Here is a 72,089-nt window from a genome sequence, read left to right on the forward strand (position 1 = left end):
ACTACATTATGTTATGTTATTCTCTCCTAAAGCAGATAATTGAACCTCTCCTCACATTCTCTTCTACACACCAGTACAACTATTCGGATCATAACTTGTGTTCTGTTTATCTCTCAATAAAATGATGTCAAACTTTATAGATGTGTGATGTGTTGATTATACAGTATGTGATAATATACAGTTTTATGTCTAAATTTGACTTTGGTCTCAATTAACTGTTGTTACTTTGCTGGTCTATCACAGATAATACATAGTGGGAATGATGAACATGATCAGAGCACACTGAGTTGTAAAAGACAAGAGGCACCAGCCTTCTTTATGTCCTTACAAGTGAAGTACCCATCCCATCTTTTTAATCCAAATTCATCCAATCAGAAGAAATAACTCACACAGGTAAACAGGATAAACAAGTGAAATGGGAAGTGATGAGACAAACATTAAGCAGACAAAATTGGAATGGGAACACTATACATTTTAAGCTGATGTGAGGTTCTCTCTCCTGATTGGGTGAAATTGGAATCCGGACCAGAATACAGTATATAGCTTCATTACTACTTTTTGTTTACAAGAACATACCACATAGATCCCCTTTAAAGTATCCATAAAGAGCAGACACTAGTCCATCCAGTAATACTTTGTGGATTTACTTTTGATTTACTGTCGGTGTGTATGCAAAGTTTGGTACTGATGGGTTCTGGTTATACAGACACACAGACAGACCGTCTCATAGACGACTAGCCAACCCAACAGTGGTTATCGGCAGTGTCAGGGACCACAATACATGTGGGGAATTGCTATCCACTGAATAAAAAAAATAAACATGTATGAAAAATGTAGACCACATCAACCTTACTGAACTGTTTAGCAAAAACTTGAATTTAATTAAAATGATGCTGTAGACTGAGTTTATAGCATCATCTGCCTTCATACTGTTATAATGACACCCTCCACTCTCTTTCTCCCTCTAAGAAAATTAGAAAAGACCTCAAAAGACGTGAGCACAAATTCAAGCATCAAGAAGGGAGTTGAAGATGTATTTTCCAGATCTTGTACAAACATCACGCACATTGGTACACATTCTCTCTATGGTCATAAATCTCTCAGATTTTTCATATTCCATCCTGATTGACTGAGATTGGCTTCCAAAGTTTGCAGGAGTGGCACGTGTTGAACAAAATGCCTCAAATCATGAACGCAGTGTCCGATTGCCGTGAAACCGATTGCCGGGGAAACGCAGGCACACTATATGCAGGCTTAGGTTAATATGCGCACGGTATGCACAGTTTTTGAAGAGGAGCACTGCTGTCCATTTGTATATTGGATACACACACACACACACACACACACACACACACACACACACACACACACACACACACACACACACACACACACACACACACACACACACACACAGACAGACAGACAGACAGACAGACAGACAGACAGACAGACAGACAGACAGACAGACAGACAGACAGACAGACAGACAGACAGACAGACAGACAGACACACACACAGCCCCCCTCAACGTGGATATCGCCAAAAAGACGAAGCTTCCATTTCATACCTGCTGACGTCGGGACCGACGCTACGGCAGTTGCAATAGATAAAAGATAAACATAATTTTAGCAAGCTATTGTTACTTGTCCTTATTTCTTTATTTACCTCCTGCCGAGACTCTTCAACTGACTTTTCGGCGGCAGGCTGGAGAGGTGTATTTTGATCCTAGCTCCAGTCTGGCCTTTTTAAAGTAGTTACCTATCGAGACTTGTACTTCGGTGTTTGTAGTTCGTGTTGATCGTGAATAAAAGCTTTCCATGAGCTTTCTGGGATGTGTAGTCCTTTTGCGCATCAACAAGAGAGGCAGAGCAAAAAAGAACGACAATTGTAAAGTGCTGTTTTGTTTTATTCATAGATGATTATTAACTAATTAGTTAGGTGGCAAATGGTGTGACCTGAATGGGCACTACTTGTTGCACTCTGCTCCATTTGTGGCTCTCTATAACCTGACACTATATACTAAAGTGCAAGTGTTCTAGGTATAAAACAATAAAAATCAAAAAACCCACTAGGTTCACTGACAAGAAGGAGAGCAACTGGCACAAAGACTGAAGACAGAGGCAAGTACCAAGTTTAAAAAGGTAAATACCCAATTTAATAAATAAACACCTTTACAGTGGCCACGAAACACCCAAAGCACACAATAAATACAAACACAATGCAACTAGAAAAATGCGCTCCTCGGAAAGGAAGGTAGGTTATTGTGGGCCAGCATTGTTTCACGGCAATCGGACACTGCGTTCATGATTTGAGGCATTGTTCAACACGGGCCACTCCTGCTTTGGAAGCCAATCTCAGTCAATCAGGATGGAATAAAAAAATCTGAGAGATTTCACATGACCATAGAGAGAATGTGTACCAATGTGTGTGATGTTTGTACAACATCTGTAGGAGAATTATCAAAAAATGTGTTTAGCAAAAATTGGCCTCCTGGTGAAGCTATAACAGGCCGATGTGAGAAATTTGGGCAGAAGTTTATACTTGGCCGAAGTTTCGCACCGATCGGTCCAACGGTGCCGGAGATTAGCTGCTCACAGTCGGACACACGGACACAGAGCATTTGCTCTGCCGCTGCCGTCGAATCACATACAACACTGGTTGCCGTCTTCTCTCTCCCTAGTCTGCTTTTTGTTTGTTCACGTGCCGGTCTCCCTTGTTCTACTGGCGTCTCTGCTGCAAGCACTCTTACACTCCGCATTCCCATCCGGAGAGCCCTCCCCATTGTCCGTTGATTGGGTACCTGTGAACCAACTCGGCTCTGGATTGGCCAAGAGCCACCCGGCGATTGCCGGCTAATCTAATCACAGCTGCAGGTCCTTAGACGCTAACGACTGGTTATAAATAATGTCCTTGGGTGGCAGTGGAGAATACAGAGAGATTTACTCAGCACAGCAAGTTAACTAATGATATATTACACTTGATATATTACACAGTCATTAGTCACTAGGTGATTTTTCACATCAGAAGTGGGCACCTTTTATCAAAGTCCAGCTTTCTGGTATAGGTTATATCCATCCCAGTTATAGATAGAATGAATCTATACCCACATTCGCAAATAAAAATGTCAAAGCTAAGTGTTGGCAAACAGCGAGCAAGAGTGAGAATTCCTTCTCGAGCTCAGTGAAGACTTGGAAACGATTTTGAAACTCACTTTTCAGCCAAAAATATTTTTTCCTTGTATCTGTTCTTTGTACCGATGTTGTAAGTATTCCTGTGAGTGACACGCACATACTGCAATGAGGGGAAATTAGCTGTGTTTATCTGGGATAGTTGCATCATCCACAGGCCTAAGTTAACCAATGTCAATTATGTCATAGTATTTTGTAACAAGTTTGTTGTGACCATCCATGCATGTTAACATCTGTTATAACCACCAAAAATGCAAGATCACAAAGCAAGTCTGGGTCAGAGTGGTGGTCTTCAGTGCAGGTTTTACTGTAGGTTTTTACACAGTGGATCTATTATATTGTTTTTTAAGTAAACACTTTACTTTATTTGTTTTGACGGGACACCTCATATTAATGAACAATATAATCAATGTAATGTACATACTAGAGATGCACGATATAATCGGTAACGTATCGATATCGGCCCATATCGGCCCATATCGGCCGTATCGGTATCGAACCGATGTCAAAATAAACCAGATTAAATTCTCCGATATTGTATATATTGTATAATAAAATGAACGAGAGCAGTCTCTCTGCCTGTCTATGTCTCTCTGCCTGTCTAAGAGAGTCAGCTGTAGCTCCTCCCCCCTCCACGCACTCTACATGCTGTCTCTCTCAGACAGAGACAGTGAGTGCACTGCAACAGGCTGCTAGGCTAAACTGCTACGTGAACAGAAAGTAGTCGAACTACTAACTAACAGCAAACTCTTCACGTCCATAGTTCATACCCAGAACAGTCAGAGGGTTTCTTGTACATCTTAAATTAGATTAGAGTAGTGAAACTGCGGAGGATATATTTTCAACACGAATGTGTACATTGCGTCGTTATTTAACATCGACGTAACAAACACTCGTTACGCGCGTGCGCGCGCGCACACACACACACACACACACACACACACACACACACACACACACACACAGTGGTGGCTCCAGGGAGTTGTGATTGGGAGAGCTAAGGGGGGCTTTATTGTTTAGACACCGGCTTCGAATGCTATCAATGCACTGAATGGGAGATTATCACGTTATATCAGACCATTGAATGGGCGAGTAGGCGATACACGGACCTACCTGCGATTTGTCAGACCATTCATTGGGCGTAATCAGGAGCTACTGACTACCGACCTACAGCACTTGGAGGCGGAGCAGTCCCCACAATGTTAGAGCAGAGGCTAATGAATTTAGGCAACAGACAATATGAATAACACTAATAACAAACTAGATTCAATGATCTTAGTTCCATAGGCCACATAACATGGTTTTGTGTTATACAAAGATTCAAATCATTCTGTGATGGCTTATAGCATACAAAAATTATGTCATAGTTAAGTTTGTTACTTGGAAGAATATATATAATTAATGTATTTATTCCATAAATATTTTTCATCACAGTAGGGCTAGTGGAGAGGGGGGTTTACCATCAACTTTCACCAGTAAAACAAAATTTAAAAAAAATGTCAGCAATGTGCTCAATATAAATATAATATATAATATATCGGTATCGGATCGGTATCGGCCGATATGACCAAGCAAATAATCGGGTATCGGATATCGGTCATAATTTCAATATCGTGCATCTCTAGTACATACATATACACCAGATTTAGCAAAGATGCTAATTTACTGTACATCCGGGGGAAAAAAAAAACAAGCAGAACATAGAGTAAGACATTGCATTGCATTACATTACACAGGGAAAACAAAGAATAAATACAAAAACAGAGGCACAAAACAGGTACAAAAGGTGCAAAGTATATCTATTTAGGGCTAAGACTAAAACTACTTTTTTACTTGGCTCTACAGTATGTTATTGCACTAAGACATTAGCAGTGTTTTAGAGGGCAATATATATTTGTATACTAAAGAGAGTTGTGTAACACAACAAGCTGCCAGTGCAGCAGGCCATAAAGACAGTGGGAGTGTGCGATAGCGGTGTGAGAGCGGCTGACACACAGATACATAATATATAGACAATGATATATTATACTATATTATATTATATTATAATTATTGTCTCCGCCAGGCCGAAAGGCATGGCGAGAGAGCATGTTTTGCACCCTGTCCGTCCGTCCGTCCGTCCGTCAGTCCGTCATTCTGTCTGTGTACAGCTAATCTCCGGCACCGTTGGCTTGATCGCAGCGAAACTGTGCACACACACTCCCTGGATGCCAATTCAGAACCTCTGCCCCAAACTTTTCACATGGGGCTATTATAGGGCCACCAGGAGGCCGCTTTTTGCAAAACACATTTTTTGACAGTACTCCTACAGATTTAATCCAAACATCACGCAAATCGGTACACAGTATCTCTATAGTCATTAAACCAAACTGGTCTTTCAGATCTTTCATATTCCATCCTGATTGGCTAAAAATGGCATCCAAAGTTTGCAGGATTGGTCCGTTTAGAACACAATGCCTGAAATCATGCACACAGTCTTCAATTTCAGTGAAATTTTGCACTCACATTCCCACTAGGCCGAGGAAGTCAAATAACTGGGAGCCTGCCCATTCACGGCTTTAAAGTCAACAGTAAAATCTTCAAATCAATTCTGAAACTAACATGTAAGCAGTGAAGAGCATCTGAAGCAGGTTCTAGGAGCTGAATTCTGTACTAGTTGGAGACGGGATATGTTTTTTTTTAGTTTGTTGCAGCGGCCAGAATGAATAGAATTACAATAATCTAAACGTGAAGAAATAAAAGCATGAATTACCTTTTCAAGATCTGCAGATGACAGGAATCATTTGACTCTAGCTATTGTATATTCCTTAGCTGGAAGTAGCATGTGTTACTTGGGGCGCAGGTGCTCTGGTGGTTCAGTGGTAGTGACTGCCCACCACCGCGGAGTTTGGCGGTTCGAATCCACCGCGGTGCATCCGACTTTGTCGAGTGTCTATACAAACACAATTGGCCCGTGTTCGGAAGAAAGGATCTGGACCGGAGGGTGATACTTGTAACTGCACGTACTGTACTCCTACAGGCTTGGGAAGTACTTGTCAACTGGGAGTGTTTGGCGGGAGGAGTAGGATGAAGGCTCTACGTCCTCCCGTAATCCAGGAGTCCCACTCCCGAGTCTGTGTTGGCTAGTCTACAAGCCCCATTTTTGCCAGACCCAGGGGGCTGGCTTACATGAGGCTTTGTTTTGTACCTGTTTTCTCCATACATGGCGGGCATGGTCACTTTGTCCTTAGGCCCCAGCCATAAAAGTCTGTCCCCCTTTCGTCCATACATGGGCATGTTTTGTACCTGTTTTCTCCATACATGGGCATGGTCACTTTGTCCTTAGGCCCCAGCCATAAAAGTCTGTCCCCCTTTCGTCCATACATGGGCATGTTTTGTACCTGTCTGACTTCATTCTGGGTCTGGCAGAACCAGGTCTCCTGGTCTTGTATGCTTTACGTACAATGCTGTTGCATAAAAATGGCAAAAATAGCCAATTTGCAAGCTAGCGTCTCATTGCAGCACACATAGAACATATCACTGATTGAAACTCCTGTGGAGTGTTTTTTCCCCGGTGTGGATACGCAGGTGTCTCTTCAGAGTATTTAAATGACTAAAATTCTTTCTACACTGCTTACAGTGACTAGAAGTTCGGCCGGCTGCGCCGGCCTCACATCTAGCGCCCACGCCCACGTAGCGTCCACGCCCACGTAGCGTCCACGCCCACGTAGCGTCCACGCCCACGTAGCGCCCACGCCCACTTAGAGACCACTTGGCAGCGCCGATCACTGGCGTAGCGTCATGAGGGCTAGTGGGGCCATGGCCCGGTCAGTGAAGATTTGCTAGGAAAATGAATTCTGCTCCGACAACAATAGACACAGCCGCCGGCCGCCAGTGACGTTACTGAAGTGATACATTGGCTGGCCCATTCACACCTTTTACAAAGCTAAAGCTGCCTACTCCTGCCTATCAATGGTCCAAGTGTGACCTGTAAAGTAGCCTAGCGTAGTCTGTAGGAGATAACTACAGTAGTAAATAACTACATGTGCTCAAGTACTGCACTTTACTGGATATCTATCTATCTATCTATCTATCTATCTATCTATCTATCTATCTATCTATCTATCTATCTATCTATCTATCTGTCTATCTCTCTATCTCTATCTCTATCTATCTCTCTCTCTATATATATATACATATCTAAATGGCGAAATGGCTGGGGGGAAATGGGCAATATATTGTTATTTAATATTGTTATTTTATTATGAGTATTAATAAGTTCTGATGATTAATTATATCATATGATTATAATATTTGATTAAGATATATGATCTTATAATAATCATGGGGCATGTATAATCATTATCTAATAATCAAATAATAATACAATGAGTCATCACATCTTTTCGGTGGCGGGTGTTATACGGAAATGTGTGACCCTGTACAATCTGGTCAAAATGGCGGCCGTTGTGTTGTTGCGCTCGTACACACACACACACACACACACACACACACACAAGGAATGTGTGTGGAAATGGCGGCTGTTTTTGTGTGTTTGCACAACAGTGCATGTGGACACACGAATGGTGAGTTGGATGCGTCTTTTAATAATCAGAAGACGCACAGTACTGCACACACACACACACACACACACACAGACACACACACGCGCGTTGAAGTAATTTCCGTGTGCGCGCGCACACACACACATCTACAAACGGAGACGGCGTGTATTGAAATGGGGGCAGAGGTTCTGAATTGGCATCCAGGGAGTGTGTGCACAGTTTCGCTGCGAGCAAGGCAACGATGCGGGAGATTAGCTATCCACAGACGGACGGACAGGGGGTAAAACATACTCTGGCGCCATGCCTTTCGGCCTGGCGGAGACAATGAAAAAGCTAAAGTAAAGGAAAAGACCATTACTGCAACAAAAGTAGTCAACAAACTATACTATAAAACATTGGGCACATTGTCAAATAATATAAGAAAGAGGCAAACATGTTGAAAATAGCCGATCTGCAAGCTCACAACGCCTCTCAACGTGAGGGTTGTGAGCTTGTAGATCTGCTATTTTCACAATATTGACTTGTGGAACGGAGTCAAACAAAATGGGGGGGTCCCCAGTTCAAATATGATGTAGGGGGGGGGGGGGGGGGGATAGCCACTGCCCTAGTCGGACCGAAATTATCTGAAATTACAACATAATGCAGCCTAAACGTGCGTTGCACGGGGCGGTCCTGCCATTACGTTACATACCACAACATACATCATCTACAATGGACTAACGGAGCAGCAATAATAACATGCACCACACGAATATTGTTGACAAAGTGATTGCACAGCCGCTGCAGGTATGACAACCACGTTAGCGTTAGCTACATGGCAACTATCACAGCGCCCTGTCTGTCGTCGCTGCGACTGACTGATGGCTACAGCCATAGATATATGTAAACACTACAGTAAGCTCTCTGCGATGCCATTGTCTGGAAACTGCTCTTAGCGTGACAGGACCAATGAGAGTGAGCGCTTTCGTTGTTGCTAAGATACGGTGCATGGCACACGGCGTCTCTACCCCATAGCTTGTAGATCTCTCACACATGATTGGCGTAGGCTGCGTTGCCAGGTCTGACTTTGTGTCTAAGCAATGGTCGGCTTATTTTTGCGCGCCTTTGGGCTCGTTCGCATAGTGCGCACGGCAGCGCTTGTTTAGCGTACGTCAGCGCGACGTGGCAACGGACGTGGCAACGTGAAAGGGTGGTCACTTATGATTGGCTGGTGAAAAGAAACACCCGGACGTGAATTTTGAGGTGGCGAAGTGATTTGCATAAGTATTGGAGCATAATGCGTTTGATATTAATTGTACATCCTGCAAGTACAGTGATGGGATGCGAAGCAGCTGGTTTGACAGGCAGAATATTGAGGAATTTTGGGGGAAAATGTGGAGTTAGTTGGGCCATGTGTCTAGAGCCATATGAAATCCGTTTTATTTTTTTCCCAATTCCGTTTTATTTTTTCCCAAATTCTGTTTTTTCCATTTTAATATTTCTGAATTCTGTATTTTGCTTTTTATGCTCATTTTTACCATAAAAAAGTGTCTGGTAAGTGGAAATGAATAAATGTTCAAGATATAACAGTCCATACATGGCCCTTGTTGTGTTATACGCAAAAATGTTCCCAAAATAATTCGGTCTAATTCGGTCTGAGCATGCGCAAAATGGCGTCGCCCATGTGTTATTGTTTCTATCGTCTTTCTAAGACTATTTCTACGTGGATTAACTGTTTATAAAGTAGGATGTGGCCATGCAAAATGGTGGTGTCCCGTGGATTTGTAAAAATTCGCGATAAAAAAAATTATTTTACCGCGATTTTTTTTTATTTTCCAAATTCTGCAATATTCCGTGTTTTATTCCAATTCCATTTTTATTGGTCATTTCCGCGATTCCGTCCGCGATTCCGTTAACACGGATTTCATATGGCTCTAGGAATATGAAAAATCGGATGGAACCATCTTGATCACTTGACTATAGAGATAATGGGTACCGATTTGCATGATGTTTGAATTTGTAGGAGTAATATAAAAAAGAAAAGTGTTGCGAAATCGGCCTCCTGGTGGCGCTATAATAGGGCAATGTTAAAAGGGTAGCATTTGTTCTTCAACGTAGTGCGAATGTGCGTGCAAAGTGTCAACACAATCGGACGCTGTTCAAAACGGGCCACTCCTGCAAACTTTAGATGTCAATGTTAGCCAATCAGGATGGAATATGAAAAATTAAAAAGACCCATCTTGAACACATGACTATAGAGATCATGTGTACCGATTTGTGTGAAATTTTGATAAATTCTGAAGGCTTAATATCAAATAAAGTGTTTTACATAAGCCGGCCTCCTGGTGGCGCTATGAAAGGCAAATGTGAAAAATTGTTGTTTTTCCTTGGCCTCTAGGGAGTGTGCGTGCAAAGTGTCACGCAGATCGTTGCAGTTAAAAACGCAAATCGGCCTTTTATAGCGCCACCTTGAGGCTGATTTGAAAAAATTGAAGTGGCATTTCTTCCTCGGCCTAGTGGGAATGTGCGTGTGAAATCTCACGGAAATCGCAAGCTGCGTTCATGATTTGAGGCATTCTGTTGAAAACTGAGCAATCCTGCAAACTTTGGAAGCCAACCTTAGCCAAGCAGGATGGAATATGGAAAGTTGGACAAATCCGTGTTGATCACATGACTATAGAGATACTGTGTACTGATTTGCGTGATGTTTGGATAAAATCTGTAGGAGTACTGTCAAACAATGTGTTTTGCAAAAAGCAGCCTCCTGGTGGCGCTATAAGAGGCCCATTTGAAAAATTTGGGGCAGAGGTTCTGCTCTGGCATCCAGGGAGTGTGTGTGCACAGTTTCGCTGCAAACAAGCCAACGGTGCCAGAGATTAGCTGTACACAAAATGACAGAATGAGGGACGGACGGACACACACACACACACACACACACACACACACACACACACGGACTGACGGACAGGGGATAAAACATACTCTCGCCATGCCTTTTGGCCTGACGGAGACAATAAAATATCATATGTACAAAAACTGGGGGGTTGGGTTGTCTGTCTAACGAGAAAATATGTGTGTGTTTATTATACATTTTGTGGTTTACTGTTATTGTGCTATTGTATTCACTGATCTTTTGCTGTAGTTTTATCTCTAATGTTTATCATGCTGCTCTTTTACCTTGTCTCATTACGTTTTTGAGAACCCCCTCGAAAACGAGATGCTACATCTCAAGGTATTATTCCTAATAAAGAATTGCAATCATCATCTTGTAAACTATGTTTGGAAAAGCACTATACAAATATAAACTCATTATCATTAACATTATATGGTCATGTGCAAATATGGGACCGACAACTTAAAACTAGGAGCGCACATCAGCGAGGGAGTGTGGTGCCCGGCGTCGAGTCATTCAGATAGGCGCTTCTCCAGAAACACTGATCCGACTGATATGCCCATATATACAGTGTAGGCATATGCAGAGATCCCTGCATTGCTATCTAAAACTCTTGAACGTGCTGTCTTCAACCAACTGTCCTCGTACCTCCACCAGAACAACCTCCTGGACTCCCACCAGTCTGGGTTCAAAGTTGATAATGCTGTGGTGACGTCAACTCGGACTGCGAGGAATCTGGGTGTGACCCTGGACGACCAACTGTCGTTCTCGGCAAACATCGCATCAGTGACATGGTCCTGCAAATTCCTCCTCTACAACATCAGGAGGATTCGCCCCTTCCTCACGGAGAAGGTCCCGCCTGGACTACTGCAACTCCCTCCTTGCTGATGCCCCGGCGTCTGCCATCAGACCTCTGGAGCTTGTTCAGAAAGCTGCGGCTCGTCTGGTGTTCAACCGCCCCAAGTTCTCCCACACTACTATCCTTCTCCGTTCTCTACACTGGCTCCCCGTAGCGGCTTGCATCCAGTTTAAAACCCTCGTGCTGGAACAGCTCCTTCTTACCTCCAGGCTATGGCGATGCTTACACCCCTGCCCGACCACTTCGGTCTGCCGCCACGGGCGACTGGTTGCCTCGTCACTCAGTGGTCCTTCTGGCCGATCTACACGGTCACAGCTTTTTTCTGTTCTGGCCCCACAGTGGTGGAATGAACTCCCCTCTGATGTCAGGACAGCAGAGTCACTGCCCATCTTTCGCCGCAGACTGAAAACCCACCTCTTCAAGAAATACTACCCTTCCTCTTCGCCTTGCCTCGTTATATGGGCACAAAAGGGACACAGACAGACACACGGATACAACGGGCACAATGGGTATTGCATAACCGGGTGGGGGTGTGTTCCCTATTTGCATCGTTCCTGACTTGCATAGCTCCAGATTAGGCTGGTGCCCTGGTCCAACTATTCAGGGGCCCACTTGCAATATTCTCACCGCCCAACAGTGGGCCCCGGCCCACAAATTGGGACTTGCTGCCGTATGCTCAAGTAGGTAACCGCCTTCCATTCCGACATCTCACTACTCCGACTAGTGGCTTCCGGTTAGGTTTAGGGTTAGGGTTACGGTTAGGGTTCGTTAACGTCGGAAAGGCGACATGTCGGAAAGGCGACATGTACCCGCTCAAGAAAGAAATATATTTCTTAATATTAGATTTTTAATTTGTGGCAACCAAATTGCTCAGATTACTCAGATTACCATTTGTGTAATTGGAGTACTCTAACACGTTACTTTGTAACACATTACCCCCAACACTGGTTGTGAGCTTGTAGATTAGCCATGAATAGGGCTTAATGAGAAACATTTACAATCTAGGCATTTATCTGGCCAGTTTTGCCTGCACAAATTGGCGTTGTTAGGAATGCATGACAACAGTTTATGTTGTGTGTGAATTCACACCAGATATTTGGTCTGCTTATATAAGATGTGAAGCTGTCTTAAAACGGTCAATCCGTCTCAGTACGTCTAAGAGCAACTTTCTTTTCAGGCAGGCTCTACTGTGACAATCCAAGAGGGAGAGAGACAGGGAAATATTTCAGCCCAAAGGGAACCTACGTATATTTCCATATAACATGGATAGCAGCGGATTTTACCATGAAGAAGCGGTGGCTCAAATCGTCAGCCCTGTAGACAGCCAGAAACGAAGAGACGACACTGATGAACCAGGATCTTATCGAGACTTTAACTCAACAAGGACAAGTAAGAATACGACCAATGACGTACACAGTGGACAGGCTGGTGGCCAACCTGGAGTAAAACCTTTCCACTGTAAACGGTGTAAAAGAGTTTCGATCGGCTGAGTACTTTGAAGAAACACCTGCGTGTCCACAGCGGAGAAAAGCCTTTCCACTGTAAACAGTGTGACAAGAGTTTCAGTCAGTCGAGTAATCTGACGACACACATGCGTATCCACAGTGGAGAAAAGCCTTTCCACTGTAAGCAGTGCGACAAGAATTTCAGTCATTTAAATATTCTGAAGACACACCTGCGTATCCACAGCGGAGTAAAGCCTTTCCGCTGCAAACAGTGTTACAAGAGTTTCAGCAAGTCTGGTAATCTGACAAAACACCTGCGTGTCCACAGTGGAGAAAAGCCTTTCCGCTGCAAACAGTGTGACAAGAGTTTCAGTCTGTCTGGTAATCTGACAAAACACCTGCGTGTCCACAGTGGAGAAAAGCCTTTCCACTGCAAACAGTGTTACAAGAGTTTCAGTGTGTCTGGTGGTCTGACAAATCACCTCCGTGTCCACAGTGGAGAAAAGCCTTTCTACTGCAAACAGTGTGACAAGAGTTTCAGTGTGTCTGGTAATCTGACAAAACACGTGTCCACAGTGGAGTAAAACCTTTCATCTGTAAACAGTGTCGCAAGAGTTTCGATCGGTCGAGTAATCTGAAGACACACTTGCGTTTCCACAGTGGAGAAAAGCCTTTCCACTGTAAACAGTGTGACAAGAGTTTCTGTCAGTTGAGTCATCTGAAGATACACTTGCGTGTCCACAGTGGAGAAAAGCCTTATCTTGCTACCATAATTGACGGCCACAGTCATGGAGTGTACACGAGTGTACACTCAATCGCCTCAATGGCCAAGCAGACACATGTAGAGCCATATGAAATCCGTGTTAACGGAATCGCGGACGGAATCGCGGAAATGACCAATAAAAATGGAATTGGAATAAAACACGGAATATTGCAGAATTTGGAAAATAAAAAAAAATCGCGGTAAAATAATTTTTTTTATCGCGAATTTTTACAAATCCACGGGACACCACCATTTTGCATGGCCACATCCTACTTTATAAACAGTTAATCCACGTAGAAATAGTCTTAGAAAGACGATAGAAACAATAACACATGGGCGACGCCATTTTGCGCATGCTCAGACCGAATTAGACCGAATTATTTTGGGAACATTTTTGCGTATAACACAACAAGGGCCATGTATGGACTGTTATATCTTGAACATTTATTCATTTCCACTTACCAGACACTTTTTTATGGTAAAAATGAGCATAAAAAGCAAAATACAGAATTCAGAAATATTAAAATGGAAAAAACAGAATTTGGGAAAAAATAAAACGGAATTGGGAAAAAAATAAAACGGATTTCATATGGCTCTACATATTCCATCCTGATTGGCGAATTCCGAACATTGCTGCCCCACAATAACCTACCTGACCTGGCGGAGACCTGTGCTCCGAGGAGCACTTTTTCTAGTTATATTATAGTTTCTGTCGGGCAGAAACCAGCTACACGAAAATATTTCAGGAAATGAAGAAAAAAAAAACATGTTTTTAGAACAACACAATACTGACCCATCAAAGTTATCATGGTGACTTTATACATTGTCAGATACTTGAATGTGTCCTTATATTATCATCACATTACCCAAATACAGCTGAAGTGGAGGTAGTAGGTTTTTGACCATTAATGTGGAAATAGTTTTTTTTTTCTTCTGACTTCGTCATTCTAAATCAATGGGGGACAAACCACCTAACCAAACCAACTCCACAAGTTGGAGTTAGCTGCTTTGTCCAACAGTTTGAGGATCCAATGGAGTTAGGAGGTTTAGTCAGAAGCATTTTTTATACTTTTCATTGGTTCAATATTTGTAAAACCCACACACAGACTTAAAGGGTGTTCAGCACTGATTTATAAACAAGAAATGATACAGTCATATTTTACCAGCTTGCAGGAAGCTAACCCCCATTTTCTATGAGTCCTAATAAAATAAAAACGTGTTTTCCCATTCAGACAGTACGACAGTCACTAAGTGCAGTGATGACGCAACACCGCTTTGCAAACAATGGGAAAGCATTGCGGACTCCCCATTGGCTTCATCAAATGATGAAAAGGTGTTGACTAGTTGCACCAAGGGAATACAGACCGGCTCGCTCTGCAAGAAGTTTTAATACGTTTAAAAATGGAGATAGCTGCCCGACAGTGACAATATTATTTTATATTTTATTATATCCCCCCCCCCACCCTCCCCCCTCTTAAAATCTTCTTGTGAGCTGGATTGAACCCCTTTGGGCCTCCAGTTTAACACCACTGTGGACTACAGCAGGCATAGTTATGTTCCCTAACCCTCCCACTGTCACGTCAGTGAGGGACCATTGTGAGAGGTACTGTAGGATAATGCACCTTCCCACAATTCTTGATAATACATGTAACCGGTGCTGGGCCAAAAAAAAACTAAAAGTAAAGGAAGGTAATGTCCAGACTTACTTACTTTTCGTTACCATTATGAACCAAAGCAGAAGTCGAGTGATATTGCAAAAACACTACTATTCTGGGGGAAAACATTAACCGAACATGGCAGATCTACAAGCTCACAACGCATCACCTTGTAACGAGTTGTGAGCTTGTAGATCAAGTATTTTCGGCAAAGACATTTGGTGTAGAGGAAAAAAGTACAGAGCCAAAGGGCTATTGAGGGTTAATTATCTGTAATTACATATTATCAAAAAACAAACAAACAAAAAAATATTAATTTACGTAGTACTGATGACGCTATCTATGAAATCAATGTAAAAGTTTAGTCTGCAACACAAAGTTATACAATATGTAGTGGGGGTCCCTGCTTCATCTTTCTCTCAGCCTGAACAACGTTGAAGACCCCTGGTCTAGGTCTTACAACACAGGTCCATACCTCATTCCATAGCTAGCTAAATACTCATGCATTAACATAAAATGTTACACACACACACACACACACACACACACACACACACACACACACACACACACACACACACACACACACACACACACACACACACACACACACACACACACACACACAATTTTAATTGCTGTTGATAACTCGACAGACACAAGTTGGGTGTTGGGTGGGGGGTGTAGCTCTGTCCCTTTTGAAACCAAAATTCAAAGACCCTTGTTCCAGGCAACAAAAAAATGTTCCTTATTTCTCACATATTTACAATGGCTACACAGTAGTTTAAAAGTCTGTTATCAGCTATTCGGGAGCTCCCATGAAGTAGAGGAGAGTCTTTTGTTTCACAGTGATGGTTGTAATCATCAGGTACTAAAGAAACCCTGAACCTTGATCCTTGATTGTGTTAGTCCTACTGTGCTGTTATCTTCCTTCTCTCTGCGGTGCAGACCTTAATCAGTTCACATGATCACTTTACAGTATTTATATCGAATGGCCTCGCTTCGTATAAACAATAGAAATAGATATCTGACTCCCCCCACTGAAAGAATTGCAGACTGAAATATATAAAATGACAGGGAGACACCACATATGTGTCAGTGAGCTGGTCCCTGTTGATGAAACTTCATATCTTGTCTTTATACTTTCTCTGTCTCTCCAGACCTACACATCAGGATTTCAATATTGAAGCAGGTAAGACACTGAGACCGCTTGTCTTTTAGTGACATGTAGAAAGTGTTACCTAACCAGTGACACTTAATGAAACCCATGTCTATGATATCTTATAAACAGGCTTATATGCATTATAATCTGTTTATACCACTGTATAATCATTGCTTTACAACAATAATCTACTATACAAAAACTCTAATATATAACAATTAAAATATATTATTAAAATATAAAACAAATAATTGTGTAATATAATTATCATAGTTGTAATCCATTAAAATGATTTCACCATTCATTACAATCACGGTTATAGTGTAAGTCATAAGTGGTCATTAGGTGCTTTAAGTAAAGTGGGGAGAAATATAATATATGCACAGAAAGTGTCTGCCTACTACTCCTTCAGAAATGACCACTTATAGTGGCTTATAATCACACTATATTGAATAATATCAGTAATTAGAATACATGACATTTTGTATGTATTCCAATGACTATTACAATTGTGAAAATTATAATACACTGTGATCCTTGCCAAAAATGTCTGTGAGTGCCCACCAATTATATTAGAAAACCTGCCCTCATAAGTCATTATAAAATGCTTTATAATGTGTTATGATTATTGTTTTAAAGCATTACCAGTATTTATTGATAATAACTATAAATATACAGTGTTATAAGCCATTTCTAATGCATTATAAATAGTTAGTACAGATATGGGCTTCATAGGAATTGTTACCAAACATTTTAATTTGTCTGAAACTGTTGAAAAAAAGTATTGTATTGAATCTGTAATGTCTTTATTTGTCAAGAAATGATAATATTTGCCAATAATTAATTAATTAACCCTGTAAAGTTGAATTTATCACCTGGGTGTGGTACATAATGGCTTAGTAATCTTCACCAATGGTTTCTTATAGAATGGTACAGTAGATCTAAAGATACTCTGCATCTACTAGCTTGTAGTTGTAGTTCTGACTTTGTAGACGCATCCTTCCGCGGAGTCAGGATAACATTAGTTTTCGCTAAGCTCAAAAATAAATACACAGTTAACACACATAGTTACATTCGCTACCTTAAACGTGTGTCAGAGTCATATTGACATATGCAAAAATATGAAAAAGTAGTCTCTCTCAATAACAGAAAACCAAGACAGACATGAGTGCAGATTCAAGAATCAAGAAGGAGTATGAAGGTATGTATTACCAGGACACTTTTTTCCCCCCAAGAAAGACAAAGAGAACATTCTATAATGAGATCAAATTAATATTATAGGCTAATTGGCATAGAGTCTATTATTTATTTTTTATTGTCATTGTCATTGTTATTATTACTATGAAACCTCAGATGTTTAACATCCATGATCATATCATTTTTAATCCATCAGCTCTCATAATGAATGACAAAGAAGTTCGGATTGTGCTGGTTGGGAAGACTGGAGCTGGAAAGAGCGCCACTGGAAACACCATCCTGGGTCATAAAGCTTTTGAATCCAAGTTTTCCCTTAAATCTTGCACAACGAGCTGTAAAAAGGGTGTAGTGGCTGCTAGAAAGGTCTCTGTTATTGACACACCAGGATTATTTGACACCACGTTTGGCTTAGATGAAACAAGTGAAGAGGTCAGACGGTGTATTAGTTTAGCTGCTCCTGGTCCACATGTGTTCCTGATTGTGATAAAACTGGATAGATTCACAGAAGAGGAGAATAAATCTGTTGAATTAATTCAGAAACTATTTGGCCAAATGTCAAATAAATACACCATTGTTCTGTTCACTAATGGTGACCGGCTAAGAGATGAACCAATTGAAACGATGTTGGATGATTGTCCAGAACTACAAGAACTAATAAGAAAATGTGTCGGTCGCTATCATGTCTTCAACAACGACACTAAGGATCCCTCTCAGGTCACTGAACTGATGGAGAAAATCTACCACATGGTGGAGATGAATGGAGGAAGTCACTACACCACTGAGATGTTCCAAGAAGCAGAGAGAGCCATAGAGGAGGAGACACAGAGAATTCTTAAAGAGAATGAAGAGAAGAGAAGTGAGGACGAGGAAGAGAAGGAATATGAGAGAAGGAAAGAGAAAAAAGCAAGAAAACAAGCTGAGATAATTAACGGATTTGTTGTTGGTGTTATTGTAATTGGTGGTGGGGTTGGTACCGGGATTTGGGGTGGAGTTCAAATGGGGGCAATTTATGGAGGTTGTTTGGGCCCACATGGTGCAATTGCTGGTGCAGTAGTAGGAGGTGCAGTAGGGGGTATAGGAGGCCTTATAGGTGGGATTGCGGCAGTGGTGGGGGGGGGCAGTGGCAGCTCAGGGGAGTGGCCGGTAGAGCGGCTGGATGGAAGCCGTGCGGTTTCCAGTTCAATCCCGGGCTCCCCCAGAAGAGTTACTGTCGAAGTGTCCTTGAGCAAGACGCTGAACCCCTAATTGCTCCCGATGAGCAGGTTGGTGCCTTGCATGGTCTCCTCCGCCATCGGTGTATGAATGTGTGTGTGAATGGGTGAATGTAATGCACAATCTATGTAAAGCGCTTTGGATAAAAGCGCTATATAAATGCACCATTTACCATTTACCATTTGCGGCAACACAGGGCCTGACAGTGGCCGTTTTTTGATCGATTGAATATTTTATTCGGCAGTATAGTTAAAAACACTTTGTCTAAAAGGTCCGTCCAAAAAAGTCCTTGCGGTCTTGTTTCCATTGAGGTCCATTGAGGTTGGTATTCAATTCATAAACATATATAGTAGCACCAAACAGTTCAATATCATCACAATATAACAGAAGAAAAAAAAAACACTACATGTACAGAGTCGGAAAAAACTATGGGGGGGGAGAGTCAAAGGAAGGGGGGGATACGTAATACTATAGGTGCAGACATTTAATTGATTGATTCATTGAATACTTTATTATTTAAAACATGTAAACAGCATGGAGTATACAGTAAAACATTAAGGCTAAAAGGATAACACAAAAGAAAGGTTCTGGGAACTTTTAGCTACAGTATGTGGGACATGTATACTTTCTTTTTTTCCCCCTTCTACTTATCTGGTATGTTTCCATTTACTGAATGTGGAGATTTTGTAACGTTGCTGTGCAAAAACATAATAAAATAAAGTTGATATTGTATATACAGTATACTACGTATTCAAACAATCTAAGTTCCAAAGTGCATTTCTCATTTGTTGTCTCCGCCAGGCCGAAAGGCATGGCGAGAGTATGTTTTACCCCCTGTCCGTCCGTCCGTGTGTCCGTGTGTGTGTCTGTGAACAGCTAATCTCTGGCACCGTTGGCTTGATCGCAGCGAAACTGTGCACACACACTCCCTGGATGCCAGAGCAGAACCTCTGCCCCAAATTTTTCACATGGGCCTTTTATAGCGCCACCAGGAGGCCGATTTGTGCAAAAGACATTTTTGGACAGTACTCCTACAGATTTTGTCCAAAAATCCTGCAAATTGATACACAGTATCTCTATAGTCATTAAACAAAACAGGTCTTTCAGATTTTTCATATTCCATCCTGATTGGCTAAAATTGGCTTCCAAAGTTTGCAGGAGTACTCAGTTTTGAACAAAATGGCTCAAATCATGAACACAGCATGCAATTTCCGTGAGATTTTGCACGCACATTCCCACTAGGCCGAGGAAGAAATGCCACTTGAAAATGTTCAAATCAGCCTCATGGTGGTGCTATAACAGCCCGATTCGTGTTTTTACCTATAACTGCACCGATCTGTGTAAAACTTTGTATGTGCACTCCCTAAAAGCCAAGGAAAAACCTTTGCCCTGCATTTTTCACATCTGCCCTTTATAGCGCCACCAGGAGGCCGACTTATGTAAAACACATTTTTGGATATTAAGCCTTCAGATTTTATCAATATTTCACGCACATTGGTAAACATGATCTCTATAGTCATGTGATCAAGACAGATTTTTCATATTCCATCCTGATTGGCTAAGATTGACATCTAAAGTTTGCAGGAGTGGCCCGTTTTGAACAAAATGCCGCAAATCATGAACGCAGCGTCCGTTTGCGGTGAAACTTTGCACGCACATTCACACTACGTTGAGGAACAAATGCCACCGTTTTAACATTGCCATATTATAGTGCCACCAGGAGGCCGATTATTGCAACACTTTTCTTTTTTATATTACTCCTACAACTTTTGTCCAAACATCATGCAAATCGGTACACATTATCTCTGTAGTCAAGTGATCAAGATGGTTCCGTCCTATTTTTCCTATTCCATCCTGATTGGCGAATACCGAACATTGCTGGCCCACAACAACCTACCTGACCTGGCGGAGACCTGTGCTCCGAGGAGCACTTTTTCTAGTTTTCTATCAATTACACACCCCATGAAGCCTTGATTTCATGGATTTATTTTTGTTTTTGTGGCATTCCTAAGACAATAATTTGATGACCGTGTGTATTTCCGGTAGGAAACACAAATAATCTACTTTGTGTCTCCTACCGGATACATTAGCCGGTAGAAGGCTTCATAGGATGTGCAATTGATAGAAAATAAGTCATTTTTTGGGTGAGCATAAGGGAATACCATAGTTAACAAGTAAGTTAAAGGTAGGGTAAGTGATTTTCTTTGGTTAAAATAAGTGTTCAATAGCTCTATATTCTGATAGTACTCATTGCTATAGAGTGTTTGTTCAGTAAAAGGAGTCTCCTTGTCTCTCCAGCTCTTTATAAAACAGAAAATGCATTTTTGTTTCAGTTTCAGTTTCGTTTCCAATGTTATTCAATCAGGATAGAGAACTCAATCAGGATATAGATTAAACAAGTGAAATTGGAGGTGATGACACTAAGAAATGAGCAGGCAAAATTGGAATTGGAACACTATAAAAATGAAGCTTAAAAATGGGTACTTTCTCCTGATTGGCTGAGATTTTGACACCTACCGGAAAATGTATTTTCTGTTCATTAAAGAGCTGGAGAGACGGGGAGACTCCTGTTACTGAACAAACACTCTATAGCAATGATTACTATCAGAATATAGTGCTTTATTTAACCTTTTAACAATTTTTTTTTTGTTTAAACCAAAAAATATCACTTACCCTACCTTTAATTCTGACAAGCAATAAATAAAACACATTTAAACAAACTAAAAGGAGACTCGTTGCCCACATCAACAAACAAACAAATACAGACATACGAATTACATCAATAATTATGCATATGACAGATTCATATGGTAGAAGAGTGCAATTTATGACAATAAAGCACAGAGATGTTTCGTTTTTCGTAGCCCACGTTTGTGTATGAAACTGTAGAATTCATAAAAAAGAAACTTCTCATTTATTTTGGATAGTAATTTAATTTATTATTCTGCTATTCTTTATTATGCTCATTATAATATGATATTATATCTTATCTACATATAATTGGTCCTCACTAATGCTCATTATAATATTATATTATATCTTATCTTCATATAACTGGTCCTCATAATGCTCATTATAATGTATTTTGGATAGTAATTTAATGTATTAATCTTCTATTCTTTATTGTGCTCACATAAGCTATTCATAACAAGGGATCAACTAAACAGTGAAAAGTATTCAGGCCATTCACCACAAATAAATAAGGACGTTTACATTTATTGAAATAGAGTGCATGTGTTATACTGTTGTGTTTGTGCTGGAACGTCTGCCTTGCATTTCCCCTGTAAGGAAACTACAAGAGACAACCCCGCCCAGTGGAGAGAACACATGAAGTATATGTCCTATTGGTTGGTGCCTATCACTTCCGGGTGATCGTTTACCAGAGTGGAACCCGGATATGCTTTTCCGGACGCAGATTGGGATGGTATTTCCGGGTTTTAACTTAACATGGGAGTGGACGGGACTTCCGACTTCCGGGCGTCAAGTTGCCGCTAGCGTGCGCTCATGTGTGGATGTACCCTCTAGTACCCTCTAGTCAGCCAGAGTTTTAACTAAAACTAAGATGAGGGAACATATCACCCCAGTCTTAGCATCACTACACTGGCTCCCAGTTGTTTTTAGGATTGATTTTAAAATTCTTTTACTTGTTTATAAAGCTCTTAATGGTCTGGCACCTTCCTACCTCAAGGACCTCCTGCCTAGACATGTTCCAAATCGCCCACTCAGGTCCTCTAGTGCTGGCCGACTCGACGTACCTAAAATGTCATATAAAAAACACGGTGAAGCAGCATTTTGCTTCTATGGGCCGACTGCTTGGAATAAACTCCCATTATATCTAAGACAGGCCCCCTCCGTGGATAGCTTTAAAGCACAGCTCAAGACTTACCTCTTCACTCTTGCTTTTAGTTAATCTTTTTCTATGACACTGTACCTTATTTTTATGCCTCCGTTAAACTGCTTTGATGTTTTCATGTATATTTTTATTATTATATATATATGTATATATATATATATATATATTCTTTTGCTTTATTGTTGGTTTGTGTACCATTTCTGTATTTCTCCCTGTAAAGCACTTTGAGCTGCATTTATGTCATGAAAGGTGCTATATAAATAAAGTTTATTATTATTATTATTATATTAGTACATGGCCTTTAAGTAGCAGGAAGTTACATGTATTGAAGCACAGCAGCAGTATGCAAAGTTGGAAGTGATTTACAGTTTTAGACAAGCACTGTTTTGGAAAGCTATTACATTTTTTCCAAGTTAGAAAAAAAGTGTTTTTATTGTATTTGTTTATTTATTTGTAGTTCTTTTATTATGTATTCGCTGGCTGGCTGAACGCCAGCCACAGCCAAACTGTGTGTGTGATTTTTGTCAGTTCTTCTTGAATCAGTGCCAGACAAATTTATAAATATAGGCCTGCATACAAATGACAATAAACTAACCAATGAACCAGGGTCGTGCAGAGTTTAATGTGTACCAGAGGCAACAAATAGAGAAGTTCAGCAATCGAGACCCAGTCAAACAAAAGTCCTCATTATAAATTATATACGCAGTAAGTCACAATTGTGGGTGGCAATGAGTAGTCATTTTGACAGATTACCCTGTTAATAAGACTATCAATGTATTCTAGCAGGTTCACAATTTTGGGTGTGATGTGCATGGCATAGACATATACAGTAGCATGTCCTTAAACCAAAATCAGCAGGACGGAAAAACTTTAATATCACAATGGTGAATTTTTAAACAGTTATAGGCTATGTACTTTTTTAAACTCCAGGTTGGCCTACAAAAAGATGTCATCCCTGTAATTGTTGTCATGTTAATGCAGTGCAATAGTGTGTGTGTGTGTGTGTGTGTGTGTGTGTGTGTGTGTGTGTGTGTGTGTGTGTGTGTGTGTGTGTGTGTGTGTGTGTGTGTGTGTGTGTGTGTGTGTGTGTGTGTGTGAGAGAGAGAATCCTAAATACTTCTTTGGGTCTTAATCCAATGGCCTTGTTTTTAATTAGCTTAGTTATTGAGTCTGTCTTTTGCCTATCTTAACAGCACTGGCCAAACAAACAGAACAAAAACAGCAACAAACACAAACATACAAAAACAAAAAATAAACTAGAAAAAGTGCTCCTCGGAGCACAGGTCTCCGCCAGGTCAGGTACGTTATTGTGGCCTCCTGGTGGCGCTATAATAGGCCAATGTGAAAAGGGTGCCATTTATTCATAGGTCGTTCACGGCAATCGGACACTGCATTCATGATTTGAGGCATTTTGTTCCAAAAATGTGTTTCGCTAAATTAGACCTACTGGTGGCGCTATAACAGGCCAATGTGAAAAGGGTGGCATTTCTTCCTCGGCCTAGTGGGAATGTGTTTGTGAAATTTTACGGAAATCGCAAGCTACGTTCATGATTTGAGGCATTTTGTTCAAAACGGACCAATCCTGCAAATGTTGGAGGCCAATGAGGATGGAATATGGGGAATCGGACAGATCCGTGTTGATCACATGACTATAGAGATACTGTGTACCGATTTGCATGACATTTGGATAAAATCTGTAGGAGTAATGTTAAAAAATGGGTTTTGCACAAATCGGCCTCCAGGTGGTGCTATAACAGGCCCATGTGTAAAATTTGAGGCAGAGGTTCTGAATTGGCGTCCAGGGACTGTGTGTGCACAGTTTGCAGCGACCGGGCCAACGGTGCCAGAGATTAGCTCCTAACACACGGACAGGACACACACACACACACACACGGACACACACACGGACACACACACAGACACACACACGGACGGACGGACGGACGGACGGACGGAGGGTAAAATATATTCTCTCGGACAATTAACCAGTTAAGCCCTATTTAACTAAAGCTTTCAAAAAATAAGTATTTATTTTTTAATGCATTTTTTTAATCTTCTGATAGAATTGCGTGAGTCCCAACTCATTGTTTGGGAAACACTGGCCTAGGAAAGGTGAATAAAAAAATATTTTATTTTTTTCTTTACGTGTGACTAGACAATTTACAAACACATTGGTGAAGACATTTCTAGGTACAGGTTATCCCCTGGCCCAGAATATAAATGAGACAATTGTCCCAATATATTTGGGTTTCTACCTTTATAGACAAACAGATATGCTTTTAATATTCAGCATAGTGGCAGACCAGCATAGTGGCAGACACTCTTTTTTTTTATTTATTTTTTTTATTACAGAAAAGGAATGGGTTACAGCATAGAAAGACAACTTGAAGTACATAGTTACATAGTTAAGTACATATATTTTTTTCCGTATCCCCCCTTTTCACTTTTTCTTTTTTCTCCCCATAACCCCCCACCCCAGAGGACTATGACCATACTGTCAACTAGACAAACAATGCATTATTTCAAAGGCTAAGTAAAGGAAGAACAAATAGAAAATGCATCCAAATTAAAAAAAAAATAAGGAAAAAAAAACAAAACAACCTAAAGCTTGGTAAGATTATACAGTTGTAGCATAGAACCTTGTGAGTGGTAGGTGTTGTGTACAGGTTCACAGTGCCAATTTACCATATACAAACATACATGTAGGGAGAAAAAAGGGGTTCACATGTCGTGAAGTGTCAGCCTTCTATACAATCGGCCAGGGGTCGCACATAACATAAAAGGGAAGATGATTATAGAAAAATAGAAATTAGGATTGTACCCTTAAAGTCCCCCCCACCCCCCACCCCCCCCCCCCCACCCCCCCCCCCCCCCCCCAAACGAGTTAATCTGGAGGGAGAGCGTTTTGGTTTTGAAAGTATAAGAGGAAGGGGCCCCAGATGGAGTAAAACATTTGAGCTGAACCTCTGATCGAGTACTTTATTTTTTCCAATTTTAAAAAGAACATGAGGTCCTGTAACCAAAGTGATATTTTAGGTGGGATGGCTGATTTCCATTCTAGTACAATTCTCCTACGGGCTAACAAGGACGCAAAGGAAATAGCATTCTTACATTTTTTCCAAGGTGGAGATTGGACGCCGGCCACCCCAAAAATAGCGACTTCAAAGCTAGGTTGAATATTCACCTCCAAGGCATCTGAGAGAATTTTAAATACATCTGTCCAAAAAACTAATAAACTGGGGCAGGACCAGAACATGTGAGTCAAGTTGGCTGGGTCATGTTCAGGGGTGCACATAACTGGTGCGCAGGTGCGCATGCGCACCCAAAATAAATAATGCGCACCACATCAGACGACGCGAGGCGCTTTTGCGTACCAACAGCTGGGACAGGAATTTCCAAGCTTTTATTTTTTAGCAAAACTAAAAAATAAAAGCCTGGAGATCGAGGCTAGGAATTTACTTCCTGAAGCCACACTCACACACTCTCGCTAAAGCACGCATCGGCCCCATGTACAGCCATTAGGCGCAGGGGAAGGGGACGCATGCTGCACGTGCTTGTGTGATTGTTGCTTCGCGTCGCCTCGCATCGCCTCGCTGCGTGCACGCAGCCAGCAGCGGCTGTTAGAGGCACTCTTCACCGATGATGAACGCACCATAACGGTGCAAAATATGCCGTGAACGTCCAAATCTGGCGGATAAAAGCAGTGCAACACAGGGCACCAACCTTGGGGGCTTCTCCTAACGGCGTGTGAGAAAAAAAAAACGGCGAAAATCGCGGAATTTGGAAGCAGAGCGTCTGTCCGGGGCTTCAGTGCGGCTGCAGAGTTCATGTGCAGGGCTGGGCTGAAGCAGTGCTGCCCAGTAATAGAAAAGTAGGTTAGGAAGTGCCAGTCCACCATTGACTCTTGGCCTTTGAAGAAGTTCCTTACGGATTCTGGGGTTTTTGCCGCACCATAAAAAGGTTGTTATGGTTTTATCAACTGATTTGAAAAAGGACTTGGGCAGGAACACCGGAAGACACTGAAACATGTATAAGAACCTGGGTAGGACATTCATCTTAATACAATTAATTCTACTAGCCAAGGACAAGGACAAAACACCCGACCTCTGAAGATCCTGTTTAAGGTTGCTGACTACGGGCAGTTACTTTCATATAGACCAGGAAAAGTCCGACAGATATTGATCCCCAGATATTTAATACCTGACCTAGCTATACGAAAGGGTAGGTCATCGTCTCCGATCTGTAAGGCTAGATTGTTTACAGGGAGGCATTCGCTTTTTGTGAGGTTTGTACCCTGAGAAGGAGCCATATTTACAAAGAATGTCCACAATACTGGGCATGGATAGCACGGGGTCCGACATATATAATAAAAGGTCATCAGCATATAGTGAGACTCGGTGCTCCCTATCCTGTCTGTGGATCCCCTGAAAAGCAGTTGAGGACTTAAGAGTGATTGAAAGAGGCTCTATGGCCACGGCGAAGAGGAGTGGACTCAAAGGGCAGCCCTGGCGCGTAGCTCTGGATAGAGGGAAGTATTGTGAGCGTGTTTTGTTTGTTAGCACTTACGCTTTGGGGGAGGAGTATAGAAGGCGAATCCAGGAGATGAGTTTTGGACCAAAACCAAACTTTTCCAATACTTTTCCATACTGTTTCAGCATTTTCTCATATTGTGTTTTGTGTTTTCATTTTTTATACTACATGTGTTGTGGTTGAGGTAATACAGTGTCAAGCTTGGTACATGCATTATGTGTTAGGTATATATGGTCTTACTTATATCTCACTTTCTATCCCGTACTACAATTTTAAATTATTATGGCTGACATAAATACTGGTAATGTACGCTTAGGAGGCACAGCTGTTAGATTTACTTCCTGGAATGTAGAAGGTTTAAATGGGCCAGTGAAACGAGCTAGAATATTTACCCACCTTAAAAATTTAAAAACAGACATAGCATTCTTACAAGAAACTCACCTACAGTGGACCATACCAGACTAAGGAAATCATGGGTAGGTCAAATATTTCACTCAAACTTCAATACTAGGTCCAGAGGGACGGCCATTTTGCTTCATAAGAAGTTAAAATTCACTATGTATACCACAATTTCTGACCCCCAAGGCCGTTATATTATAGTATCTGGATGTTTATATCAAACCCCTGTTTTGCTTGTTAATGTTTACGCTCCAAATTGGGACGATGTGGGTTTTATTAATAAATTAATTTCCCTATTGCCAAATTTAAACTCGCAGTATTTGATATTTGGGGGGGATCTGAACTCAGTGATGACACCAGCCCTAGACCGTTCAAATCCCAAGTCACTCTCTCTCACTAAGCGGGGAACATAGGATCCGGGGAACATAGGTACGGTCCCTCTAATGACAGCGAGTCCAGGGCACTGGAGGCTCGCCAGGTAATTCCAGGAAGTGGTTAGGTGGTGGGAGAGAAAAAGCAGCCATCCTTGTCGCCAACGTTGTGTTGGTGAATGAGAACTTCACTTTACTTTTTAGCTCTTAGGAGAACAGCATATCGACAAATACAACAACGTAAGACTGAGTAATCGATCCCCAAAATCCCAACTCTCACAACACAAGGCAAGGCTAAACGAGCGCAGCATAATCGAAACAGAGCCCCAGGCAGTGAGACATAACACTCACCCCAAAACAAGATTTATGATTCTGTGCCTATCGGTACATAACGCGGACGACGCTGAGTCGGCTCAAGTGAACGTTGCGTAGTTCGGCACGGCAACTTGCTTACTTTAGCTTGCTCGGTGGTGCCTCTTGTGGCTCCAGTTCGCTTGAGACGGTGCCCCTCCTAAACTATACTTTACACAAAAATCCTCCGTCGGTAGGTCAGTGTCTCTTGATTAAATGTGGGTAGGTCAGTATCTCATCCACTTGGACCAATCAATAGTTTGATTAAACGTGACGATGTCCCATTCAGTGCCTTGACAGCATCCGAAATGGTTGGGCTCAAAGTATTACTATTACCACCACCACCACCTATTACTATTACCACCACCACCACCAACAATAATAATAATGATAGTTAGAGCAGCATAGTGCTTTCTGCCCGTGATGAAAAACAACTTTCATTAGAGCAGTGGATGCAGCTATGGGGCTATGGGTGTGTGATAAACAAATTGTTGCCCGAGGTTATCCAACCAAAGGCAAAGTTTGCATAGTGACCGGTGATTAAATATACATTTCCATGGACAACCCACCATCAAAAGAAAGGTGACAATGCTCATGAGTGCAGTCGTACAACAAGCAGTACAGAGGAAGGATGAGGAGGGAAGGGAATGGTTAGAGGAGGCTAAGTAGAGAGTACATCACTTGGAGGATTTGCCATCCGGAAGACAGTGACTGTCTGAAGAAGAGACTTCACCAAAACACCCGACTCAGAGATATGAGACTCTTTGCTGGCATCTAAAACTTGAGATCACTTTAACCTTGTGTTCATTGTTCATTAGAATAGTTATTTTCAGAAGAGTTGTTCAAAATGTTTAGTTGTGTCAATGTTACATTGCACTCAAATCCAGCCAATATGTTTTTCTCTTCTGAACCTTTTGCAGGACACACGCACAGCCTTACGATGAACGACACACAGGGAAATGGCACCAACTCCTCCATCCCCTTCATAACTTCAGAGATCGACACCCGTCTGGCACTACAAACTGCTGTCAACTCTATCAATATCATCCTGGGTCTCCCCATCAACAGCTACGTTGTGTGGCTGATACTGAGTGGAGCTGGTGGGACGATAGCCTCAGAGTTCTTTTATCTTAACCTGACTGTTTCTGTGATCATCTCTTCACTGGCCTCTGTCTTCGATATAGCACAGCTTTTCACGCACAACAATATTTGTGAAATTATTAGATTATTTGCTTTTGTTGGTTTGGTCTTCTTCTCTGTTCCATGGTTCCAGTGTTGTATATGTGTGGAGCGTTACATAGCGGTGGTTCACCCTGTGGTATTTCTCAGGTACAAAGCTCTTCGGTACAGGGTGGTCTGTTGCTGTGTTGCCTGGCTGATGAGTCTTGCATTCAGCCCGTTAATGTTTTGGGCACCAACAGCAACAGTGTTGCCTTACATCTTTTTTGGCTTTGAAATTGTGTGCATTTCTGTGATGTCTTTCTGCTGCTTCTCGGTCCTCAGAGCTCTGAAACAGCCTGGACCAGGAGAAGGACAGAGGGACAGAGGGGAGGGAAATGACATGAAGAGAAGGGCTTTTAAAATCATTCTGATCAGCTTGATAGTAATGGTAGTGACTACACTGAGCCATATTACTGATGTTGTAATTCATCTGACTCAGTCCATCGGAGTTGCTTTCCTCATCACATTTACAATCGTTATGATGTCAGGGTTTGTTCATCCTTTGCTCTACATCTACAAAGCTGGGAAACTGCCGTGCTTCAAGGGGTTCTGAGAGCAGGATAGATCTCTTACCAGACCTGTGTGTAATAGTATGTTTTAAATTGAATCTATATCTTCCACTGTGTCAGACAAACTGATTCAAATTGTTCAGCTATTTGTTATGTTGTTTATTGAATTACTCATGGTACAGAAACAATAATTATAACATTATTGTTCATGATGATAAAAAAAATGCATGTAATCATATTAATTATTGTAAAAGTGTAAGCTGAAACGATCACTTTTCAAGTTCACTCTTATAGCAGGTGATTTGACACCACTTTATCTGAAATGATTTGCAGTGAATATTTGTTCTATCATGTTTATTGATTAGAGGTGTGATCAAATGGTTGTAGCTTGCAGGTGGTTAAGTTCAGAGATGGGTTTGCTTATTTCTCTCCCAGTACCTGGCAACTCGTGTTGCCAGGCAGGGAAATAAGCAACTAGCATTGGCTCGTTGTGCATTAGCAGTTAGCTCGTCGGCACTTTCAGCGCCTGTTATGGTATCATGAGACTCCACAATGACAACTAGGAGAAAAAAAACAGACTTTGCATTTGTTAAAATAGGCGAATTTGGGCTATCGTCGTGCCTCCATTATGCCGACGGAGGGGGTCGTTAGACGGGACGAAACGGACTCAATGAGATTAACGCAACGACCCTTTCAATGTTGGTGAGTGCTAAGCAACACATTAAAGACGCACTGAAGTGACATTTTCGGTCATTTTATTTTGAAGGTTCAGCCCGAAACGTCGGCTCAACGACTCTAAACCAATCAGAAGGTCCCATCCCTTCAGGCTATGGGACGTTGGATCTCAATCACTTCAGCCGTGCTGGCACACGGCTAGTGTTTGTTTACAAGTGAGAGAGAGACGGCCAGTGAAGCACGTTTGCTACTACCTGGCTTATTTCTAACCTATAATGTTTTCAGATACATATTTTAGTGTGCAGATGAAGTTTAAAATGAGTAATACACTCATCTTCAATGAGATTCAAAACGGAGTATCTCTGTAATTAAAATCAGCTGTGTTTGAAGAACGTGCAGCTATGGGAATCAAACAGGTGCATGTAATCAAGATTTATTTATATTCGTGAAGGCTGTATTATGTCATCACGCAGCACGTTTTCGTTTACAGGAAGTAATTAAGATTGGCTTTTTAGGGACTTTAGATGTAAAAATACACAAAAATGTTTTTTTTTCATTTTTTTTGGCATCTATTGTAAGGTATGCCCATATGATGACCACGGATATGCTCTAAAAGTGTGAAAAACATATTTTTCATTTCACTACACCTTTAAAGATAACACTGAAAATGAACGGATGTCTCCTTTAAGTGCAGTCCACGCACACATGAATGACATTACATTCACAGATTAGAGATTGTATGTATTTTCATTCAAATGAATGTGATTGAACTTGCACTAATAATGACTTTAGTGTATTTTTCACTAATTCAAATATAATATTTCTTAATTATAAATAATTATAGTTTGCATATTGGCTATTTTCACAATTTTAAATTGTTTTAAAATAATAATAAAAAAAATAACAAGGTTTCCATTCGACAGCGACAATATATAGCCTATATGGTTCTGTATCAGTATATGAGTCAGTTTTAGCAGATTTCATTCTAATTGGCTGATATGACTGCCTATGAATTTCATGGCCTGGGTAGGTAAACCTGGCCTGGCGGAGATATGCCCTGTTGCGCACAGCAGAACAACAGGTGAAAGCAATGAACTTAAACGAGGACTGGCCTGCGCAGCAAAAACGGCTCAAACTATGTCAAACTGTCACATTCTAGCTCCTGAAATAAACTTTCCATTTAGATGATTGTTGACAAACGAACTGAACATGGATGTTGTTTGCAAAAGGATTATTTCTTGTCCATTTGTTTGTGAGGTGAGATCACAGCTTCTCTCTACTTTTGTGTGATATTGATAGCATATAACTTTGAATTTGTTTGCAGTTAATTTCTATTGCTTACTTTACTGGATATTAAGAATTTGGGGATTTCGCTGTATTTTGTCAAATGTATTGCTGTTGATCAAGACAAAATAAGCGTTGGGTTTTTGCGATTAGATGTGCACACTGCGCTGCCAGCCACTGACAATCAATGTAATAACTTTACTAGGCTAGATGCTGCGGCATTGTGGGTGGATAAAAAAGCACCTTCACTGGGTTGGTAACGCACAAAGTAACGTAGTCATGTAGTGTCATTTTAATAATATATTACAGCTTCTCCTTGTAGTAATGTGTAAAGCAAAGCAAAGTTTGTTGTTTACCCAGGGTGTCGGACTAAGCACGAAGCTTGTTTCCAGCCGGACCCTGCATGGAAGCCTTGCTCAAGGGCTATTCAGCGGTGATTCATGATTGATGTGATGAATTGGGGAATCGAACTAGGGACCTTCCGGTATCAAGGCCGCCCCTCTAACCACTAGGCCACCGCTGCCACTAATTACCTGTTACCTGTTACCTGTTACCGCAATTCGGTAATATATTACGTAACGGCTTACGTTACTAACGCACGTTACCAAACACTGATCAAATATCTAAATACTGAATCAAGCAACTTAAAAACTGTCCGGGCGGGTGCTCCCAAAAGCCTGAGTAGACGATAAAATGACCCAATTTGAAAGAAAAAAAGTGAAATATCCCTTTAATCCGTCGAGATAACTCAGCTTTCATGAAATCCATTCATGGCTGATCCTGGATAAAATAGTTATAAATCGCGGCTTAATCCCCAATCTAGGTTTCGCAGAACAGGCTCCTGTGGAGTAACTACAGGGCTAGCAGCATGCTTATATGTATTTTAAAGTCTGATCATTATTTTCTACAATTTCGTTGTACTACTGTTTACATACTGTTTACACACGGAACGTTTGTTCTTAGCCCAGTTTCTCTGGGGACCCACAATAGGGGAGCACCCCTTCCGGTTTTCTTCAGTTACATTCTGGAAAGAGAAACAACAAGTCAACAAGCGTTGTAGGGGAAGAAACAACAAGCGTTGTAGGGGAGGTGTCCCCGCACCTGTGCGTATGTCAGAAGTGTCGGCAGTGTCTGCCGGCACCTGTCCAGTGTCCACTTTTGTCTGAGAACGGCGCTTTTCTAACCTCTGACCTCACTGGACGGTCCGCCACCCTTTTTTTACACCTCTCCCGCTTAGCGGAGAGTGTGGCGTTGTAGGGGAGGTGTCCCCGCACGCGTGCGTGTGTCAGACGTGTCGGCAGTGTCCGCCGGCGCCTGTCCAGTGTCCACTTTTGTCCGAGAACGGCACTTTTCTGACCTCTGACCTCACTGGACGGTCCGCCACACTTTTTTTTACACCTCTCGGGCTTATCCGAGAGTGTGGCGTTGTAGGGGAGGTGTCCCCGCACGCGTGCGTATGTCAGAAGTGTCGGCAGTGTCCGCCGGCTTCTGTCCAGTGTCCACTTTTGTCCGAGAACGGCACTTTTCTGACCTCTGACCTCACTGGACGGTCCGCCACACTTTTTTTTACACCTCTCGGGCTTATCCGAGAGTGTGGCGTTGTAGGGGAGGTGTCCCCGCACGCGTGCGTGTGTCAGACGTGTCGGCAGTGTCCGCCGGCGCCTGTCCAGTGTCCACTTTTGTCCGAGAACGGCACTTTTCTAACCTCTGACCTCACTGGACGGTCCGCCACACTTTTTTTTACACCTCTCCCGCTTAGCGGAGAGTGTGGCGTTGTAGGGGAGGTGTCCCCGCACGCGTGCGTATGTCAGAAGTGTCGGCAGTGTCCGCCGGCGCCTGTCCAGTGTCCACTTTTGTGTGAAAACGGCACTTTTCTGACCTCTGACCTCACTGGACGGTCCGCCACTCTTTTTTTTACACCTCTCCCGCCTAGCGGACAGTGTGGCGTTGTAGGGGAGGTGTCCCCGCACGCGTGCGTGTGTCAGACGTGTCGGCAGTGTCCGCCGGCGCCTGTCCAGTGTCCACTTTTGTCCGAGAACGGCACTTTTCTGACCTTTTCTGACCATTTATCCATTTAGATAAATTATTAATGTTTAAAAAAACGTTTTTGTTACACAGAAACATAATATGTGTTGTATAACTTCGTTTAAATGCTTAAGTTATAGTTTTAATGTGCAAATTAACCGTTGTTCTACTTTATTTTTATTTTTAGAGGGTACTCTTATTCTGAAGAGATCGTCCACCGGAAGTCTTATAGTTGCTCCGTTATAGTTGCTGACTGAACACAGCTAAGTCTTTTCATTGTTCCGTGTCTTTTCCTGTTTTAATTCAGGTCAGTACAATGTAAACAAACCAATGATGTACCTCATAAAAGCAGGCTTTAGTAATTCGGTATTTTCGCTAAATGTTATTGGGTAAATGAGTGGTTAAAGTGACGTCTTTTACCGGAGGAAAAGTTTGAATGAAACTGAAACTGTATGGGTGATGCATAGACGGATTTCCGCGCGACGTCATCACAGAGCAGAATGCGCAATCTGCGCATGCCCGGGTGAAGGCGCGTTCGAAAATACAGCCCTGAGCGGCAGTGAGCGCACTGGCCAATACAAACTAATAGGCGAGTGTGCTCCGGTGCGTAATTTCCAAACGCACCCATAGGCTTCCCCCCGCAGCTGCGCGGTCATATTCCTCTCATGTTTACTAACAGGAAACCTCTCTATAGAGGGGGGTGATGCCATTTTGTGCCTAAATGCCGTGGTTCAGAACGGGGTGTTTGCAAGGGCTCCTGTACACTGTGAATATTTTGATTTGGGGTTTATTTGTTTATGTTTTGATTCATGAAGACAACAGCACTGTGATGATGATTTTGAATAACACTTCAAGTTATTTTCTATATATTATATTATTGTCAATGTTGTGGAACACAAGCATTCCAAACCTTCATTTCAGTGTCTTGTGAGCAGCACAGAAGTATTGTCACGTTTGGTAGCCAGTAGTTAAAGGGACAGTGCACCTTAAAATGGCACTTTGATAATGCACTTTTAAACAGTGTCCAAGCCAGTCATATGCTGTGGAAAATATACTTTAGTGCTAAAGAGCAGGGGCGCCGATCGCGTGGGGGCGCCGGGTCCACAGCCCCCACGCTCAACTGATGAAACCCTCAGATCGGGGCCCAATCTAATTTCCATGACTATGGCAAAGCAGCTCTCTGAAGGTGCCCGCATGGCCGCGAGAGAGACGCATTCAACGAGCCGGCCGTTAACACCTATAGAACAATAGGCAGGAATGTAACAACCGCACCCAGCCATCAGCCCTTGTAAATCTGCTCTAGTCTGTAGTCACAATGTGACAATAAACCTTACCTGATTCTTCGTGTTTCTTCTCTAATTCTTTTAGAAATAAACTGTAATGTTTATTTTACCTTCCTTATAAATTACAATGGCCCTTTATAACTAAAATGAAACGAAAAGAGCAGTTTCAAATCTATAAAATAATTACACTGTTTAAGGTGTTTTTTTTTTAAAGTTTGAGTGCAATTACTGTAATGTTTATTTTACTTTCCTTATAAATTACAATGGCCCTTTATAACTAAAATTAAACGAAAATAGCACCTTTCATGACATGAATGCAGCTCAAATCTATAAAATAATTACACTGTTTAAGGTGTTTTTTTAAAGTTTGAGTGCAATTACTGGAATGTTTATTTTACTTTCCTTATAAATTACAATGGCCCTTTATAACTAAAATGAAACGAAAATAGCACCTTTCATGACATGAATGCAGCTCAAATCTAGCAAATCTACAGCTCAAACTGTAAATAAAGTACTCAATGAATGGTCTAGGTCAAGTTCAGCCCCCAGGCTCGCGCACAAACAACGGCGCCCCTGCTAAAGAGTATTATTGAACATAAAGGGTCAATGCAGGTATTTAAAGGACTGAAATTGTGATTAATGTGAAAATGAAGAACACTACTGAACCAAAGACTAAAACAGAGATGAATGGAAGTTAAATGTATTGTGATGCCATGATTGTTGATAGTTGGGTTAATAAAACCAACAGATTGTGAGTTACATTCTGTAAAGAGAAACAACAAGTCAAGTCTTTTCATTGTTCCGTGTCTTTTCCTGTTTTAATTCAGGAGCAGCTTTGTCACTGTGGTACCCAGCAGCCCTGGGACCCGTAACACAAACACTTAAAGTTGCATACAATGATGATTTGCAGTTGCTGGTGAGAGTACCAAGATGGCACAACGCCATCCAGCTGTTTGTTAAAGAGGTGGTGCCACGATTTTGCACTTTTTCTGTTTTTCATGTGTCTATGAGGTTGATAGAACTTCATTAAGCCCCCTGGTGGTGTTTTCATGGTGTTTTATGTCTTCTCTGACTATTATGAGTTTCTACCTGGAGACTTAAACCTTGAGGGTCAAACGTGCCAATAGAAAAACAGCGCTTTAGTGACATAGTAAAAACATACCCTCCCCCTCATTATCATAACACAACAGGTGTGGGCATGAGGAGGAGGAGGAACTAGGACAGGTGGGTGGTGCTAAGGTGGTGGAGGAGGTGCTAAGGTGAGAACCAGGTATACTTAATGAACTGGAGGTGTATCCACATAAAAACATAATTTTAACAATTTCTGTACACTTTTTTGAAAAAAATCTTCCTCCTAGTATAACCATAATACCTGATGATTATGTTTTAGGGGGGGGAAAAATCACTGAAAATCACGGCACCCCGTCTTTAACTTGGGGGTGCCTACCTGTCAAGCCCTCTCTTATGTGCAAATTCATGTGTCTTTTAGAAGAGTCTGACAACTGTGTTATGTGAGATGATGTGGCGACAACAACAACAACAACAACAACAACAACAACAGCTCAATGAGTCTGGCTCCTGTTCAAACATGGTGTCAGGTGGAGTCCGAACTTTACATAGTGACCTCCTGCGTCCACGGGTCATTCTGCCTGCTGTTGTTGTAACAGGCAGGTGATGGATGCATCATGGAGCCGCACATCAATCACTATTTGAATGTCACAAACAGATCAGTGTTGCCAGATTTTACGAGAGAAATAAGCAACCAGCTCTATGAAAACAAGCCCTAAAGAAGTGACTATAGGCTACATGAGCATTTAAACCCAATGTGCATCGGATATTTAGAAATAGTCCATCTACAAGCTCACAACGGCAGGCGATGTGGCGCATTGTGCGCTTGTATATCTGCTATTTTCAAAAGGCTAAAAAAGTGACAAATTGATTGATTTAATTTTTAAACACAAATTACATGAAAATGTTTGAGAACCACTTGTTTAAACAAGGTCATTTTGGCACCCTGCAACTACCAATATTTACAAGCAACTTAACAGAAAAACAAGCCCAAAGACGGTAAAAGGTATAATAAGCAGACCTGGCAACACTGACCCAGATGCGTTGTTTTAGAAAAGACATCCGAGGGTGGCAAAAAAAGCAAGGCTTAGGAGAGGATAGTTTATTTGTTTAGCAGCACATTTCAACAAGTGCTTCACATAAAACATGAAGCATTAAGACATCAAGACACAGAGCACAACACATTATTTAAGGACATTTGAAAATAACTCAAATAAAAATGGAAAGTAGTAGAGCTAAAACAGAAAAATAAGAGAATACAAATACAGTGCAGAATAATGATTTAAAAAATGGAAAAAACCCTCAATAAAAGGCAGTGGCAGAAAGGATTTTACCACTTACTTTATGTCACCACCCTAACCCTATTTTATAAAGTATAACGACCTACAAGCTTGTAGATGCTCTATTTTTGCTAATGTTTAGAAAAGTGCTAGAAAAGTGCACAGACACCCACAAGGCCATGTTACCTACCCAGGGCTGTGTTGCAACATTTTATGGCGGGAGGGGGGTGTGGCGGCCATAGCTGAGTGGTTGGTGAGCCCGTCTGGGGAGCCAGAGCCCCTGGTTATCCCAGGTACGATTCCAGGCCAGGCCAGCAATGTGTCGATGTGTCGCTGAGCAAGACTCTTAACCCATAATTGCCCTCTGCGTGTGCGTGTCAAGGACCCCCAAATTGACATGCATTTGACTGCAGTCATGTTTCGAAAATAGCCTATCCACAAGCTCAAAATGTCCAGTAATGGGACGCGTTGTGAGCTTGTAGATCGGCTATTTAAAAAAAAAAAGTATAAAATAGAGTTAAAGTGGTTAAACTGTTCCTCATTTGCTGTGGACCCCCTGGGAATCCCTCAAGGACCCAGGGGGGTCCCCAGACCACACTTTGAGAACCTCTGCTCCAAAGATATGATACAAATATTATTGTAATTTAAAGCCCGTATTATACAACTGTAACATATTACTATACAACAGAAACTTTGAAAATACATTATTTTTGCACAAACATGTCACACTTAAAGGAGAGATCCGGACATTTTAAGTGTTATCTTTGATGTGTCGCTAATCACTCACCAACATTGAAAGGGACGTTGAGTTATTCCAGAGAGTCCCCTTCGTCCAGTCTGGCGAGCCCCTCCGTTGGCATAATGGGAGGCGCGTGGAAGGCTGAAATTCGCCTAATATAACCGATGCAAAGTTAGTATTTTCTCTACTCCTGCTCATCGTGGAGTCTCATGATACTCAAACATGCACTGAATGTCGCGAACGAGCGACCATTCGTGCAGAACTAGACGACGCAGGTTGCTTGTTTTTCCATAGACGCCAGGTTCTATGGAAGAAACAAGCAACCTGCGTCATCCCAGCTGCATCAAAAATGCAGAGTCAGGGTCCGGTGAGTCGCCGTGTGGCGGTGGCAGATTCAGAGAGAGATCGGACGAAGCTGCCCGGCTGGATGTGGTCACTTGCCGTGTAGTTAGCGTAGCTGCACACTCAGCTGCACTCTCAACTTTAAATGCAATCGTAACTGCCTCGGACAGCAACACTTCATCTGTTTCCAGTAATAGTCTCTCACGCACTTTCACGTTGTTCATGTGTTCATTTAGCTGGTCACTTATCATCTCATCCTGCAGTGTGCCGACCTTGCATGAGCTAGCCAGCCCCCGCAGATTAGCCACATATTGGTGTACAGACTCACCGGGCAGCTGGCGTCGTTGCCTGAACAAGAAGCGACGGAGAAGGGCACTTTGCGGGCCCAATAAATGACCCCTCAGAAGCTCCTCGGCTTCATCATACCTGATAATGGGTCAATATTCCAACGTCCCGAGCACCCGTTGACCCTCCGTTCCCAGAAAGTGTTTTTATGCATGCCGCGCTAACGCCAGTTAGCCCCATAGCTACTAGCCATGTTTCCAATGACTGTTTCCAGCGAGTCCAGGGCACTGGAGGCTCGCCAGGCAATTCCAGGAAGTGGTTAAAAAGGAGAGAAAAAGCACAGGTCTCCGCCAGGTCAGGTTATTGTGGTCTCCTGGTGGCGCTATAATAGGCCAATGTGGAAAGGGTGCCATTTCTTCTTAGGCCTTGCACGGCAATCGGACACTGCATTCATGATTTGAGGCATTTTGCTCAAAACAGAGCACTCCTGCACACTTTGGTAGCCAATTCTAGGCAATCAGGATGGAATATGTAAAATGTGAAAGACTTGTTGTGTTTTGCTAAATTAGACCTGCTGGTGGCGCTATAACAGGCCAATGTTAAAAGGGTGGCATTTGTTCCTCAACAAAAAATATGTTTTGTACAAATCGGCCTCCTGGTGGCACTATAAAAGGCCCATGTGAAAAATCAAGCCGCTGCAATCAAGCCAACGGTGCCGGAGATTAGCTGTACACAGACAGAATGACACACACACACACGGACGGACACACGGACGGACGGACGGACGGACAGGGGGCAAAACATACTCTCTCGCTATGCCTTTCGGCCTGGCGGAGACAATGATGCAAGATGACGTGAGCAGTGTAAAAAGCATGAAGGAAGGGGCACGGTGGCGCAGTCGGTAGCGCTGTCGCCTCACAGCTAGAAGGTCCTGGGTTCGATTCCCGCCAGGGACGCTGTGGGCGCTGGGGGCGTGTCTTCTCCTCCGCGTCATCAGCGCCCATACCCAGGGTGGGGTTGGCGAAAGGGCCTACTCTGTGTGGAGTTTGCATGTTCTCCCCGTGTCTCCTAGGGTAGTTAATACCCTCACAAAAACATGTAGTAATCCTGGTCACTATACCGCCTCCCCCATGACAGCCGGGGCGCCTGATGGAGGGGAAGGGAACTGGTTGGAATAACGTGTTCCTTCCACGCGCTACGTCCAACCAGGGAAACTCCCCCCTGTCAGGTGACAAGAAGGTCAGTTGGCTCTCATGCACTGAAGGTGAGCTCGGCCCTGGCCTCCCTGGCTGTGGGGGACTGGTGTAGGGCTGGTGTAGCGCCCAGGATCACTTAGGAAATTGGCACCGGGTGGAAAAAAATGGGTTACAAAAATCGCGGGATAAAAATTATAAAAAAAAAAAAAAAAAAAGCATGAAGGAGCATAAATGACCCAAAGCGGTCAGTGCACCCATCACTGATGTTTATGCAGCTTTATTTTTCTTATTAGGCTGCAGGTTTTATTTGTCATGAAATATCCCAGCACCAAATGAACAGTTTGCACAGTGTTTGTTTTCACACCGTGAAGTGGCTTCTGCTGATTAGTCGTGAGAAAGACCTAGAACTGTCGAACTGAATAGAATTTAAAGGGAGCTTATTCAACATTTGCTTTCATCTAAAGTCTTCCAGCATAGGTGTGAGGTTTATCTTGGGATTTCATTACCATGGAACAGGCTCTATGCACAGCAGCCATATTGGGAATGAATTGGGCCCCTTCCTTACTTCCTTCACAGGTGTTCACCAATGATACTAATGAAGGCTGTGTTCCATTTAGTGTGGCAGATAGTGGTTGTCTTGTTTTCAAGGACCCCCATAACTCTGAGAGTGTACAAATGGAACCAAATGGACCCGTAAGGGTCCATTTGGTCCATTTACACACCCACCATTTACACACCCACCATAAGGGGCCATTTGGTAACCAAAATGGAGTGTTTCTAGTGAGCCATCATGCACCATATCAGCACCCTGACCAGAATGGAACAGAGCCTTCATTAGTATCATTGGTAACACCTGTGAAGGAAGTAAGAAGAGGCCCAATTTCTTTCCAATATGGCTGCTGTGCATAGAGCCTACTGAGCGTTACATTCATATGAGAAGACATTTCAGTCTCTCAGTCTCTTATGTTTTACTTAAGCCGAATAATACCCTTTAGAAAACAAAAAGATTTCTAGTTCTCACATACCAAAGCCATACTGAAAACCACTACAGCATTGTTTAGGGATTTGTGTGACGGACATTTGTATGTGCCTGCCAGATGACTATTCAAGCAAACAAATTGTAATGGCAATGTGGTATCTACCCATTCAAATACTGTGCATGTAACCAAATAGTTACTGCTGGATGGAGAAGATGGAGATAGATGGGATTTAGAGAGATGGATGACGTTCAGAAAGAGCCGTGGAGCGCTCAGATTTGTTGCTGTGACGTTTACGTAGGTAATATCCATCAGGGAAAGGGAGATTGATTAGATCTGTCTGGTGAGAATAAACATGCATCACACTGCCACCTACAGTAACAACTTCTGTTTAATTTCTGCTGTGTTATTTTTCAGCTACTCTCCCTCTCTCTTTCTTCATCTCTGTCAAGTTTAAAGCGGCACTATGTAACCTTTTTCTCTCTTTTTTTTGCCCCTCTGTACGGTAGAGTATGTTAATACAATATAACGTATACGACTGGGGTGGTTGTATTTAGTCTCTCTGCTCTTCTATTGAGACATTCAGATTGTGTCAAATGTCATGTCTCACCTAGACAGAGGATCTGACACAAGTTTTTACTTGATGGTCAAGATTCAGTTTATCCCCTGTGCAAGCAGGCAGGCTCTACTGGCTCAATAGTAAAAAAAAAAAAAAAAATTACGCAGGAAACCACGTTCGAATCCGGGGTAGATGAGGAAAGTTACTCAATGTATTATTAATCCCATCTCTGTATTTATAACAATGGTTCTAAAAATGTCATATCAACTACCCAAAAATTGATATGTACAATATTTGGCCGTGGACCATCATCTGAAAAGATTTTGTGCCAGGGACTCTGAACCGTAAGAGAGTTGTGGTTTTTCGAAATGTTTAAAAAATAGCCGATCTACAAAGCTCACACGTATAGAATAGAGCTAAAGTGGTTGAGCTGTTCCTTTTGCTAGGGATGCCCTGAAACCTTACTTTCCTGTTTTTTAGCAGCTGCTGCAAGCGAGCTGCTCTACAAAGAGACATACAGATCATCATCCACGACACCTATTCGACACCTATTCATCATTGGCTGTCCTGGCTGTCCTGGTTGTCCTCCACTCCTTTAAGCCAATCGGGACACTTCCCCGTTTAAGCCAATGGGGAGGCGGCCCGTCCTCCGCAGTACCCCCCTCCCCTCCCCTCCCCTCCCTGAGGAAATCAAGGCTCCTTTCTTCAACAAAAGTATGCTGCAAGTGCAACTTAGCCTTAACTGCAGAGGGGGTGCTCCTTCCATTCCGACATCTCGCCACTCCGACTAGTGGCTTCCGCGTGCGGTTAGGGTTAGGGTTAGGTATAGGGTTCGTTAACGTCGGAAAGGCGACATGTCGGAAAGGCGAAATGCACCCACTACAGAGTTAGCTTAAATGCTAGCGTGCTTCCTCAGACCTAGTTGGGCTATTAAGTTATTATTATTTGGCCATGTTCACCCTTACTTTAATCTTCGCTATTGTTAGGAAGACCTGTGTGGTGTGACAAAATACAGCATGCAGCTGCAAATAATATGACTGTCAAGTAATTTATTCTTGTTTTTTCTTGTACATATGTTTTACTTTTCATACCAGTAACCTGTCAGCTGATTGTATGACGTTCTGTATAGTAGTGTATGGTCTCTTATATGTCATCATGATTTGTGTGCATGGGGATCTCATCTTAAACAAGTTCAGTGCTGAGTCTTCCAGTTTAGTAGACCTTGTATTGTGAATTTGTACTTCCATGTACTGATGTTCTCATGTCTTACTAAATAAAGTATATCAATCAATCAATCAATCAATCCCCCTCAATGACCCTTGGGGGTCCCCGGACCCCACTTTGAGAACCACGGTTTTATAGAACAACTCATTCAGCAGGCAACAGGGGGTGTTCATCAAGGTGTTCATCCAGGAAATGGAACGTTCCTGGTTAAATCCTGGCTCTTCCTGGCATAATCTTGCCGTGTCCTTGAGCTACACAATTCTGGCAATGATTGAATACTTTATTAACAGTTTGCAAAATAGTACAGATGTACAGTTATACAATAATGATAAAAGGATAACACAACTAGAAAAAGCTCCTCGGAGCACAAGTCTCCGCCAAGTCAGGTAGGTTGTTGTGGCCTCCTGGTGGCTCAATAATAAGCCAATGGGAAAAGGGTGCCATTTCATCTTAGGCATTTCACGGCAATCGTACACTGCATTCATGATTTGAGGCATTTTGTTCCAAAAATGTGTTTTGCTGAATTAGACCTGCTGGTGGCGCTATAACAGGCCAATGTGAAAAGGGTGGCATTTGTTCCTTGGCCTAGTGGGTATGTGCGTGTGAAATTTCACACTGCGTTCATGATTTGAGGCATTTTGTTCAAAACGGACCTATCCCGCAAACGTTAGAAGCCAGTGTTAGCTAATCAGGATGGAATATGAAATATCAGACACATTTGTCTTGATGAGATGACTAAAGAGATACTGTATACCGATTTGTGTGATTTTTGGACAGAATCTGAAGGAGAAAGAGCCAAAAAATGGTTTTACAAAAGTCGGCGTCCTGGTGGCGCTCTAAAAGGCAGATGCGAAAAATGCAGGGCAAAGGTTGTTCCTTGGCCTCTAGGGAGTGTGCGTGCAAAGTTTCCCTCAGATCGGTGCAGTTATAGGTATGAACGCGAATCGACCTGTTATAGCGCCACCATGAGGCTGATTTGAAAGTTTTTAAGTGGCATTTCTTCCTTGGCCAAGTGGGAAGGTGCGTGCACAATTTCACAGGAATCGCATGCTGCGTTCATGATTTGAGGCATTTTGTTCAAAACAAACGAATCCTGCAAACTTTGGAAGCCAATCTTAGCCAATCAGGATGGAACATGGAAAATCTGTGTTGATCGTGTTGATCACATGACTATAGAGATACTGTTTACCGATTTGTGTGATGTTTGGATAAAATCTGTAGGAGTAATATCAAAAAATGTGTTTTGCACAAATCTGCCTCCTGGTGGCACTATAACAGGCCCATGTGTAAAGATGGGGGCAGAGGTTCTGAATTGGCATCCAGGGAGTGTGTGTGCACAGTTTCGCAGCGACCGGGCCAACGGTGCCAGAGATTAGTGTGCGTGCGTGCGTGCGTGCGTGCGTGCGTGTGTGTGTGTGTGTTGAGGCATTTGCATTCTATAAAAGCAGCTGATACATGACAATCACATGCTTTCCAGTCATGCCTCCATGAATATACAACGTGTGTATTCCTGCACGTGTGCTTCATATTTATTACATGCATGCATTTGTTCATGTGCATGCAACTGGGCACAGTTCCCTTTATTATGGCGTTCTGCTGTACATGTTAACGACATCACTTCACAATGTTGATGCAAATATGTAATATTTCTACATTGAATCCCCTCGGGCCAGCGGAAGGGTCAGGATGCGTTATACGCCGTCCATTATAGCTAGGTTGCCAGTGGTGCATTTTACTGTGTGGAAAAAGTGCAGTGCATATAATTTGTATTAATAAGGTGCAAGTATTATACACGCACATACAGTGTGTGTGTGTGTGTGTGTGTGTGTGTGTGTGTGTGTGTGTGTGTGTGTGTGTGTGTGTGTGTGTGTGTGTGTGTGTGCGTGCGCGTGCGAGTGCGTGTGTCTGTGTTAGGCATATTTTCGCACAGTTGACATCCTATCAAAGTATTTCTGGACCAATACCCAATAAATAACGCTGAATTGGCTTAACCTCTATCTACAGTGTGTCATCAAGCAGACATATGTTTGGTAGATATAAAGTAGGATGGATTCTGTTTGATCTGGAATAGTTTAAATCCAGTTTTAATTTACTGCGCAGTAAATCCATCCTGCCATGTTATCACTCAACCCTCCAAGGGATATACTTATTTATTGATAAGTATCTCTCTCTCTCTCTCTCTCTCTCTCTCTCTCTCTCTCTCTCTCTCTCTCTCTCTCTTTCTCTCCCTCTCTGTCCAGAGCCCTCTTCCTCTACTGTATCTAAAATGTTTGTCTCTCTTACGACATCTCTCAGCCATGGAGACACTGTACAGATGAGCACTAGTGAAGATGGATGGCTTGCATATGCATGCCTGTACACACGCCTACACGGACACGCACATGCACATGCACACACAGTATGCAGTGTAGCGCTTACTCCACAGATGAAGACTAATGACTGTGTGAATCCCTTCAGCCTCTGTCCACACATGTGCATAAGCACGGAAGCACATGCGACACACACGCACGCACTCACTCTTACATGCAGTCCTGAATCCGGCTGATAAATAGACTGTGAAGATGGGACGAGTACATTGGCAGAGGTTCTGTCAAATGTCCAGTCCTGTATCCCGTGAAATTCAGTTCCTCAAGAGACAGCCCGGGGAAACCCACTGAGCCGTAACCTGGCACCGACTCCACTTTCTCACCTCGAAGGGAAACCGCTTATACAGCTGAGGACTCATCCCTTCAGTGGATGTGTTTGTTTCATGTTTTGAATTGACCGCCGACAGGTCGTTTCACTCTCCTCCACCCTGGACCGACACCAAGCAGTTCAGCAAGGGGAAATTGTGCGACAAATGTGTTGCTCAAGCTTTGGTGACCCGTGGTTATTTATTATTGAAGGGCTGATGTAAAGGTAACGTGGCACTGGTTCGACCTCCCATTAGTTCGACCTCCCATTAGTTCGACCTCCCAATAGTTCGACCTCCCATTAGTTCGACCTCCCATTAGTTCGACCTCAGACCGGGTCGTACTATAGAGACGTCCTACAAGTCACAATAATCCGACATCTCTTTAGTTCGACCCATCAAACTTTCAGACTAAAGGGAGGTCCTGCTGGTTCAACCTCCCGTTATTTCAACCACTGTCTGTATTCTGAATAAGGGGGAAAACTTATTAAACTTATTATTATCATTATCTTCATTAGTATTAGTATTAGTATTATTATTAGTATTATTAGTAGTAGTATTAGTAGTATTATTATAACCATGTTAATTGCCCGCAGTACTCAACGCAAATCTTGCGGTATTTAAATACCCGCGGTCGGGAATAGGTGGTCAAAATAAAACCTATGGCCCCGCAAAATCTTGCATCCTACCACAATAAACCAGATATAGAGCTTATACTTCGAGCAAGATATGAATATGTCTACATGCAGGGGAGAACGTAATTTCCTACTGTGCTGCTGCGACAAGTTACAACGCAAGCGGTCTCTCTCTCTCTCTCTCTCTCTCTCTCTCTCTCTCTCTCTCTCTCTCTCTCTCTCTCTCTCTCTCTCTGCACGTGTGTGCAGCTGGTCATGGTGTCACAATATAATATAATACAATATACCTTTATAAGCGCTGTTAGTTACAACACAAGTTACAACGCAAGCGGGGTGTCTCTCTCTCTCTCTCTCTCTCTCTCTCTCTCTCTCTCTCTCTCTCTCTCTCTCTCTCTCTCTCTCTCTCTCTCTCTCTCTCTCTCTCTCTCTCTGCACGTGTGTGCAGCTCGTCACGGTGTCACAATATAATATACCTTTATAAGCGGTAGTTACAACACAAGTTACAACGCAAGCGGTCTCTCTCTCTCTCTCTCTCTCTCTCTCTCTCTCTCTCTCTCTCTCTCTCTCTCTCTCTCTCTCTCTCTCTCTCTCTCTCTCTCTCTCTCTCTCTCTCTCTCTCTCTCTCTCTCTGATCTCTCGTCATGGTGTCACAAATGAATATAATATTCCTTACGCGCGGGGCGCACAAGCTCTGAACAGTCAGACATGCAGGTTGTCTAGTTACAGCATGGCTCAGAAACTAATATTAGTGACATTCTGGAGCTGGACACCTTGGACACATGCTCTGAATTCCTCACCATCACTCCAGAGCGCAAGAGCACATTGGGATAGTTTAATAGCATTAACTGTATTGTGTGTTCTGATGGGCCACATGTGGCACAGCTGCTGGCTGCTACTATTATAGGGGGACAGACCCCCACTTAGAAACACCCCCACTTAGAAGCACCCCCACTTAGAAACACCCCCACTTAGAAACATCCCCACTTAGAAACATCCCCACTTAGAAACATCCCCACTTAGAAAAACGAACCCCCCCATCATCCTATTTTATTATCGTCTCCGCCAGGCCGAAAGGCATGGCGAGAGAGTATGTTTTTTAATATATATTATTAATATTAATTATTATTATTATTATTATTATTACCCTTATTATAATTATTATCGTTATCATTGTTGTTATTATTATGCCATTATTATTATTGATAATAATATTATGCTATTTAATGATAACAATAATATTAACAATAATATTAATAATGATAATAATAACAATAAAGACAGCTGGAATTTAACTCATTTACTTAAGTAATGTACTTAAGTGCGCTTTTGAGGTATTTGTACTTTACTTGAGTATTTCCAATACTTTTACTTCTACTCCACTACATCAGAGGCAAATATAGTACTCCACTACAATTATTTGAAAACTTTAGTTACTAGTTACTTGTCAGATATATATTATTATATTATGAAACATATCTCTCTCTCTCTCTCTCTCTCCATATATATATTATGTCTTTTTTTTTACGTGGTCTGCTCTTTTTTCTCTCTACACTCTATGCCAAAAATAGCCGATCTACAACCGCACAATGCCTAGCACTATGAGGCGTTGTGAGTAGGCTAAATCCTCTAATAGTGACCTCTATTCAATGAAAAACCTCCCTTCTAATAGAAGTCTGAAGACTCTCGCCTCTATGGCTACTATATACGCCTGCCGTCGGTTCAAATCACTGTCTGTGACACAGAGTAATATATAAGACAACATTTAAGTAAAGTACTTGAGTAAATGTAGGCTACTTAACGCTGCTCAGCGCGTCTGCAGAGGTGTAAAGTAACTACCCTACTTTACACCTTATTTCACACAGTATAGGGCAGGCTACTTGATTTCAATAAATGAACCCAGTACATTTTACTGGGGTCCAACTGACACAAAATGTTGATTTATTCATTCTGATCTGTTTGAAAAAAGAAGTATAGGCCTCTATCTTATACATGCCTCCTTTGTCATCATGATTTGTGTGCATGGGGATCTCATCTTAAACAAGCTCAGTGCTTAATGAGTCTTCCAGTTTAGTAGACCTTGTATTGCGAATTTGTACTTCCATGTACTGCTGTTCTCATGTCTTACTAAATAAAGTAAAGTCCTTGTCATGCCAAGGACCCCCAAATGTTGATGTAGGCTACTTGTCTGCAGAACACACTACACAGCATTCCATATGCGCTTTCTCTCTCTCCCTCCTCTCTGGGGTCCACGGCCAAATACACATAATTTGTGATTTGTGGGGTTCCTGACATGAAGGTGCCCCCCCCTCCTCTGAGTGGAACAACTACCGTAACAGCGGAATTTTACACGTGCGTAATTACGCACATAAGTGCATGTAACATAATAATACACAACGTGTGCTGTACATATAGCTCACTGTAGGCTAACATTCTTGGGGATCTTCTTAGCTTTGTGAGCTTGTAGATCGGCTATTTTTGGCAAAGAGCTTGACCGGACCTCTAGTTAGTTATAAATTAAGAATGTATTATTAATGATTTAAAAGGGGGGGGGGGGTGATCTTTCCACCTATACCAGAATAAACCATGGGCCTATTTAGCGCGTGCTGCACATCCCTGCCTGCATGGGTGCACAGTATAGGCAAAGTTCACAGCTCTCCTTCTCTCCTAATTCCCCACAAATAGTCCCCAGCAGCTGGCTGGGACCGGAGAGCAAGCTGCCATTCAGTCATGATTGATTGAGGTGATTGAGATGACATCATGATTTCTCCATGAGTCTTCTAACTTTCGAGGAAAAAAACAACAACAATTAAATAGGTGTGGATGGCTTCAGTCAATGAATCAACAGCGGTCGTTAGCTCCCCACTGGGAGATCAGAAAAACTTGATGGCCCATTCGGCGCACACATCAAAGGTGGTTAGGATCAAAGGCACTTAGTTTGTAGACAGACGCACACGAGAGAGAGAGAGAGAGAGAGAGAGAGAGAGAGAGAGAGAGAGAGAGAGAGAGAGAGAGAGAGAGAGAGAGAGAGAGCTTGCGTGTTACGGCCGCGGACCTTTGACAGACAGACATCCGTCGGAGCACAGTCAGCACACTCACTCGCACCAAAAGTAGCCGATCTACAAGCTCACAACACCTCGCAGCACCAGGCGTTGTGAGCTTGTAGATCGGCTATTTTTGGCAAAGAGCTTGACAGATAGATAGATAGACTGATAGATACAGACAGACAGACCCATGCAGGGCGTCCGTGGGAGCGCACTCACGCCAATGTGCTAAATTATAATATAAGAATAATAATAATAATAATAATAAGGGTAATAATAATAATAGCATCAATTTGTTTATTGCACTGCACAGCATTTACGCACAGCCTCGTTTGGTTTGAGACACATGCAGTGTCCACTGTCCAGTCTGGTCTAATATCAAACCAAACCAGGCTGTCGGTGGACAGCTGTGCGCAATCTCATCTCATGGACGCCTCTTGAAGACTTCATTTATGGGCATATGAAGTGGACTATTATAGTAAGTGGACAGATTAAGGTGAAAGATTAATTTGATCATACTTCTGGTGGTTAGAATTCACGACAGTTGTTGTGAATTAGGTGAGAAAAATCCTTCAATCTGAATGTGGCAATTTGGAGAGCTCCAAGTTGCGCAGGGATGCTTAATTTATTTTTCCTAGTTTCTTAAATGCTACAGTTTCTTCGAAAATATGTAATCTCCTATAGTTCACAAGGCGTGGCGCTGTGATGCATCCAAGTTCATGTTCATGTTACCAAGCCATATTGTAGTACAGTCAATAGTAGGCTAATACTAGGCTGCTTTTAAATCTACAATGAAATGACAACGGATAAAACAAATGGGAAACATCTCCACTCCGAAGAATGGAAGTCAATCTTCTAAGTGGCGATGTGGAGGAATAGCGATGTGTAACCCTATTATAGTGTTCTGACGGTCGGGTCGCTGTGCCACCGCAAATAACACCTCCAGGTCAAAAGTAGTTCCAGCGGTATGGTGGGCTTTATACCCAAATGACAGCCGTCAGTCACAGCTGTCATTTGGGTATCAACAGCATCATTAGATAATAGGCGAGTGTTACAGTTGGTGCAATGGATAGGCCTATGCCTACAGTAGCTGAAACACTGTGAGCATACTCTTCTATTGTATGTGAATGCGCAAACTATGATAGCATAATAATAGTAATAGTAATAATAATGATAATAATAATATAGGTCATGTGGAGCCCACGGAACTCCCATTCGAGAGAGAGGGTCTATTTATTTCTGAGGAGGAGTTTCTCACAGATATAGGGAAAGTGTTTCTATTGCGACGGGACATATACTATGAAGGAATATTATATTCATTTGTGACACCATGACGAGAGATCAGAGAGAGAGAGAGAGAGAGAGAGAGAGAGAGAGAGAGAGAGAGAGAGAGAGAGAGAGACCGCTTGCGTTGTAACTTGTGTTGTAACTAACACCGCTTATAAAGGTATATTATATTATATTGTGACACCGTGACGAGCTGCACACACGTGCAGAGAGAGAGAGAGAGAGAGAGAGAGAGAGAGAGACACCCCGCTTGCGTTGTAACTTGTGTTGTAACTAACAGCGCTTATAAAGGTATATTGTATTATATTATATTGTGACACCATGACCAGCTGCACACACGTGCAGAGAGAGAGAGAGAGAGAGAGAGAGAGAGAGAGAGAGAGAGAGAGAGAGAGAGAGAGAGAGAGAGAGAGAGAGAGAGAGACCGTTTGCGTTGTAACTTGTCGCAGCAGCACAGTAGGAAATTAGGTTCTCCCCTGCATGTAGACATATTCATATCTTGCTCGAAGTATAAGCTCTATATCTGGTTTATTGTGGTAGGATGCAAGATTTTGCGGGGCCATAGGTTTTATTTTGACCACCTATTCCCGACCGCGGGTATTTAAATACCGCAAGATTTGCGTTGAGTACTGCGGGCAATTAACATGGTTATAATAATACTACTAATACTACTACTAATAATACTAATAATAATACTAATACTAATACTAATGAAGATAATGATAATAATAAGTTTAATAAGTTTTCCCCTTATTCAGAATACAGACAGTGGTTGAAATAACGGGAGGTTGAACCAGCAGGACCTCCCTTTAGTCTGAAAGTTTGATGGGTCGAACTAAAGAGATGTCGGATTATTGTGACTTGTAGGACGTCTCTATAGTACGACCCGGTCTGAGGTCGAACTAATGGGAGGTCGAACTAATGGGAGGTCGAACTATTGGGAGGTCGAACTAATGGTAGGTCGAACTAATGGGAGGTCGAACTAATGGGAGGTCGAACTAATGGGCAGTCCCCGATGTGAACACGTTAAAGTCTACAATTGCAGGCATTTCAATTGCTTTTGCACTTTGTTGCATCATGCCCCTACCTGCTTCAAGAGCAGCATGAATAAACAAACAAACAAACGCAACATGTGCAGTTTTGAGACGGGCTAATATCTGCCAAAATCAACTTTTGCTGCACATTTGTATTGTTGACTGTCAGGCAAAATATATAAACAGTTGAGAGCAGCCGACCCTATTCATTTCGGCCACCATGTGTCTATTAGATCAGGTCTGAGTTTAAACAACTTTCTCAAGGGCATATACGAGGTGTGTGTGTGTGTGTGTGTGTGTATGTGTGTGTGTGTGTGTGTGTGTGTGTGTGTGTGTGTGTGTGTGTGTGTGTGTGTGTGTGTGTGTGTGTGTGTGTGTGTGTGTGTGTGTGTGTGTGTGTGCACGCGCTGAGATATTAGAAACTGCTTAGTTTCTCATTTCCCCTCTCTCCCCACATGCTCCTTACCAGCCTGGGGATTCAAATCAGTGAGTGAATGATTACAAGCTCACTTCTGGCTCAGTTAGGTCCAAAACGTGCATGACCAGTGAGGAAAAAAAGGAAAATAAAAATGTCCTCACTGCATGAATCACACTTTGTGTCATATTTCTGCCACAACTCTATGCAAAAGGATAATCTATTTATCTATTTTTTTTAAAGAAACATAAACAATAATGGTAGTTCCCAGTGTTCCAACTTTGAAAACATGTGCTGTGTAACCCATTGTTGGGCCTCTCTGTATAGTATGACAAATGAGCCACTGTACTACACTATATGATTATACACTATATGATTAGTCACTGCATGTGTTCTGCAGGCTGGGGCAGCGCTGTGTGCATAATCCAGCTACTGTATGTGCAGGGATGATTAATTTGCTGAGGTGTGTGTGTGTGTGTGTGTGTGTGTGTGTGTGTGTGTGTGTGTGTGTGTGTGTGTGTGTGTGTGTGTGTGTGTGTGTGTGTGTGTGTGTGTGTGTGTGTGTGTGTGTGTGTGTGTGTGTGTGTGTGTGTGCAGCTAATCTCCCATATAGTCCGAGGCTGATCAACGTGTGATATAGTTTGTATTGTAGAATGTCTGCATTTTTTCCATGACTGAATGTGAATGTTTATACTGTGTGTATGTGTGTATACCATTTGTTCCCAGACTTTTTAGCTTGAGACCCAAAAAGAGAAATGTGATGTCTCCCCACGACTCAAATTTGATCTACAAGCTCACAACGTGTGCAGATTGGCTATTTTCATTACTTCTTTTTTTCTTGTAGATTGTAGAGAATTTCTTAGATTTTTTGAAATGTATTCATAAAATTCTTTTCACATTTCTTTGCCTTCTTTTCAGAGAATTTAGAAATAGCTTTGTTTTTTATCTTTGAAAATAATCTTTTTTTTTAATGTAGGCCTAGTAAATGAAAAAAAAAGATATTTAGGCTACTTTGTTGTGACCCATAAAAATGTGTCTGCGACCCACAAATGGGTCCCAACCCAGTGTTTGGGAATCACTGATACTTCGGTATGTATTACACGACACATATATGATTACTTTTCTGTGGCAGTATGCCAGCAGAGATTAATCAATCTTTCTCTCTCACGTGCGCTCTCTCTCTCTCTCTCTCTGGACGTTAATGAGATCGTAGCCGACTAACCTTATGGTAATAAATATACCACCCTCACAGTGGGACAAAGCGCTTTAATAGACTGAATGGATAGAGAAATACACTGGCCTTTTGAAACCAATTCACAGAAATATTTGTAGAAACAAAACACAAAATAAAAGATTTACTCCTGACCCATAAAAATAGGACTGCAACAACAACAAAAAAGGGTCCCGACCCGTTGTTTGGGAGACAGGAACAGAGATGCGAAAATAAAATGCAATAAAGTTCAGTGCTCTTGTGGTGGGTTGTTCCTTTTCATTAGGACCACTTTTATTGTCCGGTAGCACCAGCTGTAATGGTACCGCTGTTGGGTGTCAAACTTGTGAACCCATCAATTGTGCTGCTGATAAACATAGACATTACAGCCCTCATGATAGAGGCAATAATCTCTTCATGCAGGGTCATTTCTAAAGGCAATCCACCACCCTGGTCTGTGTTCAAATCTACCAAAGAAAACCTGGTCTCACATTGATGTGTGATTGATTGATTGATGTACTTTATTTAGTAAGACATGAGAACAGTACATGACAGTAAACAACAGTAGGCCTACATGGAAGTACAAATTCACAATACAAGGTCTACTAAACTGGATAGCTCATTAAGCACTTAGCTTGTTTAAGATGAGACCCCCTTGCACACAAATCATGATGAGCACTGCAGTGCACAACGTCATTCTGTTCTATTGTAATTAAGTTCAGTGCATTGTAATAGGAACACCTTTGTATGTCAACTCTGTGTGTTTCTCTGTGTACTGTATGTGTGTGCATGTATTTATACATAATAGAGAGAGACATAATAATAATAATTTATATAAAAATGTATAGAGTACTTTTCAAAACGGTGTTACAAAGTGCTTTACAAAAGAAACAAAAAAAGAAAGACACAAATAGATGTAAAAAAATAATAATAATAAACTGCCTAATACACGTGTAGAAAAACAATGCAGATACGTAGATTTAAATCAGGAGGAATAAGCACATGATGAACCATTTATAAAACTATGACAAGGTGAACAAGTGAACCATGTAATAAAACTATCTAACTATGTGAAAAAGACAGTTCTAAGCCACAATTATTGCTTTCTAGTACGAATATTAGGTTGTGTGTAAGCTTATTGCTTTCTTTCACAAATATGAAGTTGTGTACAGTATTGGGGGGGGGGGGGGTGGGCATGTGGTTGGGGATTATTAAAATCTGAAAAATATAAAAAAGGGGGGGGGGGGGGGTGAAGATAGTAACTTGCAGGTATAGGTATCTCTCTCTCTCTCTCTCTCTCTCTCTCTCTCTCTCTCTCTCTCTCTCTCTCTCTCTCTCTCTCTCTCTCTCTCTACATCTATACATCCATCTATCTATCTATCTATCTATCTATCTATCTATCTATCTATCTATCTATCTATCTATCTATCTATCTATCTATCTATCTATCTATCTATCTATCTATCTATCTGTCTGTCTATCTATCTAGTTGTCTGCTCTATGTGTATATCTTGCTGCCTGTCTATATTTGTCTCCACATGTTTGGCTGCCTGCCTTTTCATCTGGCTGTCTAAGTGGGTGGCGAGCTTGCAGCTCCTCTTCAAGGTCAGCCAGTATTGGCAGTGATGCTCTGTGGAGGATGCCTTTTGTGCTTCCTGTATCTTTGATGTTTGTGGACACATTTGTAGCTAGCAGGGCTCTTGATTGCGTCTGTAATATTAATGTCGCTCTGTGTTTCTGGCCGTGATGTGGACATAAATAAATCATTCAGTTTAGTGTGTGTGTGTGTGTGTGTGTGTGTGTGTGTGTGTGTGTGTGTGTGTGTGTGTGTGTGTGTGTGTGTGTGTGTGCGTGCGTGCGTGCGTGCGTGCGTGCGTGCGTGCGTGCGTGCGTGTGCGTGTGTGTGTGTGTGTGTGCGCGCGCGCCACTGTTGATGCAAAGCAGCCCCATTCTCTTTGCAGTCTGCTCTCTCGTGGGTCGAGCTGCTTACAGAAAGACATTTTATTTGTTAGTAAATGAATGACACTCACACAGTCATGAGACGTGAAGGGAAAGAGGGGTGTAATATTTATTGCCAGTTAGATATGTCTGTCATTAATCACATATTCACACATTGTCAGTGGGATTTTTCTGACAAATCCACATCAGTATCAGCACCTCCATGTTAACATTTTGTCTCACTGTATACTACTTGGGAATCTCAGTGCTGACAGGAGATTTAGTTAGTGTCTGAATGGAACGAATAGAAAACACCCTGCTGAGCAGTGGTGTTCACCAGTTTACCACCCTCCAGCTAGAGGCTATAGAGTCAAAGATTCAGTTGTTCCAACTGTGTCAAAAAATAACATCTCCATGCTCTGAATAAAAGTGTTGATTTTATTCTGAGCTATGCTTACAACAACTAAACTCTTAAAATGTGTTCTCTATTCCGGTCAAAGCCCACAGGAACAGCATGTTTAGAGGTTGGTGCACCTCATGCAACTACACTGTATCCACCCTAAGCCCTATTAAAAAGTTTTGAAAGAAATTGAAACCTTTTGAAAAATGTCAGAACATTTCCACCTATAATGACATGCATGCCCAATATATCTGGACGCCAGGGTGAAAGTTTGTATAGTTTTGCCTGGTCCTCAGGGGTGTAAAATAAGTATTGTACTTAAATACAAATTTGAGGTACCTTTACTTTACTGGAGTATTTCCAATTTTCAATTATTTTACTTCTACTCCACTACATCTCAGAGGCAGATATTATACTTTTACTCCACTGCAATCATTTCAAAAGTTTAGTTACTAGTTGCTGCAGATTTTGATTATTGTTACAAAACATCCATTAACCACTTTAGCCTTATACATACTTTGGCTTTTGAAAATAGCAGATCTACAACACCACAACAAGTCTTGATGCAACACGTTTTGATCTTGTAGATCTGCTATTTTCAAAAGATATATACAAAATATAATATTATATAATATAATATTTTCGAAAGGTATATTGAACTTGTGAAATGGGCCTCATTTCTGCGTGAGTAGTTGAGTACTTATACTTTAAGCACTTTAAGTATATTTTGATGCGAATACTTTTGTACTTTTACTGAAGTACATTTTAAATACCAGACTTGTACTTGTAACAGCGTATTTCTAGATTGTATTGATACTTTTACTTAGTAAAAAAGTTTAAAAATTGAGTACTTCTTCCACCACTGGTAAATATGGTACAGTATGTAGCCCACCTGCTTCTTCAGCTCTTCTACTTCTCCTTCTGATTTGATGCTCTTCCTTCTATTGTCTACTTTTATCCTCTCTCATCATCATAACTCCTCTCTTTACATTCTACATTCTCCATCACCCCATCCTTTCTTTTTCTCTTATCCAGTTTCTCTATCCTAACACCCAGGGCCGAATGAACCACATGAACCCTATCGCCCCTATGCTGGGGCGAACATTTGGTGAAAATAGCAGATCTACAAGCTTAAAACATGTTGTGAGCTTGTAGATCTGCTATTTTGGGGAAAGAGACTTGGAGGAGTCGAAGAAAGGAGCTGAGCCTGGTCAATTAAGTATGTAGGTGTTTAAGTGGTTAAATTGATAGATTACACAAGGCAGACTATATTTTTCAGGGCCCCCCGCACACATCTTATATTATATCACAATCATCACTGGAGGCAGAGGATGGGGGATGCAAATATTTGACCAACTATTATAAGCCCACTTGTTTTAACGACCACGGGGGACAAGGTTGTTTTGTTCATAACAGCAACTCTATGCACTTGGGTCGAGCTGCTTACAGAAAGACATTTTATTTGTTAGTAAATGAATGACACTCACACAGTCATGAGACGTGAAGGGAAAGAGGGGTGTAATATTTATTGCCAGTTAGATATGTCTGTCATTAATCACATATTCACACATTGTCAGTGGGATTTTTCTGACAAATCCACATCAGTATCAGCACCTCCATGTTAACATTTTGTCTCACTGTATACTACTTGGGAATCTCAGTGCTGACAGGAGATTTAGTTAGTGTCTGAATGGAACGAAGAGAAAACACCCTGCTGAGCAGTGGTGTTCACCAGTTTACCACCCTCCAGCTAGAGGCTATAGAGTCAAAGATTCAGTTGTTCCAACTGTGTCAAAAAATAACATCTCCATGCTCTGAATAAAAGTGTTGATTTTATTCTGAGCTATGCTTACAACAACTAAACTCTGAAAATGTGTTCTCTATTCCGGTCAAAGCCCACAGGAACAGCATGTTTAGAGGTTGGTGCACCTCATGCAACTACACTGTATCCACCTAAGCCCTATTAAAAAGTTTTGAAAGAAATTGAAACCTTTTGAAAAATGTCAGAACATTTCCACCTATAATGACATGCATGCCCAATATATCTGGACGCCAGGGTGAAAGTTTGTATAGTTTTGCCTGGTCCTCAGGGGTGTAAAATAAGTATTGTACTTAAATACAAATTTGAGGTACCTTTACTTTACTGGAGTATTTCCAATTTTCAATTATTTTACTTCTACTCCACTACATCTCAGAGGCAGATATTATACTTTTACTCCACTGCAATCATTTCAAAAGTTTAGTTACTAGTTGCTGCAGATTTTGATTATTGTTACAAAACATCCATTAACCACTTTAGCCTTATACATACTTTGGCTTTTGAAAATAGCAGATCTACAACACCACAACAAGTCTCGATGCGACACGTTTTGATCTTGTAGATCTGCTATTTTCAAAAGATATATACGAAATATGATATTATATAATATAATATTTTCGAAAGGTATATTGAACTTGTGAAATGGGCCTCATTTCTGCGTGAGTAGTTGAGTACTTATACTTTAGGCACTTTAAGTATATTTTGATAAGAATACTTTTGTACTTTTACTGAAGTACATTTTAAATACCGGACTTTTACTTGTAACAGCGTATTTCTAGATTGTATTGATACTTTTACTTAGTAAAAAAGTTTAAAAATTGAGTACTTCTTCCACCACTGGTAAATATGGTACAGTATGTAGCCCACCTGCTTCTTCAGCTCTTCTACTTCTCCTTCTGATTTGATGCTCTTCCTTCTATTGTCTACTTTTATCCTCTCTCATCATCATAACTCCTCTCTTTACATTCTACATTCTCCATCACCCCATCCTTTCTTTTTCTCTTATCCAGTTTCTCTATCCTAACACCCAGGGCCGAATGAACCACATGAACCCTATCGCCCCTATGCTGGGGCGAACATTTGGTGAAAATAGCAGATCTACAAGCTTAAAACATGTTGTGAGCTTGTAGATCTGCTATTTTGGGGAAAGAGACTTGGAGGAGTCGAAGAAAGGAGCTGAGCCTGGTCAATTAAGTATGTAGGTGTTTAAGTGGTTAAATTGATAGATTACACAAGGCAGACTATATTTTTCAGGGCTCCCCGCACACATCTTATATTATATCACAATCATCACGGGAGGCAGAGGATGGGGGATGCAAATATTTGACCAACTATTATAAGCCCACTTGTTTTAACGACCACGGGGGACAAGGTTGTTTTGTTCATAACAGCAACTCTATGCACTTGGGTCGAGCTGCTTACAGAAAGACATTTTATTTGTTAGTAAATGAATGACACTCACACAGTCATGAGACGTGAAGGGAAAGAGGGGTGTAATATTTATTGCCAGTTAGATATGTCTGTCATTAATCACATATTCACACATTGTCAGTGGGATTTTTCTGACAAATCCACATCAGTATCAGCACCTCCATGTTAACATTTTGTCTCACTGTATACTACTTGGGAATCTCAGTGCTGACAGGAGATTTAGTTAGTGTCTGAATGGAACGAAGAGAAAACACCCTGCTGAGCAGTGGTGTTCACCAGTTTACCACCCTCCAGCTAGAGGCTATAGAGTCAAAGATTCAGTTGTTCCAACTGTGTCAAAAAATAACATCTCCATGCTCTGAATAAAAGTGTTGATTTTATTCTGAGCTATGCTTACAACAACTAAACTCTGAAAATGTGTTCTCTATTCCGGTCAAAGCCCACAGGAACAGCATGTTTAGAGGTTGGTGCACCTCATGCAACTACACTGTATCCACCTAAGCCCTATTAAAAAGTTTTGAAAGAAATTGAAACCTTTTGAAAAATGTCAGAACATTTCCACCTATAATGACATGCATGCCCAATATATCTGGACGCCAGGGTGAAAGTTTGTATAGTTTTGCCTGGTCCTCAGGGGTGTAAAATAAGTATTGTACTTAAATACAAATTTAGGTACCTTTACTTTACTGGAGTATTTCCAATTTTCAATTATTTTACTTCTACTCCACTACATCTCAGAGGCAGATATTATACTTTTACTCCACTGCAATCATTTCAAAAGTTTAGTTACTAGTTGCTGCAGATTTTGATTATTGTTACAAAACATCCATTAACCACTTTAGCCTTATACATACTTTGGCTTTTGAAAATAGCAGATCTACAACACCACAACAAGTCTCGATGCGACACGTTTTGATCTTGTAGATCTGCTATTTTCAAAAGATATATACGAAATATAATATTATATAATATAATATTTTCGAAAGGTATATTGAACTTGTGAAATGGGCCTCATTTCTGCGTGAGTAGTTGAGTACTTATACTTTAGGCACTTTAAGTATATTTTGATGCGAATACTTTTGTACTTTTACTGAAGTACATTTTAAATACCGGACTTTTACTTGTAACAGCGTATTTCTAGATTGTATTGATACTTTTACTTAGTAAAAAAGTTTAAAAATTGAGTACTTCTTCCACCACTGGTAAATATGGTACAGTATGTAGCCCACCTGCTTCTTCAGTTCTTCTACTTCTCCTTCTGATTTGATGCTCTTCCTTCTATTGTCTACTTTTATCCTCTCTCATCATCATAACTCCTCTCTTTACATTCTACATTCTCCATCACCCCATCCTTTCTTTTTCTCTTATCCAGTTTCTCTATCCTAACACCCAGGGCCGAATGAACCACATGAACCCTATCGCCCCTATGCTGGGGCGAACATTTGGTGAAAATAGCAGATCTACAAGCTTAAAACATGTTGTGAGCTTGTAGATCTGCTATTTTGGGGAAAGAGACTTGGAGGAGTCGAAGAAAGGAGCTGAGCCTGGTCAATTAAGTATGTAGGTGTTTAAGTGGTTAAATTGATAGATTACACAAGGCAGACTATATTTTTCAGGGCCCCCCGCACACATCTTATATTATATCACAATCATCACAGGAGGCAGAGGATGGGGGATGCAAATATTTAACCAACTAAAGCCCACTTGTTTTAACGACCACGGGGGACAAGGTTGCTTTGTTCATAACAGCAACTCTATGCACTTACCGCAAACAATAATGCACACTTAATAATGCAACACAGTAGAAGTAGGTCGACTACTAAAGCTACATGCGTAGGCATATCAGGAAATTGGCTGGGGGTGGTTAGGAATTGTGTTTTATTCCCTCTAAGGCCCGGCACCGCTGACCTTGGTGCATTACTGACCTTGGTGAAATAAAATTCATTGATTTAAACTTGCAATTGCCTCAGAAAGGCGAAATAACAACAAACAACAAACAACAGCATATCTGGTGTTATGCTTCAATATCAAATAATGCATTTATTAATCAGAACACTTAGAACACAATTCATGAATGATTCCCTGTCAAAATTAGCAGGGTGAGATGCGTAGAAACAACAATCTCTTCCCTCATTGCTCTTCTGTCTTCTGTCAGTGGATTTCTGAAATGGGGGAAAATAGAATTAAAGTTATATTATATTATAAGCAGGCTGAAACATGCAGGTGACGTGTTATGTGTGTCTATCGATCTCCTCTGCTGAGTTTGGGTACATTTTACTGTGGTGTGCATGTGCATGCACCCCCTTCACACAACAAACCATGGTTCTGAATTTCATAGGGTCCACATCCACTATGGCAAGTCCCACTCTTTTAACCCATGAAGACCTGAGGCCGATTCTACAAATGCCTTCTAAATCTGTTTTCTGAAACACTATCAGTGGTTCTCAAACTTTTTCATGTCAAGGACCCCCAAGATGATATGTATTTGACAAGCTCATAGCGCGACACTTGATGCTATACAAGCTCATATACTTCATATGCTCGTGTATATCTGCTATTTTTGAATAGCCAAAGTATAAAATAACGAAGTGGTTCAAATCTAAAATGACTTTCCCGGTCTTAATGGGTTAACTATGTTAAATATGATTTATTTTTGTTGTAATTGTTTTATTATTAAATATTATAGTTCGTTTTACCCCTCTATCTGAGCCCCTGGTTAGATCTGACACCCTGCTGAAACTCTCTCTTCTCCCCGTTTGGCGTCTTCTCATATTCTCTCTTTCTTCTGACTTGTCTCGTCTCCTCCCCTCACCTCACACCTCTGCATCTGAAACAGACGCCATGAACAATGCCAGAGATCTGCTGCTACACTTTCTTCCATCTTATTATTGGTTCTCACCCTGCCACCCTCCTCTCCCCCGAGCCCTGGTGTGCGTCCGTCTGAATATGCCCCCAGGCGCCGCCTCTAAAACACACACACACACACACACACACACACGCACACGCACACGCACACGCGCACGCGCACACGCACACGCACACACACAGAGAGAGAGACACGTGCGCTCACAGGTCTCTGATTGCGGCCTGACGGAGCGTTAAATTACACCCTCACCACCGCTGCGAGGGAATCATTGTGGTTCTGCTCACAGTCTCTGCTTTTCTTTTCTCCTCCCATCGTCTCTCTCCTCTTCTCTCCTCTCTCCCTTTCACTCCTCTTCCACCCTCATCTCCTCCTGTATCCGCCCCTTAGTCTTAACTGCTTATCTCTCTAATGGGTCCACTGCACCCTCCCCCCCCCCCCACCCCCCCCCCCCCTCTCTCTCTCTGTCTCTCTGTCGCTCTGTGTCTCTGTGTCTCTGTCTCTCTCTCCATACCACTACTACTCATTTTCAGTTCTGTATTCTCCCGTTTGGTTTAGTCTCTGTCTATCTTTGGTCAGGTTTCTGCCCTAGTCTTCGCCCTGCCTTACTCTCTTTATCGCCTCGGCTTTGTCTTCTCCGTGTTCTTCTGTTCTACTATCAGATAGGCCTTTTGCCAGGTTTTTTTTTTAATTAGGCAAGCCTGCCATGGGGGACCTTCCCAAACATAGAGATAAACTTAAACTTAAACTTCCTTTCACCTCTCCTCCACACTTTACCTCATCTCTCTCCTCTATTTTTTGACTGCTAGCAAGCCTTTAAATTTGTTCCAACCTCTCTCTCTCTCTCTCTCTCTCTCTCTCTCTCTCTCTCTCTCTCTCTCTCTCTCTCTCTCTCTCTCTGCCCTCTTTCCCTAACTCCCGTGGTACTTGCCATCTCTCGTTCTTTCTCTCTCTCTCTCTCTCCCCAAACTCCTCTCCCCCCAAATCCCTTCCCATCTCTCTCGCCTCCCAGCTCTCATTATCATGTGTATCTCTGTCTGTCAGGATCCATCCTGTCAACCAAAGGTCAGCGGCAAGGATTTCCCTCGGCGTCACGGCTAGCAGCGTTAGCACTCTGTGCCACCCGCCTTATGCTGCATATTAATATTAGTGGTAGTGCTAGCAGCCGACGAGCATGCAGCTTAGTGCCACCAGTGTGCATGTAAAAGAGAACGGCTGGCCTTCAGCTTAGCGACAACAGCACTGGTGCCGGCTGACCAGATTCAGCTCATACTGTATATCACCACAACCTGCAGAATAGGCTATCCTAGTATAGGGTAACGTCAACAGCCTTCTGCCTACTGTTTCCTATTGAAAAGGCTGCTACCGTAGCCTACTAGGGGTATCTACTGTACCTATTACTTCAGCCTATATGTTAGCTAGGGCAGGGGTCTTCAACATTTTCAGCCCAAGGACCCCCTAGCTGAGAGAGAGCTGAAGCAGGGACCCCCTCGATATTGTATAAAATTGTGTTTCAGATTCACCTTTTTTTGTTTACGGGGTCTGCTCTTTTTTCCCTCTACACCGATAGCTCTTTGCCAAAAATAGCAGATCTACAAGCTCACAACTTGTGAGCTTGTAGATGCTAAAGTTTTCCTCAGAGAAGGGATGCTAGGATAGGGTTCAAGTGGTTAAGGTAAAAAAAAATCATATCACACAAAGATTTGGCGGACCCCCTGTAGTAACTCTGAGGACCCCCTAGGGGTCCCGGACCCCCTGTTGAAGACCCCTGTGTTAGGGTGAGCCGTCTAGGAGAGTGTCTGTCTGTCTGTCTGTCTGTCTGTCTGTCTGTCTGTCTGTCTGTCTGTCTGTCTGTTCCTTTAGTAGTCTTTCACATATTGTGAATATTTTTTGGGGGTGAATATTTTTCATATTTTGTTATTTCATCATCTCAGAGCCACCGTCCCGCCATCCCTCCATACTTGGGCACATTGGACATACTCATAGCATCAGTAATTCCTGTATATTTATAATACCTGGGTACTAGCATACTCACAATCCATCAGCATATTAAAAGCCTAGCAGCAAGCTTAGTGTTTCACTCATCATCACTTTTCTCCTGAAACTGAGCAAACTATTAGAGCAGCTTAGGAACTCGGAATGTAGACTTATCTGCTCAGAAATGATTTATGAGTGGTGTGATGCTCTCTCTCTCTCTCTCTCTCTCTCTCATATATCATTGTGTTTTTATCTGCATTTGCCTTTGTCTTCATATTCCTCTTTCTCTCCCACTCACAATCTGTCCTCCACCACCACCCCATTAGTGTTTGTTTAGTCTGTTCATCAAGTTCCTCCAAAAATAAATACTTTTTGAACTTATGTCTGTTTGCTGTCATTCTGAAGAACCTACAGTAGCTACCTTCATTCCTTCTGCCTCTCTCTCATCTGCCTCTCCTCCTGGCTGGCTTGCCTATATGTTTACCTATGTTTATCGACACCAGGAGGTTTTTTCCTGTGTGCTTGTGCATGCGTGCATGTGTCCATGTGCCTGTCTGTATGTCTAATCTCGCATACTACCAGGCCGATCAGTATATTTCTTGTGCACACTGCCAGCATATTTTTCAACTGTCTTCAATTTAATTTAATTAATAATCACGGAGTAATCATCCATCCAGGCTATGGGATAAGTGTTGTGCTACTCACTACTGCAACGCTTCTGTCACTCATGTGGTGGTGCATACCGACATTAGATTAAATCCAAAATATAAATGTGTAAATATGACAACATAGGCTACCCCAACAACCTCAAGTCTTAATGTCTGCACACATTCAACTCAGTCCGAGCTGTCTTAGTTCCTTTGCTTTGACAGTTTAGAGTTTGGACCCTCAACGAAGCGTACACAAAAACTAATTTTGTGCTTTCTTGAAATCACAGACAGTTGCTGAATATACATGCTGGATTTGAAAATAACGTGTTTTTGGTGATTTGACTGGGACATCCCTACTGAATCTAATGATGAATATGTTTTGGGTTAAGAGGCCAATGTCTCCTTTTTCTGCCTCTCCATCTCATGCGGATTGTCACATGTCTGATGTCTCTTTCCTGAGACGATGCTGGCATGGTCTGCCTCCTCAAGTGCAGTGTTAGTGTACATCTCATCCTACATGCCATTGTTGTTCAGTTTCATATACAAGTGACTGTCAACTGTGTAGCCATGATGCCAGTGACATTACAGAGCTTGCCTCCTCTCGTGACTCACAAAGCAATATTGTGTGTCAGAGTGATGCAAACACAACTGACACGAGCAATTAGCAATCTGACTTAGAGATAAATTTGAACGACATCAATCTGAGAGAAAGATGGAGATAGATAATGAATGTGGATGAGAGAGACAGGGAAGACGAGAGTAGAGACGGTGTACACGTAAAACTGGTAATCACATGCCGCACTACACTGTCACGGCTATAGATAGCAATTTCACTGCATATATCACTGTTATTATTAGGGCATGCTTCCTGGTGAAGATTTGGGCTCCACTTCTTTTTTATGTATTTTCTTTCTTTCTGCTCTCCTATCATTTGGTTTCTCTGGGTGTCTTGTCTTTCTGGTTGCTACAGTAGATTAGTGGTGTTTGAAACAGAGTGAAATGCATTCATCTTGATAAGATTGCTTCTGATGCAGCGTACCAGAAAAAATGGCCAAGTGTTGGGGATACTTGTCAGTTAATGGGAAATCTTAATAGCTCTAGTGGTTAACTGGAATAAACTGCTGAACACAAGTGGGTTGGCTGTCAAAGTGTGTGTGTGAGGAAAACGACTTGGAAACACTACCTGACCAATTCACAGTTGTTTCATATCAGATGGCCAGCTCAGAGACGTGTAGCCATGCCCTTATCTCGGGTCCTATTGTACGACGACGGATTATGAATGTGACCTGGGAATAGGGCATTTGTATATGTTCAGCAGTCTATATTATGCTCAACAGTCTCACACACACACACACACACACACACACACACACACACACACACACACACACACACACACACACACACACACACACACACACACACACACGCGCACACACGCACAAACTACAATTACAAATGTAATGCTCACTTCCCATTCAGGTTGCTTTTTAAGAATGAGCTTGTAGTACAACCTTCCTCGTAACTCATCTTTCAGTCTAATTAGTTCCAAGGTAAGCTATCCTAACACGTGCCATGTTGTAACAATGATCGGGTTCAGATTTAGCCACTTTGAACTATTAAAATCTTCACAAGCCACATATTTTCACTTTTTTTTCTGACAGACAAATCAGAAGTCATTTATCGTTGTTCGAGGCCTGTGTTTATGTCAGCAACACTCTCTCATGAGATCTGACAACACAGATCACAAGATTGACAACAAACAACCAGCTCCACTTAGGAGACTGGAAGTGTATACCATTTCATATTGCTTTGGTGGTATATTACGGTACACCAGTGTATTTTGAAATCCTGATGGTATATATGATCATCAATACCCAGAGAAGATTGTGTGCACATCCCACGCCTGCATTTAGGCCAGGTGCTGGACATCAAGGGAAGAATCAAAGATAAGAAGAATTTTTTTTATGGAAATTTTATTTATGGAACGTTTCGACCTTCTAGGTCTTCATCAGGCAAATATACAGGTAAATATTTGCCTGATGAAGACCTAGAAGGTCGAAACGTTCCATAAATAAAAAGTGAGTTTTTTTGGAGCTTGAGAACAGTGTGCGGACTTTCTTCTTCTTATCCATGATTTTCAATACCGTCATGCTTCTATTAAACTGACGGTGTCACTTGCCAAAAATAGCCTATCTTCAAGCTCACAACACGTCATGCTTGTGGCAATACGATGCATTAAGCTGGTAAACTTTAAGCAAGTAAGTCACAAGACACCATTTTACGTGGTGTATTAATTAAGAATTAGTCACGACGATAATGAGGAACTAGACAGTCAACATGGATGAAGCTGTGGGCGCTAATTGTCTCAAGAAAGTCAAGCCTTCATTCACAAATCAAAGTGCTTCACCTGTTAGCAGCTAATGATTAGCTGCTGCAAAAATGACGCCATCATCAAAGCCATTAAGATCAAAGTCACAAACTGCTTAACAGAAGAAATTGCAAAACATGATATACACTAATAGGCATGACCGACAAGTTCTGCTTAGCAGAAATGAACACATTAGAAAAGGGATAGTCAAAAATGGAAAACATGTACGCTGCTACAACCATGGGTAACTTTGTCTAAGAGTAAAGTTTATTCTAAACTTCCATCACTGGGGTAGGTACTCTATCCCGGGCCTAAAGTGACGCTTAGAGGCAGCCAAAGTGTTAAACTGATGCACAATGCTTGGTCTTTCATGACCTGAGTATTGGGCATCATCTTCACTTAACTGTCTCTGTCGCCCTCTGGTAACATTAAGCCACTTACGTTGCTGACAAAAGAATTGCGCTTCAAATGTGGACCGAACAGTTTACTGTTTGCATTTGTATCGCTAACACCCCTAGCGTCAGCTAATGCAGGCTGGGCTTGACAAAAATCAGCTGAGTGTCAGCAGACAGGGGAGGCTGGGCTTGAATCTCATGACCTGCCTGAACTAACACTATGCTCAATTTGTGGTAATAGGATAAGGTGTCATGGCCATCCCTTCCTATTATACAGGGTATTACAGTAATCAGGGGATTATGCCTCATTTTAAGAGGGAAGAGGGAAAACCTCACCAACAGTCCCCTTGATAAAAGTAAACACTTGCATACAAACGGAGCAGAAATACAGCACAGGCGGGACTGCAGATCTCATTACCACTTAGGAGGGGACCACAAACACATCATTTTCTCAAGAATATTTTCTGGAGGGGACATCAATAATATCCCCAATGGTTGTAGGACTTTAAACTGCTGGCCAGAATGTCCAGAATAATTACAGTTTGTCTGATTCTGTATAATAAATGGCCATATCCATTCCCAGTGTATGCAATGAACAACACTGTAGTGTTGTGGAACGTTGCTAAATAACCCATTAGAGCTTGACGTTACAACTAACAGATTAACATGCCCACGCGTGCTTCTTTGCTGTGGGGCTTACGCGCATTGATACATTCACATGAATTCAAATTGAGAAATCGTAACTCCTGTACAAAATCAATAGCTAGAATATGTTTACAGCAAGTGCTATGCCTGGTACATCGCCACCCCCATCATCCTATACCCCCCCTCCTATCTTTCATCCATACCAAGCAATTCCTATGTATGTATGTGTCTGTGTATCTGTGAACAGCTAATAGGCTCTATTCTCAGCAGCCATATTAGGAAGACATTCAGGGGTGTTACCAATGATGCTAATGAAGGCTCTGTTCCATTTAGTGTAGCACAGTAGTTCTCAGATTTTTGAATTTCAGATTTCCACGACCCCCATAACTCTGAGAGTGTACAAATGGAACCCTTACGGGTCCATTTGGTTCCAGTGAGCCAACATATGCACAATATCAGCACCCTGACTCCGTCTGACCAGAATGGAACAGAGCCTTCATTAGTATCATTGATAACACCTGTGAATGTCTTATATGGCTGCTGTGCATAGGGCCTATCTCAAGCACTGCTGAACCGATCGGCGTGAAACTTGGCACGCACACTCCCAGAGATCAAAGTTATGTGTGTTGAACGATAAGTGTTGGACGGCCTCTACAGAGCTCAACTCCAGAAATGCTTTCACTTCTACCCATTGGGGCGCCACAAACTCTGCCATTCAAACTATTTCCTCGTGTCCTGGCGGCTGCACCCCACGACTGTCTGACACAGGCCTGGTTAGGCAACACTGCTGGAAATCTGTGCTCAGAGGAGCGCACTTTCGTTTTTGTGGTAGCGAGTGTCTGTCTCCAACTAACATTCGTAGCAACATGATACTTTACCAGAAATGTATTCAAAGATATTTTACAGTTATTGCATTCCGTTTCTGAATAACCTCGGCGCTAGGATGCTGTAGCATTCGTTTTGGAGCAGCATATCGTCCATGGTACTTTCAAACTGCATTATGGGAATCGTAGTTTGCCAAAAAGACTACTACTGTACAATGGATGAATAGGCTCTATTCACAGCAGCCATATTATGAAGACATTCACAGGTGTTACCAATGATACTAATGAAGGCTCTGTTCCATTGTGGTCAAACAGAGTCAGGGTGCTGATATTGTGCATGTTGGCTCACTGGAAACACTCTGTTAGTGGGTCTACACTACAGTTGGGGTCCAGGGACCGTCATGGGCTTCCAAATGGCCCCTTACAGGTGTGTAACTCTGAGATTGTACAAATGGAACCAAATGGACCCGTAAGGGTCCATTTGGTTCCATTTGTACACTTTCAGAGTTATGGGGGTCGTGGAAACCACTGTGCTAGACCATAGACTGTATAAATGAGATGGACAAAGCCACTCCCCTGCTTTCTACAGACCGAAAATGAAGCCGATTGTTCCAAGACTGTAGGTCCGCCATCCTTCAATATTGCGTCATATCGCGTCATATCCTGCAGAATGCGACCAGACCATTATTGGTTGGGTAGCTTGTCAATCAAGAGCGGGGGCGGGGAATGAATGCTATTGGCTGTGTAGCTTGTCAATCAAATCATCCCGCCCCTCCTAGAGAATAGCCTACTTTATCGTCAATTTAAAAAAAAATGGGACCATAATTTAGCAAAACGCACATCATGATGATTGAAAGGAGACTTTAAACTAGCGACTGGCAGCATATAGAATTTATGACAATTTTTATTACGGTAAGAAAATCTAGTCTAAAGTTTGTCCAAAAAACCATTCACTTGCGTTAAAATAAATTCTTTCTGACACCGGCAGGTCGGCGCAGCGTAAAACAGCGCCACTCTGGCCATTCATAAGCTTACGTGTTGGCCTCATCGTAAATATCCAAGCCTTGGCCCTTGTGCTAGACTAAATGGAACAGAGCCTTCATTAGTATCATTGGTAACACCTGTGAATGTCTTCATAATATGGCTGCTGTGAATAGAGCCTATAAAGAAGGCACTAGAGCCAGGTCATGACCTGACAAAGATGTAATAGACATCGAAACGTTGTCATTCTTGCCTTGCACCCTGATCTATTAAAGAAAAAGGCTCCAAGTTGCTCCAGTGCTTTATTCATGCGTCCTGAAATGCACCAGACCAGCCTGATTTAGGCTCGAGGTGCGTTGGAACCTTCCCTTTATTACTACTACAATGGATGTTACACGGTGGGACTTTAACCAATCAGTAGCTGCTGTCTCATTGTCCCATGCATTTTTAATTACTTTTATTTTTTTAGAATGGGCACTGGGGGCTGTGATGGTGATGGAAAGAGACAGAACTAACAGAAGCAAATTACTAAAGTAAAGAAGAAAATACAGTATGTGACTAATTTGGACAGTTTTTTTTGTGTTTATTATTTTTGTTTAGCTCAACTGTTCTTTTTTATCCACTCACATTCACTGAACTTAGCTCATTAAACAAAGTTAACACGCTGCACTGTTGACATGTTGATTGATGATGACATGGCCTGTGGAATATTTTGGCAGTCGTTGATAATGCAGAGGGCAGAGGAACAGACGATTCATTATGAATCTGACTGGTGATCATTTAATTCAACTTGAAGTGGTAATGACAGCTTATGTTTAGTCACCAGCCACAAGACTCACATTGAAGATGCAACTCATGGAGATTTCCCGAATGGATCAAACCATTAAGCAGGATACATGGTGGAGGCATAAACAAAATACAAAAGTGTTGTGTTTGTGTGAATGATTTTAAAAGCGGAGTCAGCTTCTATTAATACAGTGCATAATTTTACATTGCATGATTTGTTTTGAAATAATTTATTGGAAGGGACAAATTCAAGTTTTTCTGAAGTCTGAAGTACTAGCGCAGCAGCGCTTGATAAGATCCAAGAGAACCGCTATTTTCACTTAACTGGATTCGGGTTATGACAATGCTTTTAGCCTAAAAACATGCTTCCTGTGATCTTAAAGACAGTTATCTCAAGATGCTGTCTACTCCAAACAGAGCAGAACATTTTAAGGTTAAAGGCAGAACTTTCCTTCCTCTGAGGCAATATTAATTACTTTGACCTTCTCTTCACTGCATTGGCTTAAGATAACAAGCTGATGTGTCCCCAAATGCTGTCTGCCTCGTTTGCTGAGATCTCATTTAACACTCCAAACCCCAAGGGGCTGCAGAAAGGCCAAGCTGGGCAATAATACGTACTGAACAGATCAAAATGCTGCCCATAGCAGAACCATCTGGACACTGCACTTTTTGTTCGTTCTTACATAAATGAATTGAATCTCTGCTGTTATTGTCTCCGCCAGGCCGAAAGGCATGGCGAGAGAGTATGTTTTACCCTCCGTCCGTGTGTGTGTCTGTGTGTCCGTCCGTCCGTCCGTCCTGTCGGTGTGTTACCAGCTAATCTCTGGCACCGTTGCCCCGTTCGCTGCGAAACTGTGCACACACACTCCCTGGATGACAATTCAGAATCTCTGCCTCAAATTTTTCACATGGGCCTGTTATAGCGCCACCTGGAGGCTGATTTGTGCAAAACCCATTTTTTTTACATTACTCCTACAGATTTTATCCAAATGTCATGCAAATCGGTACACAGTATCTCTATAGTCATGTGATCAACACGGATCTGTCCGATTTCCCATATTCCATCCTCATTGGCTAAGGTTTGCTTCCAAAATTTGCAGGATTGGTCCGTTTTGAACAAACTGCCTCAAATCATGAACGATTTCCGTGAAATTTCACAAACACATTCCCACTAGGCCAAGGAAGAAATGCCACCCTTTTCACATTGGCCTGTTATAGCGCCACCAGCAGGTCTAATTTAGCAAAACACATTTTTGGAACAAAATGTCTCAAATCATGAATGCAGTGTCCGATTGCCGTGAACGACCTAAGAATAAATGGCACCCTTTTCACATTGGCCTATTATAGCGCCACCAGGAGGCCACAATAACGTGCCTGACCTGGCGGAGACCTGTGGTCCGAGGAGCACTTTTTCTAGTTTGACATCCTTTCCGATAATTAAGGGGTAGTTGTAGTAGCTGATAGCTGATCCACTACCATGTGTCATAAGTGTTGTCAATGCATGATTAATTAAAATGTACTAAAAGTATTTGGGGGCGGGCATTAACTACTACTTGTTGTAACCAAAGAGGCCACCTTTCTTTATCAAGCTGCGTGCCTCGAAGTAACCCTGCGTTTTAACAGCGGGCAACTCCGGGCGATGCCG

At 41.9% G+C, this 72,089-nt stretch overlaps 1 protein-coding gene across 1 annotated transcript; it reads left to right on the forward strand.

Annotated features, from left to right (window-relative positions):
* Positions 1-17,892: 17,892 nt before the first annotated feature.
* Positions 17,893-37,076, forward strand: LOC311050641 (GTPase IMAP family member 9-like; the record flags this gene model as incomplete). The annotated part of the gene is made up of 4 exons (XM_084064727.1): positions 17,893-18,544; positions 29,325-29,504; positions 36,229-36,317; positions 36,891-37,076. 4 exons carry the CDS (start codon positions 17,893-17,895, stop codon positions 37,074-37,076), a joined length of 1,107 nt encoding a protein of 368 aa, XP_083920853.1.
* Between the last annotated feature and the right edge of the window lie 35,013 nt (positions 37,077-72,089).

Source organism: Gymnoscopelus microlampas (genome assembly GCF_963454915.1).
Source record: "Gymnoscopelus microlampas genome assembly, chromosome: 8".
NCBI classification, from domain to species: domain Eukaryota; kingdom Metazoa; phylum Chordata; class Actinopteri; order Myctophiformes; family Myctophidae; genus Gymnoscopelus; species Gymnoscopelus microlampas.